This window comes from Eretmochelys imbricata, chromosome 2 (genome assembly GCF_965152235.1).
Source record: "Eretmochelys imbricata isolate rEreImb1 chromosome 2, rEreImb1.hap1, whole genome shotgun sequence".
NCBI lineage: Eukaryota > Metazoa > Chordata > Testudines > Cheloniidae > Eretmochelys > Eretmochelys imbricata.
In genome coordinates this window covers 42,652,038-42,712,985 of record NC_135573.1, presented here as the reverse complement: position 1 = coordinate 42,712,985, position 60,948 = coordinate 42,652,038, and the positions used below count along the sequence as shown (strand labels likewise).

Genomic DNA, 60,948 nt, shown 5'->3' with positions numbered 1-60,948 from the left:
AGCAACTGGCTTCAATCCTTGACACTAGATTGCATCTTTAACCATTACATTACACCCCAATATTTAATATCTCTACCTGTGCATGTCTTTTTAAAAAAAAAAACTCATAATAATTTGCTCCTGACCACACAGACTAGGTCAAATTGTGCAGTGGCTTACGGGTTTAAGTTCTATGGCAGATAGTGCTCCTAACATCAGGATTCACTGGACTGCTGCTTAAGTGTAAATTTTCTTTCCAAAGAAAGGTTGCTCTTGACGCAGAAAATGAAGAGAAGGGGAGCAGGATTTGAGATTGTAGGATAGATTAGTATCATAGTAAGTAGATATAAGTGTACATGATTTCCTAATATAATGCTGTAGCACTATGCCCCATATTTTCATAGTAATATTATTATGGTATGATTATGGCATAACTATGATGCATTTTATGCAAGATAGGTCATGTAAGATCATTAAAAAGGTTATGATTCACTGAATATGATTATCCTATTTGTATGCATGTATCATTTTGGTATCTGAAGTTAGGAATATTGTCTATGCATCTATTACAAATGTGTTTACACCTGGGGAAAGCCCATTAGGCAGAATGCATTCGGTATAGATCTCCATTAGGGCAAATAATAGGTCATAGATTCATAGATATTTAGGTCAGAAGGGACCATTATGATCATCTAGTCTGACCTCCTGCACAATGCAGGCCACAGAATTTCACCCACCACTCCTGCAAAAAGCCTCTCACCTATGTCTGTGCTATTGAAGTCCTCAAATCGTGGTTTAAAGACTGCAAGGAGCAGAGACTCCTCCAGCAAGTGACCCGTGTCCCATGCTACAGAGGAAGGTGAAAAACCTCCAGGGCCTCTTCCAATCTGCCCTGGTGGAAAATTCCTTCCTGACCCCAAATATGGCGATCAGCTAAACCCTGAGCATATGGGCAAGATTCATCAGCCAGAATCTTGGTCTTAGAAGATACTAATCACTTCACAATTAGGGTGCGAATTTGCTACAGTACTTATATCCAATGTCTTTAGTATACTAAGCTTAGATTATATTTTTGTTTGTTTGCTAGGTAATCTGCTTTGATCTGTTTGCTATCCCTTATCACTTAAAATCTATCTTTTGTAGTTTTTGTACCATGTTGTGCCTCTTTTGTACCTTGTTTTTGTTTTGTCTAAAACCAGTGTGTGGAAATCATAACTGGGGGCAGAAAGCTGCTGCATATCTTCATCCATATTGAGGGAGGGGATAAATTTCATGAGCTTACGCTGCACAGTTCCCTGTGTAGCGCAAGATGATGTAATTTTGGGTTTACACTCCAAAGAGGGGGTGCGTGCTTAGGAACTGGCAGGTGCCGTAGCTGAGCTTTCCCATGCAGAGCTGATCTCAGCATCTGTGTGTAGCTGCAGCTGGGTGTGTCCCTACCTGTATGTGTGCTGGAGGGGGCTTGAGGCTCTGTCACAGCAGTGTAAAGGAAGCCCAGGCTGGTGAGTCAGGTGGGCTCAGTGGTATCCCAGTTCCAAGTGGCACCCTCAAAAATGATTCTCCATGTTAAAGCTTTTGTACATAAAATGTAGCATTTAGTCTGCCTGGTAAAAGGTTTTATTTTGTATTTAATCATAGAATCATAGGACTGGAAGGGACCTTCAGTGGTCATCTAGTCCAGTCCCCAGCGCTCATGGCAGGACTAAGTATTATCTAGACCATCCCTGACAGGTGTTTGTCTAACCTGCTCTTAAAAATCTCCAATGATGGAGAGTCCACAACCTCCCTAGGCAATTTTTTCCAGTGTTTAACCACCCTGGCAGGAAGTTTTTCCTAATGTCCAACCTAAAGCACCCTTGCTGCAAATTAAGCCCATTGCTTCTTGTCCTGTTTTCAGAAGTTAAGAAAAAATTTTCTCCTTCCTCCTTGTAACAAGCTTTTATGTACTTTGAACACTGTTATCACGTCCCCTCTGTCTTCTCTTTTCCAGACTAAACAAATCTAATTTTTTCAATCTTCCCTCATAGTTCATGTTTTCTAGAACTTTAATAATTTTTGTTGCTCTTCTCCGGACTTTCTCCAATTTGTCCATATATTTCCTGAAATGTGGTGCCCAGAACTGGACACAATACACTGGTAGAGGCCTTACCAGCACAGATTAGAGAGGAAAAATTAGTTCTTGTGTCTTGCTTACAACACTCCTGCTAATACATCCCAAAATGAAGTTTGCTTTTTTTTTTTTTTTGCAACAGTGTAACACTGACTCATATTTAGCTTGTGATCCACTATGACCCCCAGATCCCTTTCTGTAGTATAGTTTGCTCTTCCACCATTAATAATGTCTCTTTGAAAAACTGCCAACTGTCTTCAGTTGCTTTCCCCCTTAGACTTGCTTCCAATGGGATCTTACCTATCAACTCCCTGAGCTTCCTAAAGTCTGCCTTCTTGAAATCCATTCTTTATTTTGCTGTTTTTCCTCCTACCATTCATTAGAATCATGAACTCTACCATTTCATGATCACTTTCACCCAAGCTACCTTTCACTTTCAAATTCTCAACCAGTTCCTCCCTATTTGTCAAAATCAAAACTAGAACAGCCTTTCCTCTAGTAACTTTCTCCACCTTCTGAAATAAAAATTGCCTCAAATACATTCCAAGAACTTGTTGGATAAACTGTGCCCTACTGAGTTATTTTCCCCAACAGGTGGCTGAGTAGTTGAAGTCCCCCATCACCACCAAGTCCTGTGCTTTGTATGATTTTGTTAGTTGTTTAAAAAAAACCCTCATCCACCACTACTTCCTGGTTAGGTGGTCTGTAGTAGACTGCTACCATGACATCACTCTCATTTTTTACCCTTCTTATCCTTACCTAAATTTCAGAGTAGCAGCTGTTAGTCTGTATCCGCAAAAAGTAAAGAAGGACTTGTGGCACCTTAGAGACTAACAAATTTATTTGAGCATAAGCTTTTGTGAGCTACAGCTCACTTCATTGGATGCATGTAGTGGAAAATACAGTGGGGAGATTTTATATACACAGAGAACATGAAACAATGGGTGTTACCATGTTCTCTGTGTATATAAAATCTCCCCACTGTATTTTCCACTACATGCATCCGATGAAGTGAGCTGTAGCTCACAAAAGCTTATGCTCAAATAAATTTGTTAGTCTCTAAGGTGCCACAAGTACTCCTTTTCTTTATCCTTACCTAGATACTTTCAGCATGTCTGTCTTCTATTTCCATCTCAACCTCAGTCCAAGTGTATACATTTTTAATATATAAGGCAACACCACCTCCCTTTTTGCCCTGCATGTCCTTCCTGAGCAAGCTGTACTCTTCTATACTAATATTCTAGTCATGCATATTATCCCACCAAGTCTCTGTGATGCCAACTATGTCATAGTTGTGTTTATTTATTAGCATTTCGAGTTCTTCTTGCTTATTCCCCATACTTCTCGCATTAGTATACAGACATCTAAGATACTGATTTGATTTCCCGCCCCCACCTGCAAGTTCTGTCTTGTCTATCCCTTATCCCTGCTATAACAGCCCATGCTCCCCCCAAATTCCGACCCTTCTCCCAGCTCTCCATGTTTTTGACTTACCTGTCGGCTTTGATCACCTGCCCGCTTTGAACCTAGTTTAAAGCCCTCCTCACTAGGTTAGCCAGTCTGTATCTACTATGCTCTTCCCCTTCCTTGATAGGTGGACCTGTTTAGCAGTCCTCCTTCCTGGAACAGCATCCCATGGTCAAGGAAGCTGAAGCACTCCTGGCAACACCCTCCTCACAGCCAGGCATTCACCTCCAGGATGCATCTGTCTCTGCCTGAGCCCCTATCCTTGACTGGAAGGATTGAAGAGAACACCACCTGTGCTCCCAACTCCTTCACCCTTACTCCGAGAGCCCTGTAGTCACTTCTGATCTGCTGAGGGTCATACGTTGCAGTATCTTTGGTTCCCACATGGATGAATAGCATGGGTCACAGGGCTGGATGATCCTCAACAATCCCTCCGTAACATCTCTGATACAGGCTTCTGGCGTGTAGCATACCTCCCAGGATGCCATGTCAGGGTGACAGATGGGTGCCTCTGTCCTCAGAAGAGAGTCACCAACCACCACTACCCTACATTTCCTCCTGGGAGAGGTGGTTGTGATCCTCCCAGCCTTGGGGGTACATGGCTTCTGGCTTCTCCTCCTCCACCTTTGGGGGTGATTCCTCATCGCTCATAGCCATAGCATATCGGTTTTCCATCACCATGGTGGGTGGGTTGGGAGGAGGGGTGGAGCACTGTCTGCTGCCAGAAGTAATCAGCAGCCAGTGTCCTCCCTGAGACAGAGCCATATTCTCCTCCCCAGGTGGTGTGACAGCAAGCCTCTATAGCTGGATAGCTTCCTCAGCCTTGGATGTCTCCATATGAATACTCTCTAGGAACTCCTTGTGGGCATGGATGCTCCTCAGTCTAGCCAACTCCTCCTGTAGCTCTCCCACCTGCTTCTGGAGAGATTCCACCAGCAGGCACATTTCACAAAGGATGGTCCCCCCCCAGCCTGGCTTTCTGTGAGTGGGAAAATGCAGGCCACAGTCTCTGCAAATCCACCCTGGGATCTGGGTAGAGGCATCCATGGTTAGTCTGTCTGTCTGGATACAGGCACAGGTGCAGGAGACTGGAGCAGCATTGGCACTGGCCATGTGTCCCTTCCTAATCATAGTGATTATATTATATCTCCCTCCCACAAATTCCCTCTCAAACTCCTGTTTGTGGTCCCCTGTTCCCTAGCTCCCCTTGGTCACTTAGCCTTTGGCTTTTAAGGCTTTCTCTCCTAGCTCACTCCTATCCCCTCGTTAATCACACATGGGGAGGGTGATCACAAGGCTGATCAAAATTGATCAAGGATGATCCAGGGAATAAAGGCTCAAACAGTCCCCAGACACACAATCCCAATTGCCGCTGTAACTAAAAAATAACCTGAAAGAGAGAGAAAAACACGAACAGCCAAACAAACTCACTCACACCTTGTTTGTTCAGCAGGAGGATCTCCTTCTCCCCCCTCAAACTCCCCTGTTTGCTGTCTCCTGTTGCTTGTGAATGCAGTACTAGCATTTGAAATATTCTAGATAATAGCTTTTTAATTCAGTGATGGTATGCGTAGGTCACAATTAATGCTAGAGATGATAGTACGCAGGTTCCTATTATGAATATGCGAAAAAATGAGAGAAAGAAGTGGCCTAACAATAATTACTGAAGACAATGTCCACAAACAAGCCCTTGCCTCTGCACTGAAGAGAGTTGAAGAGCATGTTGCAGCTCTTACCAACCATGTCATCAACAACATGACCAACCCATGTGACCCTGAATCACATCCAGAGGTGCTTATCAACATACCTACTGGACTGTATGTAACATCAGATGTACAAGAGACTCTACTGAAAATAGCTGATATGGGTGAAGAACAAATGGAGAGATTTGTGAAAGGTGGGTTGATTCTGATGGGACACATAGCTTCTTCAGCCCAGTCAAGAAATCTGGCATCAAAACATTTACTGACATAGGCAATAAGACCATATTTAAGTTTGGCAAGGGAGGGACAGTCACAGCAGCTATCAGACCAGAAATTGTTTTCTGCAGAGCCCTGTCCTTAGCAAGATACAGAGATGATGTTTCAATGGCAACTGTTCTTAGCCACTCACTTGGACCAATGCCTATGTCCCTCTTCTATGGTGATGGAACAATGAGAAGAACAGACAAAGCTGAATTAGAGCATCAGCTAAGCTCAAGATGAAAGAATCTATGAGCTAAAGCATGCAACAAAGAAACCACATTGTATATCAGAGATGTCATGGCTGTCCTACAAATGATGACTGGAGACAAATTCTTTGCATTCAGTGAACTGGCTGCTGAGTACTTGAGGCAGTCCCAAAAGACTTTGAAAAAGCTAATTCTGTCATCAAAGTGTTTGACAGATATGACAACAATAACTACGTGAAAACTGCAGAAAGACAGTGCCAGACAGGACCTACAGTTGGATGCAAGAAATACCAGGTGATTGGTGGACATCCTGTACATCCATGGAAAAAATTTCTACACATGGCCTCCAACAAGCAGTCATTTGAAAAATTTCACTGTGAATATATGGGTCAAAATGCACCCATATGAGAGTAGTGAGAAAATGAGAGTGTAGGAGCACACCCAGCACAAACATGCCTTCATGCCAGAGCCTTTTCCAATGGTGAAGAAGTAAAGTCCATTCTAGTAGGGGTGTTGAAGAAGCTCAAGACTTGTACAATACTCAAGAGGAGGTGGACATAAGGATGCTTTTGCATGCATCTTAAGCAAAATAACTTGTCATGGGATAAGAGGGAAGGTCCTCTTATGGACTGGTAACTGGTTAAAAGATAGGAAACAAAGGGTAGGAATAAGTAGTCAGTTTTCAGAATGGGAAGAGATAAATTGTGGTGTCTCCCCGGGGTCTCTACTGGGCCCAGTCCTATTCAACATATTCATAAATGATCTGGAAAAAGGGGTAAACAGTAAGGTGGCAAAATTTGCAGATAATACAAAACTACTCAAGATAGTTAAGTCCCAGGCAGACTGCAAAGAGCTACAAAAGGATCTCTCCAAACCAGGTGACTGGGCAACAAAATTGCAGATGAAATTAAATGTTGATAAATGCAAAGTAATGCACATTGGAAAACATAATCCCAACTAGAAAAGGAGTACTTGTGGCACCTTAGAGACTAACCAATTTATTTGAGCATAAGCTTTCGTGAGCTACAGCTCACTTCATCCGTGAGCTGTAGCTCAAGAAAGTTTATGCTCAAATAAATAGGTTAGTCTCTAAGGTGCCACAAGTACTCCTTTTCTTTTTGCGAATACAGACTAACACGGCTGTTACTCTGAAACCTATAATCCCAACTATACATATAAAATGATGGGGTCTAAATTAGCTGTTACCACTCAAGAAAGAGATCTTGGAGTCATTGTGGATAGTTCTTTGAAAACATCCACTCAATGTGCAGCGGCAGTCAAAAAAGTGAACAGAATGTTGGGAATCATTAAGAAAGGGATAGATAATAAGACAGAAAATATCATATTGCTTCTATATAAATCTATGGTATGCCCACATCTTGAATACTGCATGCAGATGTGGTCACCCCAACTCAAAGATATATTGGAATTGGAAATGGTTCAGAAAAGAGAAACAAAAATGATTAAAGGTATGGAACAGCTGCCACATGAGGAGAGATTAATAAAACTGGGACTTCAGTTTGGAAAAGAGACGACTAGGGGGAAATATGATTGAGGTCTATAAAATCATGACTGGTGTGGAGAAAGTAAATAAGGAAGTGTTATTTACTCCTCCTCTTAACACAAGAACTAGGGGTCACCAAATTAAATTAATAGGCAGCAGATTTAAAACAGAAGGAAGTACTTCTTCACACAATGGACAGTCAACCTGTGGAATTCCTTGCCAGAGGATGTTGTGAAGGCAAAGACTATAACAGGGTTCCAAAAAGAACTTGGTAAGTTCATGGAGGATAGGTCCATCAATGGCTATTAGCCAGGATGGGCAGGCATGGTGGCCCTAGCCTTTGTTTGCCAGAAGCTGGGAATGGGCAACAGGGGATGGATCACTGGATGATTACCTGTTCTGTTCATTTGTTCTGAGGCACCTGGTATTGGCCACTGTTGGAAGACAGGATACTGGGCTAGATGGACCTTTGGTCTGACCCAGTATGGCCGTTCTTATGCATGCTGTATGTGCCCATATGGCTCTTGGTTCTCTTGGTGTCAAAGGAACCATAGTAATTAGGTCACCTGATAAGAGTTGTTTTGGTCCTTTCTGTTGACTACTTTCCAAAAATGGAATGCACAGATACCATGTGGATTGAAACAGGCACCATTACCAGCACAACTGACAAGTATTGCTTCATACCTCTGCATGAAATTTGTGACACACTCACTCCTGACTTCTCCAACATACTTTCTGCAGTACATGCATTAACAGGATGTGACTCTGTATCATCCCTAATTGATACTGGGGGAAAAAAATCTGTGTTTAAAGTTAAATGACAAATGTCAAAGCCTGGAACGGGTTCATTTTGATTGTGTGACTCAGCTGGAGGCCTGAGGCACTGAAGACCCGCCAAACAAGGTCAACAACCTATAAGGGGACGCCAGGAGAGGAAAAGGGCCTGCAGTACCGCATGTAGCATTAGGAGTCACTCAAGAGGTGAATGTCCCCCATTACAGATGCAAAAATGACTTTGTGTCATTGCTTATTATCTTCCAAAATTCCATGACAGTGCTTCACGAGGCAGGAAGCCCTCCTGGGGGTTCAGCTTGTTGTGTCCACCAGGGAGCTGACAACACGTTAATTTTTGCAATCTCCTCCCCCATTGTGATATGAAAGAGGCTATCTCCCTTACTCACTAATTTGATGACTTTGCTTACCATTTATGTAAAAGTTACTTCAATGTCTCTGCCCGACAACCAGGCTGGTCAGACAAGCAAATACATTTCTTTGTCTAAAGCAGACTTGTCTTATACATTGCTTGCCAAACATATTTTAAGAACATAATTCTAGCACATATTTATAACTCTTTGACCACTCCCATACATACACCACACAATGATTTTCAGGACCACTGTGTCACCAGTTTGCTTATGATACCTTACACAACCTTTTAGATACAGATTATGACAACAGTGAGTTGGAGTACATTGAGTATGTCAGGCCTGACAAGCATTGCTGACACAAAATAGTAAACCACCAATAGGCCTCTGTGTCACAGATGGACAAGCAGCAATTTCTGCAGCAAGGCGGTTGATAGCAATGCTGTATGACCAGAGCAAGAAAGAAAAGAAGACCCTCAGAGACCTGAATTGCTTGCGCTGCCATCTAGCCACCAAAAAGGACAAGTCACTGGCTAAACCCCAAACATGTGAGGGCAGTTTTGAAGATCATATCAAAAGAGCATCTTGGCAAACAAAGATATTGGATTTGGAAGATTTGGAAGTCTTTGCATACAGGCAAACCAGATATTGGATCACCATTGCAACATGGATGGAAAAAGGTGGATATCTGCTGTTCGCCCACTAATAGATATACAATACGGTACAAACCTGGAACCAGATACTCACCTGATGTGTACTGACACAGCGCCATTGAAGTGGGGGAGGAGTGCTGGATCTCCAGGGTTCCCCCACCCACAGTGACTGAAAGCTCAGGGTCTGCCCTGCAGCTAGCAGCAGCTTGGAGCTGTGGGGTCTCCCCATCTATGGCAGAGGCTTGGAGCTGTGGGGGTCCCTCTGCTACCCACGGTGGAGGCTTGAGGAAGCAGGGGGCCCCCGCCACCTATTGTGCTGGCTGGGGACTGCAGAGGGGGAGGGCCCACCGCCCGCAGCAGCTGGGACTTGCAAGGGGGCCCTGGTGGCTTACAGTAGGTCCAGTCCTACCACTCCAGGGCTGAAGCAAAAATGTCTCAGAGGTCGCTAGAAGTCACTTTGTGACAAAATCTTAGCCTTAGCAATAGGTGCACACTCCCTGTGCAGCCTCCTTAATTCTACCCTTCCACCCCAACCCCATGCAGCATAACAGACCAACTTTCACTGTGGCCCTTGGGCCAAGGTAGGATTTGTTCCTTTAAAAAAAAAATGCAGTCATCTTTAAAACCGAGGCTCTGGGGGAGAAATACCAAAAACTTGAATTCAGAAACTACTGGGATTTTCCTTCCCTTTGGACACTCCACCAGTTAGTTTCATAATTTGGGTTTTTCATAGATTAAGGATTTGGGGCCATTTCTTTTCTGCCAAAAAGCCAGTAATTTCACAGCCCAATAATTAGGTGAATATGAAAACTGGAGAACCCAAACCCTACTGTCTTCATATAAGTGAAACCTTCTTAATGAACCAAAAATGTTCAAAAATGTTGTTGCTGTTTTTCTGAGTTTCTCTCATAGCACAAACTTGTACATTTTGATGTTGTGTCATTAGAGGCCTCATCTGGAGTGCTGTGTCCAGTTTTGGGAACCACACTACAAGAAGGATGTGGAAAAATTGGAAAGCATCCAGTGGAGGGCAACAAAAATGATTAGGGGACTGGAACACAGGATTTATGAGGAGAGGCTGAGGGAACTGGGATTATTTAGTCTGCAGAAGAGAAGAATGAGGGGGGATTTGATAGCTGCTTTCAACTACCTGAAAGGGGGTTCCAAAGAGGATGGATCTAGACTGTTCTCAGTGGTAGCAGATGGCAGAACAAGGAGTAATGGTCTCAAATTGCAGTGTGGGAGGTTTAGGTTGGATATTAAGAAAAACTCTTTCACTAGGAGGGTGGTGAAGCACTGGAATGCGTTATCTAGGGAGGTGGTGGAATCTCCTTCCTTTGAGGTTTTTAAGGTCAGGCTTGACAAAGCCCTGGCTGGGATGATTTAATTGGGGATTGGTCCTGCTTTGAGTAGGGGGTTGGACGAGATGACCTCCTGAGGTCCCTTCCAACCCTGATATTCTGTGATTTGGCTGTGATACAATGTGGTCAAATCTGTATATAACATAATTATATTGCAGGAAAAATATTACCATCTCCCAAGTGTTTCATAGGCTGCAAAAAGCTATTTTAGCGTCTGTGAACATCCTCTACTGCTTGCACAATTTACCTTTTAAAAATGGTGAGGTGTTAGAAATCTTAGAATAGGTGGTAACCCTACAGCCAAGGGACTAGCACAAATGGGTTGCCAAAAAGAGTGGTTTTCAAACTGTGGGTCGCGACCCAGTACTGGGTCGCGGATTGTAAGGCTCTGGGTCACGGTGGCTCGGGTAAGCACTGCCAACCGGGCTGTTAAAAGTCCCGTCAGCGGTGCTGCCCGACTAAGGCAGGCTGGTCCCTACTTGTTCTGACACCGTGCTGTGCCCCAGAAGCGGCCAGCAGCAGGTCCGCTCCTAGGTGGGGGGTGGGCCCTTCCACAGCACAGCGCGGTCCATGGTGCTAGGACAGGCAGGAAGCCTGCCTTAGCACCCCCGCTGCGCCGCTGACCAGCAGCCGCCTGAGGTAAGCCTGCACCCTAACTCCATGCCCCAATCCCCTGCTCCAGTCCTGAGCCCCTCCCCCAGACCCAGACCCCCCTCCTGCACACCAAAATCCTCATCCCTGGCCCCACCCCAGAGCCTGCACCCCCAGTCCAGAGCCCTGACCTCCTCCTGCACCCCAACACTCTGCCCCAGCCCTGAGTCCCCCAAACCCAGAGCCCCCTCCTGCATCCCAAACCCCTTCCCTAGCCCAGAGCCCCCTCCCACACCCTGAACCCCTCATTCCTGGCCCCACCCCTCACCTCTGCTCCCCAACCCTCTGCCCCAGCCCTGAGCCCCTCCCACACCCCAAACCTCTCATCCCCAGCACTGTTGGGTCATGGGCATCAACAATTTTCTTTAACTGGGTCGCCAGAAAAAAAGTTTGAAAACCACTGGTCTAAGACTAAAAGACTGAAAATGTTGTACTGAAAAACTTGGGTAGGCAACTGAAGTAGTCATTTAAAACAGGAGTAAAGGATTCTATTGGGGGTAGCCATGTTAGTCTGTATCCACAAAAACAACAAGGAGTCCGGTGGCACCTTAAAGACTAATAGATTTATTTGAGCATAAGCTTTCGTGGGTAAAAACCCCACTTCTTCAGATGCATGGAGTGAAAATTACAGATGCAGACATAAAAGGGAGTTACCTCACAAGTGGAGTACCAGTGTTGACAGGGCCAATTCAATCAGGGGGATGTAGTCCACTCCCAATAATAGATGAGGAGGTGTCAATTCCAGGAGAAGCAAAGCTGCTTTTGTAATGAGCCAGCCACTCCCAGTCCCTATTCAAGCCCAAATTAATGGTGTTAAATTTGCAAATGAAGTTTAGTTCTGCTGCTTCTCTTTGAAGTCTGTTTCTGAAGTTTTTTTGTTCAAGTATAGCTACTTTCAAATCTGTTATAGAATGTCCAGGAAGATTGAAGTGTTCTCCTACTGGCTTTTGTATGTTACCATTCCTGATGTCCAATTTGTGTCCATTTATTCTTTTATGTAGGGACTGTCCGGTTTGGCCAATGTACGTGGCAGAGGGGCATGGCTGGCACATGATGGTATATATAACATTAGTAGATGTGCAGGTGAATGAGTCGCTGATGGTGTCGCTACAGTAGATATGGGGACAGAGTAGGCAACGAGGTTTGCTACAGGGATTGTTTCCTGGGTTAGTGTTTCTGTGGTGGGGTGTGTAGTTGCTGGTGACTATTTGCTTCAGGTTCGGGGGCTGTCTGTAAGCGAGGACTGGCCTGCCTCCCAAGGTCTGGGAGGGTGAGGGATCGTTTTCCAGGATGGGTTGTAGATTGCTGATAATGTGCTGGAGAGGTTTTAGCTGGGGACTGTACGTGATGGCCAGTGGTGTTCTGTTATTTTCCTTGTTGGGCCTGTCCTGTAGTAGGTGATTTCTGAGTACCTGTCTTGCTCTGTCAATCTGTTTCCTCACTTCCCCAGGTGGGTATTGTAGTTTTAAGAATGCTTGATAAAGATCTTGTAGGTGTTTGTCTCTGTCTGAGGGATTAGAGCAAATTCGATTGTGACTTAGGGCCTGGCTGTAGACAATGGATTGTGTGATGTGTCCTGGAAGGAAGCTGAAGGCATGTAGCTAAGTATAGCGGTTAGTAGGTTTCTGGAATAGGGTGGTGTTTATGGGACCATCACTTATTTTCACTGTAGGGTCCAGGAAGTGGATCTCTTGTGTGGAATGAGATCCTTATTTATCCCTTTATGTAGCATTTTAGTATACAGGAGGCAATACAATAGATCAGGTTGGCAATCTCTTATTCAAAATCAAAAATTTTCAGGACCCCCTTCCACTTTTTACTCTGACAGTAAATTTATCATTGACAATAGTGATCTGCCTATATAATGTGTGTGTGTTTCATGAGATTGACCAAGAATACTTAACGTGAAAGGAGAAGGATGTGCAGGAAGTAGGGGAAGAAGATATTCTTTGCATTAGAGTTGCAATAAAATTTGCAATGCTTCCTGTCCCACCCACCCCCAATTGCCTTTCATGATCCTCCCTGGGGGCTGCTCCCCCCCATTAACTGAGAATCACTGCAATATATCACGGGTTCTCAGCTTGGGGACTGTGACTAGCTGTAAGGGTGATGCAACTACTCTCTGCCTTTCCCATATTGCAAAATGGGAGGAGGGTGCCAGATAGATCCTGGCTATGAGAGCAGGATCCCAGTATGGAAAAGGTTAAAAAACACTACAGTAGATGAAGTATGCTGAATAATTAATAAATCTCTGCCTCAAGAGTCTTACAACCTAAGAGCTCAGCTTGTACAACACACAGAATTCTGTGAGTGCTTCACAGAACAATTATCTCAGGAAAGGTGGCTGGATCATCAGAAGTTTTACTGAAGAGGGGAGGAAGGTTAGCATAATTTAGTATTAGTCTTTTGCAAGTGTATGCAGTGAAATGTAAGGAGTTAGAGTCTAGATCTCGAGTAGGCAAAAGAGACAAAAAGAGCAGTCAGAAGAGAATCACATGGAGATCAAAGAAAGCAGGAGGAGATGAGGACAGGGCTAAGAGTCTAATTAGATTTCTTTTTATTAGATTTAAGGAGAAAGAAGCCTGTACAGAAATGAAGTAAGGAAAAAATGTGGTCAGAGGAGCAGAAGATGCAGATCAGGTTTAATTGTGTCTTGTTTATCAAAATAATACACTTCTTTTCAAAGTTTAGAACTGACTGAAGTTGTTCACACTGTTTTTATTTGCTACACATTAATGTCGGGTTGGGATTCAACTCAAACATGACAATTTTCCAGAAGTAGACAGAGTCATGTCATGAGCTGTGGGAACAATGTGAAACGCTGTATATAGTTCATTGACTCACCCGCATCAAGAGGCACTCTCCCTAAAGGAAGACTTTGAAAACACTCCTTAATTTACTAATCCACAATAACGAAGAAGTTGCATCAAGCAGTGAGGAGACTTGGGGCAAGATCTGCACTGGGGGCGGGCAGCTCTGTACGGGGGATTCTTTCCAAGGAGTGACCGGGCAGGGCTGTAGGGGGGACTCTCAGTGAATGAAGGGAGTGCGGGGGGGGCAACTCTCTCTCCACGGAAGGAGGGGTGGGGGGCAGGCAGGTCCGCGGGGAGGGTGGAGACTCTCCAGAGCGTGAAGGGGGAGGAGTGGACTCTTTCGTCCATTCCCCCCAACGTAGAGCCCGGTAGGAAGCCTCAGAGTTTCCTCGTCCCTACACCCTCCCAAACGCTACGAAGCCCTTCCCCCCCCGGCTCCCAAGATGGCGGCGGCCCCTCCCCCTAGATCCCAAGGGCTGGGGCGGGGCCCCTGGAGCCCGTCCTCCCGCAGCTGTGGCCAGGGACGGTGATGTGTGAGCGCGGCTGGGCGGGCGTGGGACGGGGCTGGCAGTTAGCAGGCGCGAGCGCGGCTGGGGCCCGAGCGGAGAGAGCTGCGCGCGCCGGGCCGGGCTCTCCCTCGGTAAGTCGCGCGGCGGGGGGCCTCGTGTCCTCTCGGCACCGGGCAGGCTCGGCTGCGGCAGGAGTCGGGCGAGCGGGCGGCGGCGGGCAAACTTTCCCTGCGGGCTCTCGCTGCCTGGGCTCCGGCTGCTGCTCCGCGGCCATGTTGGGAGCCCGTGTCGCCGGGCTGGCGCGGGAGCTGCCCCTGTGGGGACGGGCAGGGCGCGACCCCGTCGTCGGGTGCGGGATCTCGGCCGACAAGCTTCGCCCGCGGGGCTTTGCTCCTGCGGGAGGTCGGTGGGGACGCGTTTTCCCCCGCATCTCCGCAGGGCAGGGTGCCGCAGTTGGCCCCGTGCGGGCGGCAATGGGGGCGGCTCACGGCGCGGCAGCGCTGGGAGTTGTAGGTGCTCAGTGCCCGTCCCGGGCCAGTGGTTACTCACCCCTAGCCCCGCTGCAGGCAGTGCCAGCGGGCGGGACTCCGGTCCTGCCTCCCCGTAGGGGACGTACCGAGTGCCTGCAGCCCCCTGCTGCCCTGGCCCGGGGGGGTGCGTGCCCCGGCCGCGGGGTTCATGCGGCTGTCGGGCTTCAGGAGCCAGGAGACTCCCTGTAACTTGACAGCATCAGTTATGGGAGTGGATTGTGACTGGAGGGGAGCGAGCTCCCTCACTTCGACAGGACCCTGTGGTTGTGGCAGCCGCGGGTAAATCTCTCACTCGCTTAAATGGGAACAGGGTTGGGCCCATAGTCTTTAGTTGTCTGGATTTGTTGTTTCACTTCACTTATAAATCACCCTGTATTCAAACTAAACCCCCCAGATCCTGGGTAGCTGTGTGGAAATAAATATTTGGAAATAGGGATTTATTCGGGGTTTGTGCACAGTATTTTGCAGGCCAGATTTTTTTTTCTTGAAAAAAAGATTACATTTGTAATCTTGTTGTTTTTTTTCTTAAAGGGTTGTGACAATCATGTACTGATTGCATCTCTTTTAAAGTACCCTACTAACGCTTTAAAAAGCAAAAGTGCTTAAGCATAGTGTGTGAAATTCATGAGGCATCTTGCACTTTATCCCTTGAAGCAAATATATGTTCTATGACCCAGTAAATGCCAGCTGCCAGAAGAGGGATTTCTTTGGAGCTGCGCATATATATATATAGCTATACAGTGCCTATTACAGACCAGCATGTAGCCTAGTGTGTGTGGACAGACCTCTGTGCAAACGTGGAGTATCCTTGAATTTAGTGAGTCTCCATGTGCGTGTGGGGATCTATCTGCCTGTATGTCCTGTTACAAAATCTGGGCCTAAGCACTCTATAAATACAAAGGTTTCCAAACAAATGCAATAGTATATAGGATTTACACCAGCATTCAGTTCCTGGCCACATTCTTAATGAATGCCTTTACTATTAATATATGAAGTTTTTTAAAAGAACAGATAGATGTTGGCTCATCAAATCAGTATGAGGTTTCTGTTAAACACAATCCTTAATTGGTATGCCATTTATTGTTACTCTTATCTCCTGCGGGCTTCCATGAAGACATTTGAATAAACATAGCAAATGGACGATAAGTGATCAAATATTTATCACTACTTAATTTGAGGACTTTGAATAAATGTGATCTGTTTAAAGTTTTTTTCAGTGTTGTTGTAGCCATGTTGGTCTCAGGATTTGAGAGACAGGGTGGATGAGGTAATATCTCTTATTGAATCAACTTCTGTTGATGAAAGAGACAAGCTTTCGAACTACACAGCTCTTCCTCAGGTCTGCAGCACGTTGTTGAAGATGCTCTTACGCCGTCGGGAGAACGTCTACCGTTCGTGTAGTTTAATCCACCTCCCTGAGAGGCAGTAGTAGCTACGTTGGTGGGAGAAACTCTCCCATTGACATGGGGGTGTCCACAAAGGGGGTTAGGCTATTATAACTATGTCTCTCAGTGAGGTGGATATAGGTCGGTACGTCTGTTGTATAGCCCTGGCCTTAAAGTGTGCGTTGACTATTATGCTAAACTATGTTCCACCTTGTATTTAGTTGTATTTTCCCAGACCTGAAGTAGAGTGCTGTGTAGCTTGAAAACTTGTCCCTTTCATCAACAGAAGTTGATTCAGTAAAAGACATTTTCACCCTCCTTGTCTGTTTAACTCTTTATTCGTAGATTTGATTAGAGGTAACTAGCTATCCTAGATGAACTAAAGAGGGTTGAAACAGTTTGATATGATCACTAAAATAAAAATTTGTAAAACTGCCTGAATCTTCTGTTTGTCAACATGACTAAGTTTGTTAGTATTTCTGTAATTTATATATTGAAGTGTATATTTGATCTGTTGAAACAGTCTCATTTTAAATGTGATGAGTTATTCTGAAAGCAATTCAAGAAAAAAGACTTAACCGTTATACATTTAAAATAAGGCAAAAGAAAGATTATTACTTTCAGTTGCTTTTTTCTCGTTTGATTTTGTGAATACTTTGTGATATTTTTCTATATTAGGGAATAATGAATTGTACTCCTAGTAAGTACTACTTGGCGTCTACTTTAGTCTAAAATGTCCCACTTTATTTAGAAATGTGGCTGCTGCCTAGCTACTGACTAATCCTTGATTTCATCAGTATTTTTAGTAAGCAAAGCTACTGCACATACCTAGAACTATGGATTAAGGATTCCTTTGATAAATTGACTAAATTGACCATAATGGTCTAGAAGCAACATAAGACTTCATATTCATTAAATTTGTTTGGTTACTCTAGAGACTGATATCTAATACTGCCAAATAAGTTATCTGAGTTTGTAATGCATTTAACATTTTAAATTAAAACAAGATGAATTAACACAATTAGGGAAGTGAGACTAAAATTAAATTGACAAATTTTTGACTACTTCCTCCTGTTTCCCAAATACGAAACTCAAATACTTGCTCAACTTCAAGGTCCCCGTTAAGATCTGTGTAGTTTAATTGGTTATTGTTAGTGATGGACTTCAGAGATGGGGGAGGGGGGGAAAACAATAACAGAAAATGTGGAAATGGCAGAAGTGCTAAATTACTTCAGTTTCAGTTTTCACTCAAAAGGTTAGTAGTGAATTGAACATTGTGAATGCTAATAAAAATGTGGTAGGATCAGTGGCTAAAATAGGGAAAGAAAAAGTTAAAAATTACATAGGCTATGTCTATACTAGAGACCTTACAGTGGCACAGCTGTACCAATGCAAGGTAAGGTCTCCTGTGTATGTAGTTCTCCTGTCAGCATAATTTAACCACCCCCCGATGAGCGGCAGCAGCTATAGCAGCGGGAGAGCATCTCCCACTGACGTGGCGCTGTCCACACCAGCACATCTGTCGGTGTAACTTATGTCGCTCAGGGGTGTGAAAAAAAGCTTTACCGACAAAGATGCTAGTGCAGACATAGCCTTAGACAAGTTCGATGTCTTAAAGTCACCAAGGCCTGATGAAATACATCCTAGAATACTCAAGGAGCTGACCGAGAGGATATCTGAGCCATTAATGATTATCTTTGAAAAGTCATGGAAGACTGGAATGATTCCAGAGGATTGGAAAGGGGCAAATATTGTGCAATCAGTTTGCAATCACCTAGAACATAATAAGGTGATAGTAACAGTCAGCATGGATTTGTGTTGATTTGACATGATTTGTTCTTGACAACAGCTTTCTTTGACAGGGTTAACAAGCATTTTGGATGGGGGTAGCAGTTGATGTGGTATATCTTGAGTTTAAGGCTTTTGATAGTGTCTTACATGATCTTCTCATAAACAAACTAGGGAAATGCAACCTAGATGGTGCTACTATAAGGTGGGTGCATACCTGATTGGAAAACCATTCCCAGAGAGTAGTTATCAATGGTTCACAGTCAAGCTGGAAGTCCATATCCAGTGGGGTCCTACAGGGATCAGTTTTGGGTCCAGTTCTGTTCAGTATCTTCATCTATGATTTATAATGGAATAGAGAGTACACTTATAAAGTTTGTGAACAATACCGAGCTGAGAGGGGTTGCAAGTGCTTTGGAGGCCAGGATAAATTTCAAAATGATTTGGACAAACTGGAGAAATGATTTGAAATAAATAGGATGAAATTCAATAAGGACAAATGCAAAATACTCCACTTAGGAAGGACCGAACAAGCGCACGCACACAATGGGAAATGACTACCAAGGATGGAGTACTGTTGAAAGGCATCTGGGGCTCACAAGCTAAATGAGTCAACAGTGTAACACTTGCAAAAAAAGCAAACATCATTCTGGGATGTAATAGCAGGAGTGTTGTAAGCAAGACATGAGAAATAATTCTTCTGCTCTACCCCGCACTGATTAGGCCTCTGCTGGAGCACTGTGTCCAGTTCTGAGTGCCACATTTCAGGAAAAATTTGGACAAATTGGAGAAAGTCCAAAGGAGAGCAACAAAAATGATTAAAGGTCTAGAAAACATGACTTATGAGGGAAGATCGAAAAAAATGGGTTTGTTTAGTCTGGAGAAGAGAAGACTGAGAGGGGACATAACAGTTTTCAAGTACATAAAAGCTTGTTACAAGGAGGAGGGAGAAAAATTGTTCTCCTTAACCGCTGACGATAGGACAAGAAGCAATGATCTTAAATTGCAGCAAAGGCAGGGTAGTTAATGGAATAAATTGCCTAGGGAGGTTGTAGAATCTCCATCATTGGAGAATTTTAAGAGCAGGTTGGACAAACACGTGTCAGGGATGGTCTAGAAACTCTAGATAATACTTCAGTCCCCTGCACTCATGGCAGGACTGAGTCGGATTAGATGATCTCTTGGGTCCCTTTCAGTCCTATGATTTTATGAGATGCATGTTTCTTTGAACATTCTTTTGCAGGGTTCTCATTAGTATGTGGTGTTGCTACAGATGATCTGTAGTGCTTGGGCACAACAATATGAGAAAGTAGCATCTTTAGCTCTGAATTTAACTCTCAAAGTATAATTAAAGTTATAGTTTAACTTTTAATTGAAGAGTGGTTAAGGAGTTGAGTGCAAAATGAGAATCTTATTTCCATTATGACTACCCACTTCAATGGCTTCCTGTACTCTGGTTCGACTAATTAAAAACTGTATATTTCCAGGCGTTTAAGTTGTGTTTTGAGTATTAAAATTACTGGCTCTAAATGGCATTTAGACTGAATCCAGCAGTCCTTTGTGTGCTGAATATGAATCACTAATCCCATCAACCCCGCATTCTTTTTTTTACGTGGAAAATATATCACGTGGCTCTTAGAGGGGTGTGATGGGACTTAGCCTCCATCACTTTGAAGTAAGGGCTAAAACCCCAGTTAGTAATGCTCTGCACATTGGGGGGTGGCTGATTGCCTCCGGCCAGAAGAGGTGGAACTAGGCCTTACTCTAAGTTTACTTATATGTCTACATCACAAAGATAAACCTGTGGCTGGTCTGTGCCAGTTGACTCGAGCTCAAGAGGCTCGGGTTGCAGGGCTGTTTCATTGCTGTATGGGCTTGGGCTGGAGTCGTAGCTGGAGTCGACATACCTTAGGTTGAGTTACTGCGGGGTCTACACCCCGGGGGGTTGACGGGAGAAAATCTCCCATCGACTTACCTTACTCTTCTCATTGAAGAGTGATCTGCAGTCGATTTGTCGGGTCTTTACTAGACTCACTAAATCGACCACCAATGGCTCGATCTCAGAGCTGTAGTGTAGACGTGCCCTTAGTGAGCACTGCCGCAAGGGGTTTAAGAGGTTAGTGTTGCAAACAAAGCTAGGTAGATGGAACCACTTAAATTTTAAATGCAAAACTGAGCTGTAGAGGCTTGGCATGGGGAGGAAATTAGATTAGTTTCCTCCCTTGTGTCATTCAGAATTGAGAAGGCAAGATTTTGTTTTTTCTAAATATGCATTGGTGGCAGGAGTGTTGCTCATTCTGTAAAGAGGGCTGAATTCCATTTTTAATTATGAGTAGTGGGCTGGGATACAAACTTAGGGTTACATACTTCCTTGATTAACAGTAGATCTCTCACTAATGCAGCGGTCCCCAAACTGTGGGGCATGCCCCCTGAGTGGGGTGCAGAGGAACATTTCAGGGGAGGGATGCAGTGGGGCCCAGGTCAGCCCTCACAAGGACAGGGGTGGGAGTACCACCCAGCTCCGCCCCAGCTCTGGCTCAGCTCCTGTCTCTCGGCTCCCGCTCCAAGCTCTGGCCCTATTCCTGGCCGTGGCTCTCGATCATGGCACCTGGGGTGGGGGTGCAGACTGGGCAAGGGGGCGCATGACTGAAAACATTTGGGGACCACTGCACTAATGTCATTGGGAGTTTGTACAAAGATCCAGGGGGGAACCAACCTGGCCTTTATCTGGTAACTAAACTTTTATTTACCATTATTCAATATCTTATTGTCACATTCAGCATAGATTCCAAGGCTAGAAGGGACCATTGATCATCTAGTATGACCTCCTGTGTAACACAGGCCATAGAACTTCCCCAAAATAATTCCGAGAGCATCTTTCTTTTTTTAAAAAAAAAATCCAGTCTTGATTTCAAAATAGCCAGTGATGGAGAATCCACTAAATGAATCCCAAACAGTTGTTCTAGTGGTTAATTAACCTCACTGTTCAAAGCTTAGGCCTTATTTCTAGTCTGAATTTCTCTAGTTTCTTTTTCCTTCCTTTGCATTTTTCTCACTGTAGCAACTTTAAAAATCTCACCCATCTGTCTAAGGTGATCAGCAATAAAATAGTTAACATTTTATCATTAAGCTAAAATATAGCTTTTAACACACACCAGTGTGATTAGTGTTGGTGAGGTGGCACAGGGCTTCACTCACCTGAGCCGGTGTTTCAGGTTGTCTGCAGACTTGAGAAGGCAATAATAGCTCTGATACACATTTTCTTTACTGCCATAATTAACTGTGCTAGCTGGATTCAAGCTAGCTCGTGTGTAGTTTTTGCTGTGTAGTCGTATCCTGGTTTTGGTCAACCCTAGAATTCCCTTACATATAGTAAACTGCTGTTCAACCTAAAATGCTCAGAATTAAGTCCTGCTTTCCCATTGGAAAGAGCAGTATTGTAAATAACTACATTCCATGGCAACATGCTTTTCATCTTTTTATTGACTTCAGAATAATTATAGTGCTTAAGCTTATATTTTTTTCAATTACTTCATATGATTTGTAATAGCAGTAGCGATATCCAGATAGGGCACTGTTGTCGACTGCATGGACAGGTAAATTAAATAATTTAATTAACTTCTGATTAAATTTTCAGTGTTCATTTTGTTTGAAGAGAAAATAAAGGTTATTATATAAAACTTACTTTTGAAGTGGAACAAAGTAAGCTTAAAAAGTTGTCCTTTTTCTCCTAAACAAATACAGAATTTTATAATGTGTTGTGATATTACTTGTGCTCCGAGTAACTTAGACAAGTAATTGTTTTAATGGTGATGGGGGAGAAAAGGGATATCTGTAGACCAGAGGTGGGCAAACTACGGCCCGCGGACCACATCCAGCCTGCGCGTCCCACCTGCCTGGCCCCTGAGTTCCTGGCCCAGGAGGCTAGTTCCCGGCCCCTTCCCTGCTGTTCCCTCTACCCCGCAGCCTCAGCACACTGCACCGCCAGCGTAATGCTCTGGGCAGCCTGGCAGTGCAGTTGCAGAGCCTTGGCCTGACCTGGTGCTCTGGGCAGCTCCAGCCACCTGTGCTCCAGGCAGCGCGTTAAGGGGGCAGGGAGCAGGGGGGGGTTGGATAGAGGGCAAGAAAGTTTGGAGTGGTGGATAGGGGGTTGGGGCGGTCAGAGGGTGGGAGAACAGGGGGGTTGGATGGGGCAAGGGTCCCAGGGCAGGGGGCAGTGAGGAATGAGGGGGGTGTTTGGGGGGACGGTGGGGGGTACAGGGGTGGTCAGGGGACAGGGAGCAGGGGGTGGATGGGGAAGGAGTCCCTGGGGGGGGCTGTCAGGGGACAGGGAACGGGGGGGTTGGATGGGGCAGGAGTCCCAGGGGAGCTGTCAGGGGGCGAGAAGCGGGGGGGGGGGGAGGTGTCGGATAGGAGGTGGGGGCCGGGCCACGCCTGCCTGCTTTGGGAGTGACAGCCTCTCCAACCAGCCCTCCATACAATTTTGGAAACCCAATTTGGCCCTCAGGCCAAAAAGTTTGCCCGCCCCTGCTGTAGACAGTGTGGAAGAATATATTTATCACACTGAAGAATGTTGCAATGTTTTTATAAGTTATAATAATAGCTGTACTAACAAGTCAAGTCCTGCAAATTCTTATTCAGTGAGCAGTCCTGTTGAGGTAAATGGGACTGCTTGAATGAGTATGAATTGCTTACTTGGGGGCTTGTAGAATTAAGGCTGCAATTTTGCACAGTAATGCTCTTTTTGATTAAAGTGTTAATCAGGGTGGATTTGATTTAAATCAAATTGATTTAAATCACTAGTCAAGAAGATTCTATTGATTCATAGTTTTCTACATAAAAGTGCATTCTTGTTGGTTGTTATAACCTTAATACATATTCTTCACAACTCGGAGATAGATGTAGGTTTCATTTTTGAAAGGTACACACTGTACATTTTTAAACAGTGATTTATTTTGAAAACTTTTCAGATTAGTTTTACAGCTATATCAGAAAATGAATGATTGTTTGGTTATTTCATTTACCAAAGGTAATTGAAGCAGATATTTATGAAGTCATTGGGAGGTGAACTATCTCCAGTTCAACAGGTTAATCATTAATATATGGAGGATTTTCTTGCCATGCTGTATTAGGAGGAGACCACCAGACAGAGATTTAAATTTTTATTTAACTAAAACAACAACGTTAAGTATTCTGGATTTTTTTCTTCAACAGCAAACATATAATAGTTTAACAAAGCAAGTATTTGTCCTTAACTTCTCACATTTATCTCCAGACTTCTTCTCCTTGTCCAGATGTATTTCGCCCCCAACAATCTTCTATTCATTGAACTTTTTGAAACGTTGCACTTTTAGAGAGGTAAGGGATTGACTCTGTGTACACAGATTTGCAGAGGGACAATAGAGTTGAGGTCTGTTATTTCTCACCTCTATTTATTTATTTAAAAACATTTTTGCTGTTAACAAGCATGTTATCTCTGGAGACACAAATCCACAGTTTGAGAACTGTAAAACTAAGCATCTCTGATGGTATCTTCTAGACTGAGCACTGAGTCTCATTGGGTAGATGGATTATTTAGGTCAATCTTTCTATACGGAAGCCTGTGGAACCCCACAAATTTGGGTCCTAATCCATAAACTATTGGAACTCATTTACAAAACTTTTCTTAAACATTACATGAATATATTGTCCCATACTATAGAATTAGAATTTATAATCCCTATTCCATGATGAGATATCTTTGAGTATAATGTATCTTAATTAAAACTATCTTTAGATTGTTTTGATAAAATGCTTTTTGAAAAAAAAAAACCTATCGGATTTTTAATTTTTTTCTTTAAACAATCATTGATTTTTATCCACCCTGGTGTTAATACTGTTCTGAGTATTTTTCTTCTGCATGGTTTCGATAGGTCTTTAATCTCATAGTGTTAGAGTAAATAATGAATTTCTCTCTAGCATATTTGTTTTGACTTTACAAACAAAGATACACACATCTGTTGAGTTTTTTATTGCATTCTTGAAGTTCAATATTTCATTTTATAGAGATAGTTGCTTGAGTGGATTTTTTCTTTAAATCTGTAGGGCTCATTATTTAGCATGTAATTCAGTAGAATGTACCATGACTTCTGCATATTGTATAAAATGGAATTCAACCTCTGAAATTTGAGGACTTGAAATACTGGGGTTTTCATTTTTCATTTTTATATATAGTAATTTTGAAACTTAAAAAATAGTTTATTGGAATATTAACATGTAGCAGAGGTTCTCAAACTGTGGTCCATGGACCACCAGTGGTCCGTGAACTCCATTCAGGTGATCCACAGATAGTTCCTTCTAAGGTGCGCGTCTGGGCAGCTGCACACGAGAGGATGAAGGGCTACCCACCTAATTAGTGGAGCTGCACAGGCATGGCTTCACTAATTAGGTGCTTGGACCCTGGAGAAGACATGTGTAAGGTGAGCTGGTGGCCTTGTGGGGGATTAGTTTAGGGGGTATTTGGGAGGGGGCAGTGGAGTGAGAAGAGAGGGTGGAGGGAATTTGGGACGTGCAGGGCTGTGGCCGCCAGGGAAAGAGGCAACTTTCCCCAGCTCCAGGGCTGCAGCTGCCGGGGAGAGACGGCCCTCCTTCACAGCCTCAGCTCTGTGGCTGCTGTGGCAGGGGAGAGAGGGAGAGACCCCCTCCTTCCCAGCCCCAGGTTGGGGGCTGCCGCAGCGGGGGGAGAAAGGGCACGTCCATTGAATTAGAAAGCTAAGACTAGTGATATTAAAATATGAGTTGTGTGGTTTTATTTGTAGAACAAAAAAATTATTATTAAGGGTTTTTTTTATACACCGCTTTTATCCAAAGCGCTTTCCAATAGTTAGCTAATGGTACAAACAACATTTGGAAAGATCATTAAGTGGTCCACGAGGCCCTCAGCAATTTTCAAGTAGTCCACCAAAAAAAGAGTTTGAGAACTACTGACATGTAGTCTCTTCGCTAGTTTGATTGTACCAGTTCAGATAACTTTGAGATCTTAGCAGGGTCTTACAATTAAAGTTAGTCATTACTCTTAAGTCATTGTTTGTCAGAATGTTGCTTCAGAATGTCCTCTAGTGACAGGTTTACTAAAAATGAGAGAAATCCCCTTTCCTACAATCTTTTACCAAAAATGAAGGAAAAGTAATTGGAGTGCAATCTAAAACTGTAGAAATAGTCTGACAAACAAGTTATTGCTAGTGTCAAGATGTTGAGGGCGCTGAGTTATTTGCATGTGTTAAGTGGATGAGAGGATGAAACGCAGGACTCTTATGCTGTACTCCACATCTTGGAACTTTTCAGAAAGCAACTTTTTAGAACAGAAGAAGACTGTGCAACGTCTTATACAACTAATTGTTTAAAAAAGGAAAGTTAACTTACCTCTAGCCTTCCTGATTTTGCAATATGGGAAACAAAACTTGACACATTTTTCGCTTGCCCCTCTTCAAGTCTGTCAGACGGAGTGAGCAGGACAGACTCAACTGTGTGAGTATGGTTGCATTATGTATAGCAGTAGCACACAAAGGATCATGGTTGCACTGTATTTGATGATATACAAACACACAGGAAAATAGTTCTCTTCTAAAGACCTTAAAAATAATTTGAAATAGGACACAGCAAGTGAATGATAAATGGTAGGATGGAAGATGAGGATGATAGTAAGAAATTAATGTGATTAGATGGGCTAGCTGTGTGCATGTCCTGAAGGTTCAAAATTATTGAACTGTTTTTTTTATCCCCCACCTAGCTATCATTAGCTGTCTGTGTTAAACTCCCACAGATTGACTTTCATTGTACACCTGTGCTGGAAATGTGTATGTGGAAGTGATCTCAAGACTACTCCTCTTAGACCAGGAGCACTGTCGTGATTATGAGCTGTTTTTTCAGGAGATAGGTCACAGCTACCACTGTATAAGCCCCTTATGTCGGAGGCTGAGGCAAGAGGCATTGACAGCATTGTTGTTAGAGCTACTCTTTCAATTGTTGTGAATAGTTGTGGCAGCTGTGTGTGTGTGTGAAGGACTGGAAGTCCCTGCAGTAACTCAATAGGCTGTTTTTGAGCTTCTTGATCAAGATAGAGCAGTACAGCAGTTGGATTAAATCTTCTAAATGTTGCTGAATGTTCTCATAACTGGGGATTGTGGTTGTAGCACTTGGACCTCGGCCACCTCACGAAAGGTGAGGTATTTAATGGTCTCTGTTCAGCAGTCCAGAGTGCAAAATCATAATATGTGGTATGATACCGCTAGCAGTCTATACGGTGAAGTCATGACGGAGCTATCTGTTGACCCCTTGCCTACCCTGGAGGAGTTTTCCACCTGGTTCAGTTGAACTGCTGGGAGCCCTGGTGTAGACAGGGCTTTTGTATCTAGACCTGTGTTTTTTACCCCTGCTTGCAATAGGCTTAACTAAAATGTTGGTAAAATGGGATTGGCTGTGGGAACCTGTTTACGTTATGGCTCTTACTGGTAAATTAGTGTTAGCACTGATAGAATTATTTTTTTTTTTTTGTGCCCATCACTGGAGTAGACCTGGCTACAAAGTCATGTCCACACTACAAGGTTAATCTCTACAAAGCGAGTAAATGTGATTGCAAACGGAATGCCCTGGTATCACATAACACTGCTTTGAAAGTGTTCTGCAACAATGCTTCAACAATATTCCAACCCCGTTAAGCAGATGATTAGATTAGCAGATTGCAGCCATATTGGCCATCTAACAATATTATAGAAATATTGTACTGTGGCTGTTTTTGAAAGTAGAAATATTTTTTATACTGGTTCAGCTTTCTGTTACTGTTTGCAGGTCTAAAGAGACCGATCTCACCAGGTCAGAAATGGAAGTTAAAATTGTATTTTTAGAGCATTCTTGCTACTGCATTTGGGCCCAGTTTTGAGCTGTGGGAATGTGTGGAATCGTGGGACTGACGTGGTGGTAGTATCTTCTGATTATCATATAGTTTTGCACCTTTAGTAGGTATGTGAATGGCCAGACACTTTTGTACACTTAAAATAATTTGGCATGTGTACTGAAATATGCCCAAATTATTGTGTATTCATTGATTTAGACATGCCCTCTCAACTTTCACATCTTAGTGGTCTCACTATGTGAATTGTGGAACTGCCTGAACGGCTAAATCAGTTTTTCAGCAAATTATGACTGTTTACCAGTGAGGGCCCTTCCAGGCTACAACTCTTTCTTTTTGTAACCATTTCATGACTCTTATCTGATCTGGCTACAACAAACATGGTTGAATTTTGACTACACAGCAGCTTCATAACAAAACCATGTTGAACCAAGTCAGGTAAGTCATGAAATGATTACAAAAACACTCTTGAACTTGTAGTGTGGCAGAGTGCTTACTGGTAAGCAACATTCTTTTGTCACAGAATTGAGTTAGTCTTCCCTGGCAATCCCATGTTTCCTACAGCGTGGCACCAAAGAGTGCAAGCCCAGTAAAAAAAAAAAAAAAAAAAAAAATCAGAAATGTATGTCTGAAAATCTAGGCAATTCGTAATGTTGAGCGAAAGTAAGGTTCTCTGCATTACATTAACCAATGTAAACAACTGTATTATTTAAAGTATTCTTTTACTATTAAATTATTATGGATAAGAAGTCAGTTCATGTGTCTGGGAAATGTGTTCTTTTGGAGATAAAGATTAAAGACGGTCAAGTATTTTATTTTTAACATACAGGAAGCTTAGTTGAATGTAAGTGTGTGTAGTTTAGAAGTGCCAAAATAAATGAGCACCTTCCTTGTATTCTAGATGCCTGATTTTTATGTATAAGAGTGGAATGAAAAGATTTGTTTTAATAAACATTTGTATAACTGATCCTAGACATGCATGGTACTTAGAGAGATTAAAGACACTGTTCTTGCTTCAAGCATACAAAGCAGCATTATCTTTTACTTTGTTCATTTGGGACCAACTTCTATTTTTCAATAACTTAGAGTCACTGAAAGCCTTTAATACATTTAGCCAGTTTCTGACCTGAAATACATGAAGGAAAACTTAATTTGATAAATCTTTTACTTAAGAGCAGGTTTTATTTTAGGCTTTATATTAATGGGTGACTTAGATGTACAGTAGAACCTCAGAGTTATGAACACCTTGAGAATGGAGGTTGTTCGTAACTCTGAACAAAACGTTATGGTGGTTCTTTCAAAAGTTTACAACTGAACATTGACTTAATACAGCTTTGAAACTTTACTATGCAGAAGAAAAATGCTGCTTATAACATCTTAATTTAAATGAAGCAAGCACAGAAATAGTTTCCTTACCCTGTCAATTTTTTAAAGTTTTCCTTTTTTTTTTTTTTTTTTTGTTTACATTTAACATGGTACTGTTCTGTACAGTATTTGCTTTTTTTTGGCCTCTGCTGCCTGATTGTGTACTTTCGGTTCCAAATGAGGTGTGTGGTTGACCGGTCAGTTTGTAACTCTGGTGTTTGTAACTCTGAGGTTCTACTGTACTTGTATTGCATTAACACCATAATTAGTTACATAACATAAACTGGTACATATATAAAATCTGATTAATAAATGGTTACAAAATGAGTCTGGTAACATTTGTAACAAGATATTGCAACATCTAGATTGAATTTTTTATTCCACAGTTCAGAATGTTATGGCCAATAGTGCGTCCATGGTTCTGCAAAATGCTGCAAAAAGTTAAACTTATTTTAGGATTTAAAACAAATATTTTGACTATGGGTTCCCTTTCCTTAGCCATATATTATAGCAACATTAAGGCTTCTGTTCTGCAAATACGCATTTGGGATGCCATCCAATTTACAGCAAAAGCAGTGAAATTCTTTCCATTGGCTTTAATTTAAATTGGATTAGATCCATGCGTAACAAGGATGGGAGCACTTGCATGTGTTAAGTTGATCACTTGCACAAGAGTTTGCAGCATTGGGGTCTTAATTTGCAAACTTCCCCAAAACTGAGCTGAAATTACTGATGCTGTTTCACAAATAAAAAGTCTACATTAGTCTCATGCAAATATGGAGTTGGAGGGGGTTATGTAAAGTATCTTTCTACATTTTCTGGCTACAGATGAAGTTTCTAAGAGTCTCGAAAGATAATGTTGTAAACAAAATTGTTCAGATTAAAACTTCTAACTTGTTCAGAGAAATTTTATGAAACTGGAAAACAAAATAAAGTTGAGTGTAAAAGGCATACCATGTGTGTACATATTTGCACCATTTAAAATGTGCTGGGCATGTGCAAAATGTGTATCTGAACACTGACTTTAATCTTCAGGATTCCTCCCTTCCAGACCTTGAAAAATCTACTTGCCAGTGGAGAATAGGAAACTTCCTGACTTTTTTTTTTAAATTCAACCTTCTCATCACCTCATAGTTCTGTTCATAGTTCTGGTTATCCAGCTAATTTTTAACATTATTCTATAGCACCAAATTTCTGAGTTGTCTGTGTGCTTCTTGAGTCCAGCTCTCACATCCATAGAGGAGCATTTAGTAATTTAGTGTGTTTGTGCAGTTTGAACTTTCAGTAGCTTTGGAAGTTGTTGAATACATTTCCCCCCCTCCCCCCCCAAGCTGTATCCTTCTCTTAATTTCTTCGTCACATTTTCCGTCTGATGTTGTTAGGCTCCCTAGGTAGGGGAAACTATTCGCTTGTTCTACCATGTGACTGTCAAGATATTGGTGTTGCCTACCTTTATGTATAAATGTTTCCTTGTTATATTTTTTTCTTCCTAATGTTGATTGTCATTCTGTGGTCGGTCCGTCTCTTCCCCTCCCCCCCCCCCCCCGATTTGAAAGTATCTTGTCCCCTTATGGGTCCTTTGGGTCAGGTGCCAGCCAGGTTAGCTGAGCTTCTTACCCTTTACAAGTAACAGGATGTTGCCTCTGGCCAGGAGGGATTTTATAGCACTGTATACAGAAAGGTGGTTACCCTTCCCTTTATATTTATGACAGGGCCACTGGCATATTTTATGTTCATGTATATACCATTGAACTGTATGCTCTGTTTGGTGTCTTATAAACTTTCCCTCATTATACCCTCTAACTGTGTTAAATAGTTGCTGAGATAGGATGCATACTTTTCTTAATGTTGCAATACTCAGTTCATAGTTTTTTGACTTGCTGCTTTCTGTTCCTATACAGGCTTTTTATTAATTATAGATCTTAGAAGTCCATATTACACTCCTCGGGAACATGTATATTCTTGTGTTGGATTTTATCAGATGCCTTCTCAAAATCCACAATGCACATATAAATTTCCCTTTGCATCTCTATCATGTGATTGCATAAGATCCTCGGGGCAAAGATTGCTTCCCATATGCCTAGTACCGAGTGGAAACCAAACTGACTTCTGCTACATCTTGTCTGAAGAGGTTGATGTAGCCCTGTGCTGACAACTTTCAACAAAACTTGGTATGTGGTTTATCAGACTTATAGTTCACTGTTGTTTACATTCTCTAGCATTATTAACCCTTGGTAGAGTAATTAAGACTGAAGTCCGTTGGAAGTTCTCCTTGTGCGTATATCTGAAAAGTTTTAGCAGGTTAGTTTTTGACTCTTCATTCAGGGTTTGTAGCATTTCAAACAGAACACCATCCACTTAAGCTGCTTTTCCTCACTTTATACTTTTCATCCCTGTTTCTAGCTTTCACATTGTAGTATGCAGTGCTTTTTCTTCTCTTGAAGCGTCTATATCTCCAATTTTTCAGGATTTCAAAAACTTCCTTCACATATTCTGTCCATCTGGAATGCTGTTGGTTTTGTGGCACACTCTGCCATCCTTAGACTTAATGCAGCTAATTCCTTTTCTTGATTTCTTGATTTGTCTCATGATTCTTTTTGTAGTGTGGTGACTCTTGTGTCTGTGTCTAGTTTCACATTCTTTGATTTCATTGCTTTTCCTCTAATGGATTTCATAGAAAGGAATTTATACTGGATTTTGATGACTGACATAGTATGTTAATATTTCTATCCTGGTTTCAGAGTAACAGCCGTGTTAGTCTGTATTCGCAAAAAGAAAAGGAGTACTTGTGGCACCTTAGAGACTAACCAATTTATTTGAGCATAAGCTTTCGTGATGAAGTGAGCTGTAGCTCACGAAAGCTTTTGCTCAAATAAATTGGTTAGTCTCTAAGATGCCACAAGTACTCCTTTTCTTATTTCTATCCTGACAACTCTAAAACTCCCTCTTCCCTTCTCAGAGTATGTTAGTGTAACGGGATCCCTGGGGTACAACCTGGAACTATGGAACTGCTGTGCTTCCTTAACTCTCTAGCCTGGACTGTCTCACACAATGCTGTGCCAGAGACAAGCAGCAACACCCCTCCAAGTGCTAAGATCACTCAGCCATCAGAATGTGGAGCCCCACACCCAACTAAATTGCACGAATGCTCCCTGAGTCACTCACAAATCATACAGAGGTAGGCACCATTCACCTCAGCCTTGCACCAATAAATATAACCTCTTAGGACTCCCTTGGACAGTGCAAGCTCATTAATTAATTTGCCACTCTGATAAAAGGGTAGTGGATATGCAAGAGCCCTTGTTAACCTGAGCTGAGATTCCCCGAGTACTTCAACCAAAGCCACGCTGTTTTAGGTAAAATATAAAACAGACTTATTAACTACAGAAAGATAGATTTTTAAGTGATTATAAGTAGCAGGAAAAGAGATCAAAGTTGGTTACCTAGAAATAAAAATAGAAATGCACTGTAAATTCTACAAACTAAGCAATATTTGAATCAGGCAGTCTCTCATCCTAATAGATGTTACAGGCAGCTCACAGTTCTCAATACACAGGCTGGTTTCCCTTCCCAGTGTGGGACCAATTTCCCCAGTTCAAAGTCTTTGTCTTCCAGACTGTCTTCCAGGTGTTGAGATGGGGGAGGAGAGAGGCCAAGTGATGTCACTATCCCTCTTTTATACTTTTTTCCAGCTGCTAAAAAGAGTCTTGCTGTGATGTGGGGTCAGGCAGTCCTCATTGCCTGCCCTCTCTGAGAAGTCTCTGGGATCAACACCTGTCTGGCCAGTGATTTGTTCCTTTGTCCCTACTGAAAGGCCAGCTCTGGGTGTCTCCCAACCTCACAATGTATTTCAGTAACACATATAGCAATACTTCATAACTTCATGTACAATGATAGTACATACAATCCAACAGGATATTAAGATTCAACAGTCAAGACTTTTTAAATGATACCTCATAAGGCATACTTTGTATAAAACATATCACATCACAGTGGTGAATATGGGGGTTCCAGGGTGCTACTTTCAGGTACAAGAGTGTCAGTGACTACAGTTATATTTGAGTGAAAACTATATCTGTCCTCTAAAATAGGTTGTATGTAGTACAGGGGAGATTGGACAGTGATGGCTATCATGATCTACAAGTGGGGGCAAGCGGGAAAATAGTAAAATAATAATAGCAAATGAAAGATCACACGAGTGAGGTAATGTCTTTTGTTGAATCAACTTCTGTTGGTGAGAGAGAAGATTTCAAGTTCATGCAGAGCTCTTCGGGTGTGGGGAACGTACAGTATTTGGTGTCACGGCTAAGTACAAGGTGGAACAGATTTTTTTTTGCATAAGTACACATTTCAAGGGAGCATCAAAGGTGAAGTGGCCCATTAACACCCCTCCAGTCATGGAGGGAGAGGAAGCGGGGGGGTGGGGGGTAAGCAGAGATTTCTGTAATAAGTCATAAATCCAGTGTGTCTATTCAGTCCATGATTTTTAGATGTGTCTAACAAAGTTATGGATTTAAGCTCCCAGGTTCTACTTACGAAGGTGTTTTGAAGTCTTGTGATCACTCTGTGAAAAGTGTTCACCTGTAGGTGATGTTTTTTGTCTATCATTTCCTGTGAGTTCATTTTCAAGAGTAGTGATTGTCTTTTTTCACCATATAGTTGTTATGGGGGTATTTTGTGCATTGGATGATGTACACTACATGTGTAGGACTCATGGATCTTGAAATGTATGTTGGGGGGATCTTGTAACAGTGGAGAAGTTTACAGGTTTTTCATCTGAGAGAGGCTGGTGCTGCTTTGAGTTGGTACCCTGGTCTGTGGGGAGTTTGCTTCTGATGACGAGCTTGATGAGATTTTTCTTGTTTGAAGGCCAGAAGAGGGGGTTCAGAAAAGATTATTTTCAGGATGTGGTCTGGGAGGGTTATTCCATAATTGTCTGCTCCAGGGGTTCCTGCATCTTGCTCTGAAACATCTGGTAATTGTCACTCTTAGTCAGAATAGTAGACTAGATCAGTGGTTCTCAAACTTTTCTTTTTTTGCGGACCGCTTGAAAATTGCCGAGGATCTTGGTGGACAACTTAATGATCTTTCCAAATGTTGTTTGTACCGTTAGCTAACTATTGTAAAGCGCTTTGGATAAAAGCGCTATATTAAAAAAAAACGTTAATAATAAACATTTTTTTGTTCTACAAATAAAAGAGCACAACTCATATTTTAATATCGGTAGTCTTGCCTTTCTAATGCAATAGATGTGCCCTCTCTCCTCTACTGCAGCAGCCCCCGAGCTTGGGCTGGGAAGGAGGGGCAGGGGTCTCTTCCTCTCTCCCCCGCTGCGGCAGCCCCCAACCTGGGGATGGGAAGGACGGGGGGTCTCTCTGGCCGCTGCAGCTCTGCATGGCTCCTCTAATTAGGTGGGTGGCCCTTCATTTTCTTGTGTGCGGCCGCCCAGGTGCGCACCTTAGAGGGAACTATCCACAGACCACCTGAATAGAGCTTGCGGACCACTGGTGGTCCGTGGACCACAGTTTGAGAACCTCTGGACTAGATGAACCTTTGTGATCCAGAGTGGCAATTCTTACATTCCTGAATCTGCAGACAGCTTTAAGATGTAGCTGTGAAAGATGAACTGTTCAATTCATGTAAATAGATGAACTCTGGATTCTTAAATATTAAATGTCAGCATTAATTTCTTCACTGCTAATCAGTTTAGCAGAAACATCAAGCTGATGTTCCTATTGATAGATGTTTTAGCAGATACAGTAAGGCAATAAGGCTGTGTTTACACTATGAACCTTACAGCAGCACAGTTGTATCGCTGCAGCAGTGCTGTTGTAAGGGCTCTCATATAGCTGCTCTTGGCCGACAGGAGAGCTCTCCTGCCAGCATAATTAAACCACCCCAATGAATGGCGTTAGCTATGTTGGCGGGAGAGTGTCTCCCGTTGACATAGCGCTGTCCGCCCTGGGACTTTTGTCGGTGAAACTTACGTTAGTTGGGGGGTGTGGGTTGGGGTTTTTTTTTTTCCCTCCCTCCCCACACTCCTGTCAGGATTTGCTCCTTCCAAACATAGTCTCCTCAACCTTTACCTAAGAAGGGGAGGGAAAGACTAGCTGCATTTCTTCTCCCAGTGTCAGAAGCTTCAACTACATCATGCAAAAAAAGCCCAAACCCCACCTCAACCTCTCGAAGGCTTATCCCCCCATCTGTTCCTTTATCATTTGATAAAACCGTTTCCCCCTGATAACTTCTATAGTATGCTTCTGCATTATCAATACAAAGACCTGCAGCACATTGAAAACTTGAGAAAACATGCCCCTGACTGATTTAAGTTTCACAGACAAAAGTGACCGTGGACAGCACTATTTCGGCAGGGGAGGCTCTCCTGCTGACATAGCTAATGCTGCTCATTGGGGTTGGCATAATTATGCTGGCAGGAGAGCAGCTACATGGGAGACCTTACAGTGGCACAGCTGTAGCGGTACAGCTGTGCTGCTGTAAAGTCCATAGCGTAGACCAGAGGTCTCCAAACTACAGCTTGCTGGCCGGATCTGGCCCGGGGCTTCCATTTGTCTGGCCCTCCAACCAACAGAGGAGAAGCGAACAGCTGAGTAGGCACCCTGAGCAGGCAGGGGGAAGGGCCGCTGGCAGCAGCTCACATGGGGTGGCTGCACAGCTGAGCGCCTCTGGGAGTCAGTGTCCCTCCAAAAGGGGAGCCAACTTAGGGGAGAGTCGTTGCTGCAGCCGAGCAGGTACAGGGAGAAGCAAACAGGCAGGCTGCAGGTGAGTAGGCCCGCTGAGCAGGCAGGGGGAGGGGCTGCCGGCAGCAGCTCGCGTGAGGGAGGGGGGTAGCTCAGCTGAGCTGTGCAGAGGGGTGAATGCCCCCAGGAGCCAGTGTCGTTCCTCCGCCCCCCCCCCCCAAAGGGGAGCCAACTTAGGGGAGAGTTGCTGCTGCAGCCGAGCAGGCACGGGCCCCTGCCTTAGAGTAAAAATACAAGCCAGATGCTTAATTACATCTCCAATAAATGGAGTAAAGAAGATGGAAATTAACAATTTCATAATGGTTAAATTTTAACTGCAGCACTAATAGAACCAAACAGTCCCAACCAACAATGGGAACCTGGAGCTTCTCTTACCAAGCTACAGCCAAACTTTCAGTCTTTTGTAATTTTCTTCAGCAGAGCAGGCACTCCTAGCAGGCATAGGGAGAAGGGAGCAGGCACGGGCCAGAGCAGACCCAAAAAGGGGAGCCAACTTACAGTACCTGCATCGATTAACTTTTATACCTGATTTGGAATTTAATGCAACACTGACAGAGTAGAGTAGTGTTGCTTTTTAAAAGATTTTGCATATATTTAATTTCTTTCACAGTTGCTTTGGCCCGCGAAGCCCCTTCAAAAATCTAATATGGCTCTTGTCTCACAAAGTTTGGAGACCCCTGGTGTGGACACATCTGTATAGGTGGTTTTCTAGATCAAGATTAGGTAGTAGGGTTAGTTTGACGGAAGTTCTGAGTCTGCCATTCCTTTACCTGTTTAGCAGAGAAATAAAGGATTTCAGGCACAACTGCTGTCAAGCTGGTATCTTTCTTAAGTACTAATCTCACTCATTTCTAAAAATGAGTTGTATGCATGATTCGTTTGCTCTTAGTTTAGTTTTCCAGTTACTGTTGTATTGCAGCAGCATTTCGTTCTAATATAGCACTCTTTAAGTAAAACAGTAAAATTCCCATTATTTGAACTTCTTGGACAGCACCAAATTCATTTAGGTAATTGAGAGTCAGAACAGGAAGTCGGCTGGTTCTTGGTTGGAAAGGGAGGGCCAAGCAGTTGAGTTTTGGATGACTGTGTTTCTGCCGTGTAACAAGATTTTTCTTTATTGCCCCCTTCCCTCTCCTTTTCCAGCCGAATTACTTTGGTACACAGAGCAAGCTTTAAATGGCTACAGTGGCAGGCTGCCAACTTTATGGTAAACTTGGTGTGTTACCTGAAAGCTTTTGTTGGAATATTTTCACAATGGGAGTTTGATAAAATATTTTGGTGTTGCTCATCTTAAGAGTAGTTCCTCTCTTTTTTGTCCTTTTCTGCCCTCCCCAGTCTGAGTTAGTGGTAGAACACTGGGTCAGATCAATGGTTCATCTAGCCAACGTTCCATCTAATTTTTTCCATCCATATAAGGAATAAATTTTGTTGTGTGCACCAAAGTAATGTGCGCATGTCCACCACCAATAGAAACAAAAAACCTAGATGTAATATTTTTTAAAAGTTACCACAGAGATAATTACTCCAGCCAGGACAGGTTAGGCATTTTAGAACTCGGTACTCAAAGAATTAAATTTAAGCATAAGAGAGAAATAAAAATGATAAAATGCATAGACCAGTCAAAAAACTAAAATAACACACTGTGAAAGAATAAAATTATGGAGAATATATATGCATTGCAGGAAGTACCAAGAAGTAACAACAACAAAAATACAAGTATGTGTTGGGATGCTGTGTGTGTGTGCGTGTGAGACAGAGACTGTGTGTGTGATGGTTGCTGGGGAAGTCTCTGGGAGATGCTGTGCGCTGTCTCTTTAAGGCACTGTCACTCACTGCAGGAGGGCTCAGAAGGCTCATTGGGACTTCAGACCACAGCAGCTGTCCTGCTCCTGAGCCCTGTCCCCCCTCCTGCCCCTGCTCTGTGGAGATCGGGTACATGGTGGGGAGGGGGAGTGAGTGAGTGAGACAGAGAGAGAAACAGAGATTGTGTGCTGGCTGCTAGGGAAGTCTCTGAGATGCTGTGTCCTATCTCTCTAAGGCACTCACCGCAGGAGGGCTCAGAAGGCTCGTTCAGACCACAGCACCTCTCCTGCTCCTAAGCCCTGTTCCCCTTCCCTGCTCTGCAGAGATGGGATATGGAGGGGGACACCCTGACATCAGCACCCTCTTCTCTCTGCCCTGCTCTGCACAGCCAGTCGGAGGGTCCCAGGAACAGCTGGCCAGGGGCTCCAAGGGAGAGGGCAGGAGAAATATGGCTGCAAAGCGGTGGGGGAAGGGCACATGAACACGTGCTGCTAGATGTTTGCAGCTCTGCTAATGAAGTGTGCGGTCCTTGAATCACTCCTGGGTGGCTGCCTGACTGCGCAGCTTAGAGGGAGCACAGCATCTATCCCAGCATCCTGTGTTCCGACAATGGCCAATGCGAGGTGCTTTGGAGGAAAATAAAAGAACAGGGCAATTATCGAGTTATCCATCCCCTGTCATCCACTTCCAGCTTCTGGCAGTCAGAGGCTAGGGCTCCTCAGAGCATGGGGTAGTGTCCCTGAGCATCTTGGCTAAGAGCCATTCTAGGACTTATTTTCCATGAACCTATTTCTATTCTTTTGTGAACCCAGTTATAAGAAGAAATACATGGGGATCAAAGTATTACTTATATGGTGCCTAAACGGTGAGGTTGTTTGGATCCCAAGTTTCCTAGGCTCCTAAAAGTTCAAGAGACCAAATTTTTGGCATATGTACGACAGTGTTAATGTGCTTCAGGAGACATGTTGAGTCCTCCTTACTTAGAGGAGGGTCACCATGTTGCAGGATTTTTGGGGGGTGATTGGAAATAAGTCACGAGGTGGCAACTTCAGGTTTTCCTCCCAATAGGATAAAAGTAATCTCCTCTCTTTGGTTTCTTATTCAGGAAGATGTGCAGCAGTAGCCTCATCAGGCTTACCTTGTGAAGCTAACTTTCATCCTCTATGGTTTTTCAGGCCCCCCCCTTTGCCCCCCGAAACTTTGTGTACCATAGCTCATCCCAGGTCATAACATTTCTGGGAAGCTGGTAAAAAATCAGAACTTAGTTACTGGCTGAAATCCTGGCCCTGCTGAAGTCAATGGTGAAACTTGAATTCGGGGGGACAATATTTCACGCTGTTTAGAATGTCTGTGGGTTTAGGGGTCATATCTCCAAAATGGCTTGGTCTGTCAACTCCATGTTAGTTTTGTTGGCCTTGTTGAGAAATGCCTTTTTAGAGTGGTGTAGGTTTTTTGGAAGAGTGGTTAGTGGGAAGGGAAATTAGAAGTATAATATAAACAGTATTGATCTCCAAATTGAGTGCTAGTTTTCACTGCAAAGTTAACTTGAGTCACATCCTCGCATACAAACCCTTAATGTGAGTATGATGGTGCTCTTAACTCAAGTTGGCTGACTCCCAGAGGGTTTAGACTACAGCTCAAGTTAGCAAAACTTGTCCACTGCTAACACCACTATGTGTAGCTGGAGTGTGTTGCAGCGTGGCCATCCTTGCTTGAGCTAGGCGAACTCGGAGGAGTTAATTTGAGTGCGGATAACGTGTTTTCATTGTAGTTAACTCGTACACTGAGGCTATGTCTACACTACGAAATTGGGTCGAATTTATAGAACTCGATTTTTTAGAAATCGGTTTTATACAGTCGATCGTGTGTCCCCACTTAAGACCATTAAGTTGGTGAAGTGCGTCCACAGTCCCAAGGCTAGCGTCGACTTCCGGAGTGTTGCACTGTGGGTAGCTATCCCACAGTTCCCGCAGTCTCCGCTGCCCATTGGAATTCTGGGTTGAGATCCCAATGCCTGATGGGGCAAAAAACATTGTTGCAGGTGGTTCTGGGTACATGTTGTCAGGCACCCCCTCCTTCCCTCCCTCCGTGAAAGCAACAGCAGACAATCGTTTCACACCTTTTTTCCTGGGTTACCCGTGCAGATGCCATATCATGGCAAGCATGGAGCCCCCGCTCAGCTTACCGTCACCATATGTCTCCTGGGTGCTGGCAGACTCAGGACTGCATTGCTACACAGCAGCAACTCATTGTCTTGTGGCAGCAGATGGTGCATTACGACTGGTAGCCACCCTCGTCGTCTCCTGGGTGTTCTTGGTCGGCCTCGGTGAGGTCGGTTGGGGTGCCTGGGCAGTCATGGGTGCCCTGGCAGATCTCTGTGAGGTTGGTCGCGGTGCCTGGACATAAATGGGAGTGACTCAGGTCATTCTCTTCTTTACATTTTGTCTAATGGAGATTCAGTCCTGCCTGGAATATTGGCAGAGGGATAGCTCAGTGGTTTGAGCATTGGCCTGCTAAACCCAGGGTTGTGAGTTCAATCCCTGAGGGGGCCATTCTGCTTCAGGCTGCTCTCCCAGCTAGCAGCACTGCAAGCACCGAGGGGACAATGACAGCTAGCAGTTGTACTACATTGTCTGCTGGCGAGCACCCCTTGCTCCCCCCTCCCTCCATGAAAGCAACGTCCGACAATTATTTCGTGCCTTTTTCCGTGCGGGCGCCATATTGCTGTCAGCATCATCATCCACCTGCCACTTCCGCTGCCACTCTGCTCTCCTGCAGACACCATACCACGGCATGCATGAAGCCTACTCAGATCACCGTGGCAGTTATGACCATTCTAAACACCACGTGCATTATCCAGCAGTATATGCAGAACCAGAACCTGCAAAAGCAGGCAAGTAGGCAACGGCAGCGCGGTGAGGAGAGTGATGAGGACATGGACACAGACTTCTCTCAAAGTACGGGCCCCGGCAGTGTGGACATCATGGTGGTAATGGGGCAGGTTCATGCTGTGGAACGCCAATTCTGTTCCTGGGAAACAAGCACAGACTGGTGGGACCGCATAGTGTTGCAGGTCTGGGACAATTTCCAATGGCTGTGGAACTTTTGCATGCATAAAGGTACTTTCATGGAACTTCATGACTTGGTTTTTCCTGCCCTGAAGTGCTGGATTACCAAGATGAGAGCAGCCCTCACAGTTCACAAGCGAGTGGCGATAGCCGTCTAAAAACGTGCAATGCCAGACAGCTACTGGTCAGTCGGGAATCAATTTGGAGTGGGCAACTCTGCTGTGGGGGCTGCTGTGATCCAAGTAGCCAACGCAATCGCTGAGCTGCTGCTATCAAGGGTAGTGACTCTGGGAAATGTGCAGGTCATAGTGGATGGCTTTGCTGCAGTGGGATTCCCTAACTGTGGTGGGGCGATAGACAAACCCATATCCCTATCTTGGCACCGGAGCACCAAGGCAGCGGGTACATAAACCGCAAGGGGTACTTTTCAGTGGTGCAGCAGGCACTGGTGGATTACAAGGGACGTTTCACCAACATCAATGTGGGATGGCCGGGAAAGGTTCATGATGCTCGCATCTTCAGGAACTCTGGTCTGTTTCAGCAGCTGCAGCAAGGGACTTTCTTCCCAGACCAGAAAATAACCATTGGGGATGTTGAAATGCCTACAGTTATCCTTGGGGACCCAGCCTACCCCTTAATGCCATGGCTCATGAAGCCATACACAGGCAGCCTGGACAGTAGTCAGCAGCTGTTCAACTACAGGCTGAGCAAGTGCAGAATGGTGGTAGAGTGTGCATTTGGAGTTTTAAAAGCACGCTGGCTCAGTTTACTGACTCGCTTAGACCTCAGCGAAACCAATATTCCCACTCTTATTACTGCTTGCTGTGCGCTCCACAATATCTGAGAGAATAAGGGGGAGACGTTTATGGCAGGGTGGGCGGTTGAGGCAAATCGCCTGGCCACTGATTACGCTCAGCCAGACACCCAGGGTGGCTAGAAGAGCACAGGAGGGTGGGGTGCGCACCAGAGAAGCTTAGAAAACCAGTTTCATGACTGGCCAGGCTACGGTGTGAAAGTTCTGTTTGTTTCTCCTTGATGAAAACCCCGCCCCTTGGTTCACTCTACTTCCCTGTAAGCTAACCACCCTCCCCTCCCCCCCTTTATTGCCTCTGCAAGCAGTGATCAAAGTCATTGTTACTTCAAATTCATGCATTCTTTATTAATTTATCACACACATAGGGGGATAACTGCCAAGGTAGTCCAGGAGGGATGGGGGAGGATGGAAGGACAAGGCCACACTGCGCTTTAAAACTTACTGAATGCCAACTTTCTGTTGTGTGGGCGGTCCTCTGGGGTGGAGTGGTTGGGTGCCCGGAGGCCCCCCCACAGAGTTCTTGGGCATCTGGGTGAGGAGGCTATGGAATTTGGGGAGGAGGGCGGTTACACAGCGGCTGTAGCGGCGGTCTATGCTCATGCTGCCTTTCCTGCACCTCAGCCATACGCCGGAGCATATCTGTTTGATCCTCCAACAGCCTCAGCATTGACTCCTGCCTTCTGTCAGCAAGCTGACGCTACCTATCATCTTCAACACGCCACTTATTATCTTCAACCCACCACCTGTCCTCATGTTCATATTGTGCTTTCCTGGACTCTAACATTGTCTGCCTCCATGCATTCTGCTGGGTTCTTTCAGTGTGGGAGGACTGCATGATCTCAGAGAACATTTCATCGCGAGTGTGTTTTTTTTTTTTTTTCCTCCTTCTAATCTTTGCTAGCCTCTGGGAAGGAAATGATAGTGTGAGCGTTGAAACATTTGCAGCTGCGGTAGGAAAAAAAAAAAGGGAGAGTAATAGTTAAAAAGACACATTTTAGAGAACAATGGGTAGAGTCTTTCAGGGTGAACCTTGCTGTTAACATTACATAGCACGTGTGCATTCGGTACAAGGTTGCATTTTGCCTCTTATATTGAGGGTCTGTCAGTTTGGTGTGAGCGATCACACATGCAGGGCCGGTGGGCAACAGAATTCGGCTTGCAGGCAGCCATGGTAAGCCACAGTCTTTTGGCTTCTTTAACCTTCATAACATGTGGGAATGGTTTCAAACAGCAGCGCCCTCATTTCCCATACCAAACAGCTGTTGGGTTGGCCATTTAAAATGGGTTGGCAATTTAAAAGGAGGGGCTGCGGTTTTCGAGTTAACGTGCAGCACAAACCCAACTAACCGTCCCCCCCCCCACACACACCCAATTCTCTGGGATGATTGCTTCACCCCTCCCCCCACCGCGTGGCTAAAAGCGGAGAAGATTTCTGTTCAGCCACAGGCAAACAGCCCAGCAGGAATGGCCACCTCTGAATGTCCCCTTAATAAAATTCCCCTATTTCAACCAGGTGACCATGAATGATATCACTCTCCTGAGGATAACACAGAGAGATAAAGAACGGATGTTGCTTGAATTCCAGCAAACACCGGGACCATACACTGCCATGCTTTGTTATGCAATGATGCCAGACTAAGTGCTACTGGCCTGGAATGGTAAAGTGTCCTACCACGGAGGACGGAATAAGGCTGCCCTCCCCAGAAACCTTTTGCAAAGGCTTTGGGAGTACATCCAGGAGAGCTTTATGGAGATGTCCCTGGAGGATTTCCGCTCCATCCCCAGACACGTTAACAGACTTTTCCAGTAGCTGTACTGGCCACAAATTAATCATTAAACACTCTTGCTTTTAAACCATGTATTATATTTACAAAGATACACTCACAGAGGTCCCTTCTCTGCCTGGCGGGTCCGGGAACCCACCTTGGGTGGGTTAGCGGGGTACTGGCTCCAGATCCAGGGTGAGAAACAGTTCCTGGCTCTCGGGGAAAACGGTTTCTCCACTTGCTTGCTGTGTGCTATCTTCAGCCTCCTCCTCCTCATCTTCCTCGTCCCCAAAATGCGCATCCCTGTTGTGTGATAATTTATTTACGGAGTCAAAGCACAGGGGGTGGAGGGTAGTGATGGCTGCACCCCCTAGAATAACATGCAGCTCATCATAGAAGTGGCATGTCTGGGGTTCTGACCCCGAGTGGCTGTTTCCCTCTCTGGTTTTTTGGTCGGCTAGCCTGAGCTCCTTACGTTTCATGTGGCACTGCTGCAGGTCCCTGTTGTAGCCTCTGTCCTTCATGCCCTTGGAGATTTTTTTTTCAAATGTTTGGGCATTTCGTCTTTTGGAACAGAGTTGTGATAGCACAGATTCGTCTCCCCATACAGCAATTAGATCCTGTACCTCCCGTTTGGTCCATGCTGGAGCTGTTTTGCGACTCTGGGACTCCATCATGGTCACCTCTGCTGATGAGATTTGCACTCACCTGCAGCTTGCCACGCTGGCCAAACAGGAAATGAGATTCAAAAGTTCGCGGGCCTTTTCCTGTCTACCTGGCCAATGCATCTGAGTTGAGAGCGCTGTCCAGAGCAGTCACAATGGAGCACTCTGGGATAGCTCCCGGCGGCCAATCCTGTAGAATTGCAACCACACTACCCCAAATTCAACCCGGCAAGGTCGATTTCAGTGCTAATCCCCTCATCGGGAGAGGAGTACAGAAATCGATTTTAAGAGCCCTTTAAGTTGAAGTAAATGGCTTCATCGTGTGGACGGGTGCAGGGTTAAATCGATCTAATGCTGCTAAATTCGACCTAAACTCGTAGTGTAGACCAGGGCTAAGGCAACCAAAATTGGGGGTGGCCAGGAGCTCATTAAAGCAGGGATATAAATGGAGAGCACTGGATAGCTTGTGGAAGGGCCCTGAAATAGAATAGGAAGAGTTTTCCTTGACCAGGGCAGGAAGTAAGGAGGAATTGGAGAATTGGCAATATAGTAAGATTACCAAAGAGTTCAAATTAAATCTCTTTGCCTTTTGTTACTCCATTCATGACTCACAGTACATTGGGGCCGAGATAAAGAAATGGTCTGTGCAGAGCTGTGTGCAACTTCAATTGTCAGGATACAATATCCTTGTTCTTCATCATTCCCACCACCCCCAACTGTTAATTGTAGATACAGCCTGAGTATGGCTCCTAGAGAGCTGCAAAGATGGTAATGCAGTGGTAGGAGGCTTTCTGAAAATGCTAATGTAGAAATGGCCATCGTGACTATCAGCAAATTAGAGTTAAGGCTAAAACCAGACGTTAAACAGCAGGATGCTATATAGATCAATAGAGAGACAAGCCTGAGTTTTCTGCTATTTGTTTTTGACTCTTGCTTGACAGAATTAAACTTCAATTTCTTGTTTAAATGTATACTTAAGGATGAACATGCACTATATTGACAATATTTGTTGCCTGTTTAATTGACTGGTTTAACCTTTTGGGACATTGAGATGGAGAAATGAAAATACTAAGTTCTAGTATATAGTAGCTATCAAAGCTATCTTGCGGCACAAAAGCAGCAATGGTTCGCAGTTGTTATTATTGAACTCAAATTTCTGTATGAAATCTAATGTGTGTAAAGAGGGGGAACTGCTTAAATCATATGTTTCAGAGTAACAGCCGTGTTAGTCTGTATTTGCAAAAAGAAAAGGAGTACTTGTGGCACCTTAGAGACTAACCAATTTATTTGAGCATAAGCTTTCGTGAGCTACAGCTCACTTCATCGGATGCATACTGTAGAAACTGCAGAAGACATTATATACACAGAGACCATGTAGCTTGTTGTGTAGTGTTTAATGTAGTGAAATTTACATATTACAGCAAGATACTAACTTAAAGAAGTCATAATAATACAAGTAACCTCAATAATATGAAGCCTTTGCTCAGAATCTTCAATTAGAAATGGTCTTAAAAGGTGTGTGTGAAGATCTGATAAAGTATTTTTGCACTCTGTTAATAATTTATCTATTTTACATTCTTCAAAAAGGCCTGTAGGGAGGAGGTAATTGACTTAATGCACTCAAGGAGCATCAAGTAAAATCAGTGTTATTGTCTCATCATGTTACCACTGAGAGCATTCTGCAAAATTCAGCAAATGTTGTTTGTCAGATAAATGTGGAGGCTCCAGCATGGCATTGGGGAGCACAGGCCACTGGCTGCACAGAGGTGGGAGATCACTGTGCAGCTTCCCCCCTCCCCAGGACACAGACTCAGCGGTGAGGCTTCACCCAATCGTGACACAGCACAAGGACTGGGCCTGCCCCAGAAACACCCTAGTGGCCTGCCCCTCTGTGCCAGGTGCACCAGGTATGGACAGGCAGGCTCAGCAAGGCAGGATCCAAGTGTGGACGGGTTTAGTGTGAGTTGAGAGGGTTCTGTGTGGGGCAGTCTGGGTGTGGGTGGCTCAGTGGGGGACCTGAAATCACAGGGGCTTGTTGGGGGGTTTTGGGTGCAGCGGTAATGGGACTCTGCAGGGGGGTCCAGGTGAAGGTGGTTAGGGCTCAGTAGTTTGGGGATCTGGCTTTGGGTGGCTCGTTGGGGTGGTCCAGGTGCAGGCGGAGTGGGACTTGTCAGGGAGGGTGCAGGGGTGGGGGCGTGAGGCTCGGCAGGAGGATCTGAGTACGAGGGGGTCTGGATGCACAGGGGTTGGGTAGATGGGGGAGCAGCTCCCTGTACAGTGATCCCTCCCCTTGCAACTGAGGAGTGATGGGTGCAGGAAGCACCAGGGGTGAGGCGGGGGTTTGCAGAGCTTGTTACTGCTGGGGGAGAAATCTGGAGGTGGGTCTTACACAGCCCCAGATGATGTGTAGGGGAAGAGGAAGTCCCATCCTCTTCAGCCCAGCTGGGACTAGCAGCTGAGCCCAGCAGAGGGTAGGAGCCACCAGCTGGGTCTTCCCCAGTCCCAACCCCTGCCCCACAATGATTTACCTCTCTGCCAGCTGCTCTGGGCACCCGATACATACTGCTGAGGAGGGTCGCATGATTGCTCTTGTGGCTTCCCTTTGCTTCCTCATCAGAGAGTCATTTTTTCAGGGGTGGAAGCAAAGAAATCTGTGAGGGACATAAGTTCTGTGCATATGCAGTAGCACATAATTCCCCCAGGAGTAATCATGTACAATGAATTCAGCTAGTGCTAGTATGGAGTACTTGTTTCACAGGAGTGTTCAGGAATGGATGCGTAGCAAAATGTGGGTTGATTGCATTTGTGTTCAGTAATTGTTACCATATGGGTTAGGAGCAAGAGAGGAGGTTTGAATTATGCAGAATTTGTGGCCAGTCATTTTGTAAAATAAAAATAGATCTGTAAGTCTGAATGACTTAGAGTATTTTCTAAAGAGATTTAAAATACATTGCCTTTTTTTTCCCTGTTGAAGGGATTATTTATAGTATGTTGTTCAAGAGCAACATTATTGCACCAAGGTAAGAATATAGTGAAATGCTACGATGACTCAGAGTACTGTTGTAGATAAGAATTGGTTTGGACTATGATAAACACAGTATGTCAAGATTCAAAATGTTCTGTTGCTGTGAAAGTCAAGGAACTTCTGCCTTTAATTCTATTGCATTCAGGATATTGAGCCATTTTTCATATAATGTGATGGCTAACACACTAGTACTCCTGTTTATCTTGATTTATGTATTATGTTGCATTTAGTATCACTTGTCAACTGATTCTCTAGACAAACTTGCTTTTTGTTTTGGTATACTTGGCCTCTTGTTTGAATTCCCAGGAAAAGCTTTAATTAAAGTTGCAAATGTAGATCAGTTGAATTAAAGGTGAAGAGTCCCAAGCGTTGGAGCATGAAATGAATTACAAACCAAGTTTATACATGAGATATTTAAACAGCTGTCTCGCCTGTCTTGCTTGAGGCTCAACATTTTGATCCACCACAGGGACTCTTAATAAAATTTATTTGATTATGAAAGTTTTAAACTGCAAATTTTAAACTGAAGTATTTTAATCATCCCTGTTGCTATGGGGAGAAGTTGGTGGTACCATGTCCAACTGTCTCCACTACTTCCCCAAGAACATAGGACTTTCCATCCTTGATCAGAGCCCAGGTCCATCTAGTCTAGCATTTCTCTTCTGTAGTGGCCAACTTCAAATGCTTAAGGGGAAGGTGTAAGAACCCCAGAGTAGGTAGATATGTGATAATCTGTACTCCACATCAGGTTTGATCCTCTTCTTTCATAGTTGGATATTGGCTTAAGACCTGAAGCATAAGGTTTAATATCTCTTATGCAACACTTTGATTATGACTTTTATGGATATTCTTGATACCCATAAAATTATCCAATCCATTTTTCATCTTGAAAGTTCTTGGCCTCAACAACTTCTTGTGGCAGCGAATTCCACAGATTTATTATACATTGTATGAAAAAGTATTTCCTTTTATTGGTTTTAATTTCCAGTCTTTTAATTTAATTTATATATCCTTATTTTTGTGTTTGAAATGGGGAGAACTGTCTCTTTATACCATTCATTATTTTATATACTTTTCATATCTACATCTCCCTTCGAAAGTAACATTCCAATCCTTTTGGTCTTGCGTTTTTTTTCCTTGCCCTCCATTGTTTTTGTAAACCTTCTTTGAACCCCTGGTAGTTCTGCAATATCCTTTTTTGAGATTGAGTGACCAGTATTGCACGTAGGATTCCAGATGAGACCACACCATTGACTTATATAAAAGCCTTCTCCATATTATTCACCATCCCATTCTTTTTGCAACTTAATGTTTTTGTTTGTTTTTTTTTAATTACAGTTGCACACTGAGCACAGGTCTTCGTTGAGCTTGGTACTATGATGCCTCTGTCCCTTTCCTGAGGTCATAGTAATTTATAATACCCTAAGATGATAAAATTTTCCCTCCAATGTACATTACTTTGCATTGAATTTCATTTGTTATGTTGCCTGGCATGAGCTGGGAGTGTTCTGAGCTCCCTGTTGGCCTTCTGTGTGATTGCAGAGGAGAGAACAACTCTGGTTGTTTGACTGCCTGCTTCCCTGCTGGACTGTGGGAGCTTCATGGAGGGTAGGATAGGTCTTGTGGGAACACAGGATGGCTCCCCATCCCCACAGAGTGATTTGGGACAATCCAGGAGAGGGAGCTAAAGAGAAGTTGAGAATTAGCAACCAGCTGTAGTGATGGGAATAGCTGGAATGCAGCATGTGCATTCCTTTCAGCCCCCAACACTCCCCTTACCCCCACCCCCAGAAGCTATATGGAGGGAAGCATAGCAACTGAATATGAAGGCTCTGTACTCGCTGGGAACTCTGCCTCTCTGCAGGAGGCTTGTAAGTGTTGTTTTGTTTCCCTTTGTGTCACTTGTGGAGTATTAACTATGGGGACTCTTTATCTGTCTTTGGTGTTATCTAAGCGCTTGGCTACACTTGCAACTTAGAGCGCATTAAAGCAGCCCCAAGCGCCCTAGCTCACTCCCCGTCCACACTGGCAAGGCAGGTAGAGTGCTCTGACTCCACAGCTAGAGCGCTCCTGGTACTCCTCCTCCGCGAGAAGATTAGCGCTTGGCTGAAACGCCCAGGCATCAGTGTGAACGGGGTGCATTGCTTCGTTCTGATCACTCTCCGGAAATGTCCCATCATCCCCTTAAGTCAAGTGGCCACTGTTGTCATTGTTTTGGAATTGCTGCAGGAATGCAGATATGCCCTTTGAAAGTTCCGTTTCTGACAGCCATCGTGCTTATCTGCTCCGAGACAAAGCAAGCCATTAGTGTGGAATGCTGTGTGTGAGAGAGAGCCGGGGAGGGGTCTGCAGCTGTCTGAACTTACAAGACAGCATGCTGACATGCTATCAGCCCCCCAAAAACCCACTCTCTCTTCCCCCCCATATACACACAACACACTTCCTGTCACACTCCATTCCACCCCACCCCCATTTGAAAAGCGTGTTGCAGCCACTTGCATGCTGGGATAGCTACCACAATGCACTGCTCTCTGTGGCCATTGCAAGAGCTGCTAATGTGGCCATGCCAGTGCACTTGTAGCTGTCAGTGTGGACAGATTGCAGCGCTTTCCCTACTGCGCTCTACGAAGGCTGGTTTAACTCGACGCGCTCTACATCTGCAAGTATAGCCATGCCCTGAAGTTGGGCTGGTTTAACTTAAATCATCTTAGGGCATGTCTTTTAGTGTGGCTTGTGTAGTTGCGGCATAGCGCTGGGAGAGAGCTCTAAAAAAATAATCTCCACGAGGGGTGTAGCTACCAGCGCTGGGAGCGCGGCTCCTAACACTGGTGCACTGTCTACACTGGCACGTTACAGTGCTGAAACTTGCAGTGCTCAGGGGTGTGTTTTTTCATATCTGTTATAAACAGGTTATGTTAAGTTGGCTTTCACCTGTAAATTTACAGAGAAATTGCATCCGGTTAGAGCATGACCTGGACAACATTTAGAAATTGACACAACACTTAAACACTGCTTAGCATTTGGTGAAAATGGGGGTCCTTCTGTTTAACATTACTGAGTGCTAAATTGTCACAACGTTTTTAATTCTCAAGACTGCTCAAGGTCATGGTTTAATATGATATAATTCTTAACTATAGACAAGCCCAAAAGGTTGTATTTGGCACTTATGGAAGGCTTCAAGAAACCACTGCCTTGTTTTCAGTCTGCTTCTTCCTGTGAAAGCTCTTAGCAGTATCAGAGACGTTGAAGATATCTGTCTGTAGATTCAGGAAGAAACCCCCTACATCGCTTCATGTTAGGAAAATTCTTGACTGTAAAGGTTAGAAATGTTTTGAATGAGTTCTTAAAACCTGTAGAAGTTGGCTGCATGTCACAGCAAAATGCAAGGTGGAAAAGACTGTTCAGCATAAGTAGTTCGTTCACATTGTAAGAGACCATTGAAGGTAGAGCGTCTTGTTAACACATCTCCAGTCACAGGACAAAAACAGGGAGTTAGTGGATAGTGTCTATCAGAGTATGAATGTAAGCTTCCAGGGTTGTCTTTTGAAAGTGTTATTGTGCAGGTTTTCTTTGAGGATGAGGACTGTAGGCCAGATATAGAGTGATCGCTTTGTGAAGTGTTCACCCACAGGTGATGTGGTGTTTGTCTTTTATCATTTTCCTATGTAAATTCAATCAAGAGTGTAGTGATTGTTTGGTTTCACCCACTTAGTTGTTGCTGGGGCCTCTAGTGCACTGGATGAGGCTCACCACATGTTGTGATAGGCATAAGTAGCACCCATGGATCTTGAAAGGTCTTTTGTGGGGGTGTTGATCATTGTAGCGGTGGACATATGTCGGCAGGTTTTGCATCTGTTATGGCATGGCCTGGTGCCATTTTGAGTTGGAATGAGCTTGGAGGCTTTCTTGAACCCTCCCACTTAGAGAGGTTAGAGAGTTGTTTGGGCCAGCTCATCAGAAGCAAGCTGCTTCCCACAAACCAGGACATGCCAACTCAAAGCGGCACCAGAGCTAGTCTGCTGCCCTGCATAACACAGGCCATAGAACTTCCTGCACTGAGCCCAGTAACTTGTGGTTTAATAACAAGCTATAGGTGGAGTTGCTAGAACCCATGTTCTGGAACCCATACATCTTAAATTGTTTTTTATCTTTAATTACCCTGGTTAGAATTTTCTCTTCGACTCACCTTGAAGCTATCCTACTAAACTTTTACCCCAAAAATTTGCTGAACAAAGTACTTTTTACAGATCTGCTTTACTCTTTCTGGATCGGATCAGGGAAGCTATGCTGTGTTCTTCAGTGGGTTAGTAAAAGCATGCAGCCACCTGGGCACAAACTGTGAAATGTATAGAAGAATCAAGTTTTGTTCTATATATTTTCATAGTTTATTTTGTGCCCAATTGGCTGTATGCTTTTAGTAATGTTTGTCTGTGAACTCAGTAGATACCTTTTGGACCAAATCTGTGACTAACTTCTGTTGCTTTGTAAATTTAATTATAAATGGCTGCTGGAATGAACATGCCTCAGCTTTGGCATCTAATCATTCACAAAAGGCTGCTTATTACAAGCATACCATTAAGCAAGAGTGGTTACACAACTAACTCTTACACAAACAAGAAATTTATCCTGTTCTTCAACAGTCAACAATCTGGACTAGTGATTTTGATCCTCAAACAGCAGCTAACAATCATAACAGACTTATTGTCAAACCTCATTTGCATCACCTCCCCAATACTAGCTGTCAGGCAGGGTATAGTCAGGCAGCAAGCAAGGTAGTGTCAGGCAGCAAACAATCCTATTACTTATTGTTGCTACTACTTCTCTAGAAAGTAAATGATCTTCATGCTGACAGTTGTAATGCTGATTACTTAGTTTGAAACACGACTTACATTTTGAATTCTTCTTGTGATAGTTAGAGGTGTACTTACTCCTTAGATTTAGGACATCTCAGTGGCACGTATATCTGGGCGGTGTGGCTAAAATGAATAACTGTAGGTGGAATTTAATACTGAACAAGAATGGTCTTTGTGGAGTATAGGTGCATGCCACACAGTAATTCAGGCAGGATGTTTGGATTCTTTGAATATGAATAATTCTTCACTTTTTGTTTATTCAAGTTTACTCAACTAGGACAATTTAAACAAGTACTGAAATATTTCATTTTAATGTCTCAAGCATTTATGGGCTCAAAATAATGTGAGATACAGTGGAATTGTAGTAGTTCCACTATCCAGGAACTAAGGAGTTGTCTACACCGCAGGTTAGTCAGTGTAACTTACGTCAGTCAGGGATGTGAATAAGCCGTCCCCTGAGCGACACAAGTTACATCAACCTAAGTGCTGGTGTGGACAGCACTATGTCGGTGAGAGAGCTGCTTCTGCTGACATAGCTACTGCCTCTCGGGGAGGTGGGTTTATTATGCTGACAGAAGAGCTCTCTCCTGTGGCCAGAGAACATCCTCACCAGAAGCTGTAGCGCTTCTAGTATAGACTAGCCCAGAGATGCCATAAGAACAGTTACTGCAGTGTTTAAACCTCATAAATGGCTCACTGAGGGATTAAAAAAGCCTGTGACAAATGTAAACAAAACCTAAGAAACCTCTCTTGTCATATACCTTTTATTTATTGGCTTCCTCTGGAGCTTGTTGCTGTAGTATGAGTGCCCCCCTCCCCCCCCCCCCCCGCCCCCGCTGCCCTTGAGAACCAGGAGTAGTACTCTGGTGAAAAGCCGAGCCCACAGAAGCTAAGACTTCTGCTGGTATACTGTCTTTGAGCCCAATTTAGGGAAGTGGGGCTCCATTTTTTTATATTACTCTCTGGCTAGTAGGTGTCCATAAGCTTCTACCCAACCACCTTTTAGCAGCTGAAAGAGAAGAGGGGCTTTCTGTTCTCCCCCTTCAGTGCCTCTTTGTTGTGAGGAAAGGTAGGAGGAAAACAGGTCTTCACTCTCCGCCTGTTTTGAGGAGGTAGGTCTTCTCTGTATAGAACTCGAATACTTGCTTTTGTTCAGATCTCTCCCAAGCATCAGCAAAAAGACATAATTCTTGAAAGTTTACTGTGGACTTTAAGGTTTTGAATAGCAACTGTGAAACTAATCAGTCTTTCACTTCCTTTTTTCTGCCTGTTGGCAAAGCTCTGAACAACAGAAGCACTGAAAAACTATCTGCAGATGCATGAAAACACCATTGCAACAGTTTTGTTTTTGTTCATATTTGAAAAACAACTATATCTGTGCAACTATAAAGGCTAGAAACATTTTTGAGCTCTTCAGTTCTGTGGAAATTGATAATTGTTTAGAAACCTATCCTCGCCAAGAAAAACTTCACAGTGAGGAGTAGGCACATGTAGAATTTTCAGCCCATGACTGAAATGTATGTACAGTGAAACTTAGCAATATTATATATACGTGTAAGATACTATATACACCTTATATACTATACATATAACAATGCTAGATACACTTAAGAATTAAGATAATGGCTAGCTGTATTAACAGTTTTTATGCTAGTGTGTCCTGTGGTGATCCTGTTGGTGTTAACTCGGTTTCTAAACAAACCATCAGTTGTGTCAAACTTGTGAATGTTAGAGCTTGCGAATAGTGACAGACATTCAGAAATATAGTCTAGAGAACAGGTACAGCTCAGGAGTGGCTGTGCAAGTCTTTCTATGCTGGTCTACCAATGGGCATTTATCCATACCTGGAGAAGGGACAACCTCTAGGGAGAAGGAGGGTAATTCAGTCACCTACCCTGTCTCCTAATATTATCAACAAGGTTGCTTTTGGTGTCATTTATGGTGGTGGTTTCTGTGTTATGGACGCCTGTCCATTGGGAACTAGACAGATCAACTTTCTTTCAAATAGACTGCTAAAAAGTCATCCGTTGATAGAAACTTTTAATTGTTACTGACCTGAGCAGGATTTGAATAAAAAAGTGCCATCAGTTAGCAGTGCCCAGAGCCATCAGTCTTATTAGCTGTTTCAAGTAATTTGTTTTACTAAATTATTTGACTATAGAATGCTTTTGTGAATCAGTTGTCTTCTAACAAAATATTAATTTTTGTTTTAGGATACCTGTAAAAGATGGTGGATCGTTTGGCAAACAGTGAAGCAAATACTAGACGAATAAGTATAGTGGAAAATTGTTTTGGAGCAGCTGGTCAACCTTTGACCATTCCTGGTCGTGTTCTGATTGGAGAAGGAGTGTTAACAAAGCTGTGTAGGAAGAAACCTAAAGCAAGACAGTTTTTCTTATTCAATGATATTCTTGTCTATGGCAACATTGTTATCCAGAAGAAAAAATACAATAAACAGCACATAATTCCACTGGAAAATGTCACTATTGATTCCATCCAAGATGAGGGGGACTTACGGAATGGGTGGCTTATCAAGACACCAACAAAATCTTTTGCCGTTTATGCTGCCACTGCAACAGAGAAGTCTGAATGGATGAGCCACATAAATAAATGTGTTTCTGATTTGCTTTCCAAAAGTGGGAAGACACCCAGTAATGAACATGCAGCTGTCTGGGTACCTGACTCAGAAGCTACTGTTTGTATGCGTTGTCAGAAAGCAAAATTTACACCTGTCAATCGTCGTCACCACTGTCGCAAATGTGGCTTTGTTGTATGCGGACCCTGTTCTGAAAAGAGGTTTCTTCTTCCCAGTCAGTCATCCAAGCCTGTGCGGATTTGTGACTTCTGTTATGATCTTCTTTCTGCTGGGGAGATGACTACTTGTCAGCCCACTAGATCAGACTCTTACAACCAGTCACCTAAGTTCCCTTTAAATGACGTATCCGATGATGACGATGATGATGATAGCAGTGACTAAGGACCAAATACTGTTTTCAGGCGTTGTAATTGGTGTTTTGAACCATAAAGAGCTGCTTTTGGGGAAACCTGTAGCTAGACTCCTCTGAAATTCTATCCTAGCCATAAAATTTGCCTGAGTATCTTCAATTACAATGTGCCTCAATATGAATGCTCTAGACAATAGGCTTTTCACTCTTCTGCAGGGATAGACTGTTGCAAATATATCAGAAAATTTTCCAACTTTTTATACTTGAGTTATGTCTAGAGTAGACTTGTTGCTGAAGATTGGAAAATTCAGCGTAGCTTTTTCTGTTATTTAACAACCATGCTACATTGTTTGATAGTGATACTTTATCATTTCTGTTTTTTTATATGGGAAAATAATAAACATGCATGAAACTATGATAAATATATTTTGGTTAATTCCATCAAATTATTAGCTTTTTCTAACCATGTTATGTAATGATAAATTGAATTGACATTTCGTAACATATATTCATACTTCAAATGTCACGAATTTAGGGAAAAAATTGTTTTGCATTTATTTATGACCAGCAGTGCCTTGTAATGATTGTGCTGTTTCGGGAAGAAACAAACCTGTTGCATACTATCTGGATTTGCATGGCACAGATATCTGAGAATTGATGGTGCTATTGAAAATAATTGCTGTGGTAAAATAAGGTTTTGGAAAGTGCATTAATGTATTCACACCAATGCAGTGAGTGACTATGGCCCCAATCATGTAACCTAATCTGTGAGGGCAGTCCACTGGTACACATGCAAATTCCCACAAACTTGAGTGGGCTTCCACAGAAGTTGTAGAGGCTCACTTGCATGCATCAAATTACAGGGTCATTATCTCTGGTGGATAAATTTAGTGTGATCTTCTCCACATGGTTATACAATCTCATTTCTCTTCAAAATAGTTTTAAGATTTCTTACATTTTTATATTTTATAGGTATCAGAAATAGTAATTGGCAATTGCATTGTTAAATTTTGACTGGTGGTTTAAGTAACATTTTGTTCCTGAAATGTATTAAGTTGTTCTGAATTGCTTCCCAATATGACACTAATTTGTTTATTTCACATTAGCGGGAGGTATTTTTAGGTAAAGATTGGAATTTATTTTTAAATAAGCTAGTGTGAAAAATTTCTGACCAACAATCTGTGAACACATTTGGAAAAATGGCTCTTCTTTATACACAACAGACCTCAAGTTAAAAGTGGAATGCAGATTATTTCCTTTTAAACATATGTGTGTGTATATATATACACACACTCATGACCAAGAAAACTGTAACGAAGTTACGAAATGGTCAGTGCAGAAAATGTCTCTAACAGAGTTCACTTCACTTTTATCAAGTTCTTTTCTACAGAAGCATGATATTCCTATATAAATGTAAAAGTTAGTTTTGTGAAGATTTGTAAAGTCCTAAACATGTTGACATTTCTTTATTTTTATAATAGTCAATTTTTATGTGAAAAAAACTCTGAAATAATTGTATGGGAATATAGTAGCAACTGATTTTATAAAAGAAACATGATTGTTAAATTTATATATAGATGTTTATTAAGTGACAATTTCTGCACTGTTTGCCTTGGCTGGCAATAATTGGGTTAAAAGTATTTATTGAATAAACAGTCAATGTTGCATATTGCACTAGTCTCCCAATCTGTACATTGTAACTCTGTTTTTAGCAAAATTACAATGTAAAGCAATAATTCTCAATTCAGTATCTAACTAGCTAAAGAGTGCAATTAACATAAGAATTGCTGTAATTTTAAATTGAACAGAGATGCTATTTTCTTTGAAAAGCACAGAAGTAAAAAGTTTGATGTGCTTTAAAATAAATATTGAAAGGGGGAAAACACTTTCTGTAATTAGGTTCTACGGAACAGGGGCACTCTTTAATATTACCTGATAAGCAATAAATGGGGGAGTGTGCTCAAAAGGATTGCTGAAATAAATCAGTGTACTCATACCTTGAGTCATAGGAAACAATGACTTGCAGAACTGAGAAAAAATGTTCTGTTCTGAGAGAGTATTTTCAGGCAACAAATCTTACCTTTGTGCTTATGCAATAATATTTCTGTTTCAGAAATGGAGGCTAAATTTAATTAGCTTAGTTTTTCTATAGAAACCTAATTCATAGACTTTGTGTAAATATCTGTGCTAATGATTAACGGTATAATTTAGTTTTCTTTTCTTAAGCTGTGGTACAAGATTAATATTCACTTGTCTTGTTTCAGAATTCCATCCTTTGTATATCTTTCCAGTATGTTTGTAAGTTGCACATATGTCTTCGGCACTTTTATTTTTTTTCTGGGAGGAAACATTTACATTTCTTCCTAAGTTATTTCTGCAGAATGTTCTTGCACCTTCCCGAATCCATCATTACCTGTTAACAAAATTTGTACCATGCTGCACTGATTCCTGAAGCTGTAACCAAACTGACATCTAAAAGGGGAAAAATCATTGTTTCATCTGAAACTAATGTATACAGTCAAAGCTCTTAGAGAACATAAAAATGTTTTGGTAATATGCATATTCCATTGTGGTGTTTCAAATAATTTTTTTAATGGGTATAAATTGTCTTGTACTTTCAGATTTTTCAAAGGGCTCAATACGTGACTTGTAATCTTGTTTTCGGTCAAATCTACGTATTTTACTTACAAATATATGGTGTAGCTTCAAACCTGTATGTGTTAATTCTTCTTTAACTACAGGCCTTCAAGAGTGACAGAGGGTACAGCAGTAGCATGGTAAACATGGGTAGTGGAGCTCTCTACGCTGATCAGACAAGAAATGAAAATTCAAAAGTTCCCAGGGCTTTAACAGGAGAGGGGCTATTTCCTGTGTATCCTGGTTGCTGTGCAGTGAAGTTGAAAGTGCTCTCCAGAGCAGTCACAGCGGAGCACTGTGGGACACCTCCTGGAGGCCACTTAATTCAAATTACACAACATAGTGTCTACACTATCCCCAGGTTGACCCGTGGATGTCGAATCAAGCACTACACCTCTCGCAGAGGTGCAGTACAGAAGTCAACTTTACAGGTAACTTAGGTCTGCGGAAGGGACTCGGTAGTGTAGACAGGTACATTATTAGATCCACTTAATGCTGCTTTCATTGACCTAAGTTTATAGTGTAGACCAGGCCACGGTAATAGCATACTTTATTTTCCTGCCTTAAGTAAATTAAATGCAAGTAGGTTCAGTTTCAGAAGTGGCTAAATCTAATAAATTGGTGGGGAGCAAGTAATACAGGGGATCAAAATTGAGGGAAATCAGAATAGGCAGAATGTGGATTCATAAATGATTTATGTAGTTAACTAGATTCACATTTAAAAATAAGACTAAGCAAGAAATGAACACAGCAGGGTGCACTGATTTAAATCGGTGGTTTAAATCAATTTTAATAATTTATATCAGGAAGCCTTGATTTAAATAGATTGTAGTCATGTTTTGCATTTGTACTCTTCAGGTATTTTCCTAAAGAAAGGTTGACTCTTGTTAGTTGTTAATGATTAAAATATGTTGATTTGCAACTAAATATAATTAAACTTGTTGCTTTTTTGCTAACCAGGAGGATACACTGTATCTATACATATTTTTTTGTAAGGAATTATATAGTTTAACACACATTTACTCAGATTCTCAATTTTTATATTGTTAGAAAATGGTGAACTATGCACTTTTTTATTTACTAGAATTAGATTAATATTTACTTATGATTTTGTGTCAAGCTATGGATGGATTCAATTAAAATGCACAAAAATTTCATTTTAATTTTAAAAAAACTTTAAGTGCTGGATACAGAAGAGAAAATTTATCAATACATTTTTACATTTAAAACTGATTTATTAAACTAAGGAAGTAATAGGGGTGGTGATTAATTGCAGTTAACTCACGATAAACTCAAAAAAATTAATCGCAGTTTAAATTGCACCGTTAAACAATAGAATACCAATTTAAATTTATTACATATTTTGGATGTTTTTCTACATTTTCATATACATTGTATTCTGTGTTGTAATTGAAATCAAAGTGTATATTATTTTTTATTACAAATATTTGCACTGTAAAAATGGTAAAAGAAATAGTATTTGTCAGTTCACCTCATACAAGTACTGTAGTGCAATCTCTTTGTCATAAAAGTGCAACTTACAAATGTTTTTTTTTTTTTGTTACATAACTGCACTCAAAAACAAAACAATGTAAAACTTCAGAGCCTACAAGTCCACGCAGTCCTACTTCTTGTTCAGCCAATTGCTAAGACAAACAAGTTTGTTTACGTTTACGGGAGATAATGCTGCCGCCTTCTTATTTACAATCTCACCGGAAAGTGAGAACAGGCATTTGCATGGCACTTTTGTAGCTGCCATTGCAAGGTATTTACGTGCCAGATATGCTAAACAATCATATGTCCCTTCATGCTTCAGCCACCATTCCAGAAGACGTGCTTCCTTGCTGATGATGCTCATTTAAAAAAAAAATACGTTAATTAAATTTGTGACTGAACTCCATGGGGGGTGGGGAGAATTGTATGTCTCCTGCTCTGTTTTACCCACATTCTGCCATATATTTCATGTTCTAGCAATCTCGGATGATGACCCAGCACATCTTCATTTTAAGAACACTTTCACTGTAGATTTCACGAAATGTAAAGAAAGTACCGCTGTGAGATTTTTAACTGACCCAAGGTTTAAGAATCTGAAGTGCCTTCGAAAATCTGAGAGGGATGAGGTGTGGAGCATGCTTTCAGAAGTCTTAAAAGAGCAACACTCCGATGCGAAACTACAGAACCCGAACCACCAAAAAAGAAAATCAGCCTTCTGCTGGTGGGATCTGACCCAGATGATGAAAATGAACATGCATTGGTCTGTATTGCTTTGGATTGTTGTTGAGCAGAACCCATCATCATGGACACATGTCCACTGGAATGGTGGTTGAAGCATGAAGGGACATATGAATCTTTAGTGCATTTGTCAGGTAAATATCTTGCAACACTGGCTACAACAGTGCCATGCGAACACCTGTTCCCACTTTCAGGTGATACTGTAAACAAGAAGTGGGCAGCATTATCTCCTGCAATTGTCTTAGTGATTGGCTGAATAAGTAGTAGAACTGAGTGGACTTTCAGGCTCTAAAATTTTACATTGTTTTATTTTTGAATGCAGTTTTTTTGTACATAATTCTACATTTGTAAGTTCAACTTTCATGATAAAGAGATTGCATTACAGTACTTGTATTAGGTGAATTGAAAAATACAATTTTTTTTTTACAGTGCAAATACTTGCAATCAAAAATATAAAGTGAGCATGCTACACTTTGTATTCTATGTTGTAATTGAAATCAATATTTTTGAAAATGTAGAAAACATCCACAAATATTTTAATAAATGGTATTGTATTGTTTAATAGTGCGATTAATCGCGATTATTTTTTTTAAGCGCGCGACAGCCCTAGTAGTTAGTGAGTTCAACTGATCCTGGTCATAACCACCATCGAGATTTTAGAACTAGTAGATCTCATCCTCTCACCTAGTTTTTATTTATAGATTGGAAGAAGAAAAAAAGCTTTCCTGCTTTTCAACTTCCAATTGGTGTCTGAACTTTGAATGAAATAGTCATTGAACTGAGCACCAGCAGAAGAGGTAGTGCTGTCAAATGCTGTTTTAGTACGTCAACCAACTCTGGTTCCAATGAGTTCAGTGGTTTGACTTTCTTTAAAAATTGGCAGCAAACATGAGCGGCTAAATATTTTTATATATAATTTAAATGATTATAATTTAATAAGTTTAGGTTGTCAATTTCATAGGTTGTCAATTTCAAATTTTAAATATTGTTTAAAAATAAACTTCTATTTAATGTATAGAATCATAGGACTGGAAGAGACCTGAAAAGGTCATGTAGTCCAGTCCCATACACTCATGGCATGATGAAGTATTAGTGGTTCTCCACCAGGGGTACACAGAGGTCTTCCAAGGGGCACATGAACTCATCTAGATTTAACAAGCTACATTAAAAGTATTAGCTAAGACAGTACAAACTAAAATTTCATACAATGACTTATTTACACTCCTCTATCTACAATATACTGAAATGTAAGTACAATATTTATATTCCAATGATTTATTTTATAATATGGTAAAAATGAGAGAGTAAGGATTTTTTCAGTAATAGTGTGCTATGGCACTTTTGTATTTTTAGGTCTGTTTTAAATTAAGTGAAACTTGGGGTACACAAGACAAATCAGACTCCTGAAAGGGGTATAGTAGTCTGGAAAGGTTGAGAGCCACTGATCTAGACTATCCCTGACATGTGTTTGTCTAACCTGCTATTAAAATTGTCCAGTGATGGAGATTCTGCAATCTCCCAGGGCAATTTATTCCAGTGCTTAACTACCCTCACAGTTAGGAAGTTTTTCCTAATGTCCAACATAAACTACCCTTCCTGCAATTTCAGACCATTGCTTCTTGTCCTATTGTTAGAGGTTAAGGAGAATAATAGTTTTCCCTCCTCCTCCTTGTAACAACCTTTTATATACTTGAAAACTTATGTCCCCTCTCAGTCTTCTCTTCTCCAGATTGAAAAAATTGGGTTTGTTTAATCTTCCCTCATAGGTCGTTTTCTAGACATTTAATCATTTTTGTTGCTCTTCTCTGGACTTTCTCCAGTTTGTCCATATCTTTCCTGAAATGTGGTGCCCAGAACTGAACACAATACTCCAGTTGGGGCCTAATCAGCATGGAGTAAAGAAGAATTATTTCTCGTATCTTGCTTACAACACTCCTGCTAATACATCCCAGTATGTTGGTGTTTTTTTTTTTTTTTTTTGCAACAGTGTTACACTGTTGACTCATATTTAGCCTGTGAACCACTGTGACTACCAGATCCCTTTCTGCAGTACTCCTTTGTAGGC

The 60,948-nt window shown here is 42.7% G+C and overlaps 1 protein-coding gene across 2 annotated transcripts; it reads left to right on the top strand.

Moving 5' to 3' along the window:
• The first annotated feature begins 14,251 nt into the window (after positions 1 to 14,251).
• On the top strand, positions 14,252 to 56,574 carry PLEKHF2 (pleckstrin homology and FYVE domain containing 2). 2 transcript variants are annotated; one of them, XM_077809976.1, is made up of 3 exons: positions 14,252 to 14,493; positions 30,219 to 30,488; positions 53,283 to 56,574. In XM_077809976.1, the coding sequence occupies exon 3, from the start codon at positions 53,297 to 53,299 to the stop codon at positions 54,044 to 54,046; it is 750 nt and encodes a 249-aa protein (XP_077666102.1). In that variant the 5' UTR covers positions 14,252 to 14,493; positions 30,219 to 30,488; positions 53,283 to 53,296; the 3' UTR covers positions 54,047 to 56,574. The 2 variants fall into 2 exon arrangements, with proteins under 2 accessions (XP_077666102.1, XP_077666101.1); XM_077809975.1 differs by lacking the exon at positions 30,219 to 30,488 and having other exon boundaries at positions 14,254 to 14,493.
• The last annotated feature ends 4,374 nt before the right edge of the window (positions 56,575 to 60,948 follow it).

What these genes read in the sequence shown, in the direction of transcription:
- PLEKHF2 (XM_077809976.1), top strand. Translation starts at nt 53,297, where the DNA reads ATGGTGGATCGTTTGGCAAACAGTGAAGCAAATACTAGACGAATAAGT.